Source organism: Alosa sapidissima, chromosome 17 (assembly GCF_018492685.1).
Source record: "Alosa sapidissima isolate fAloSap1 chromosome 17, fAloSap1.pri, whole genome shotgun sequence".
Lineage (NCBI taxonomy): Eukaryota > Metazoa > Chordata > Actinopteri > Clupeiformes > Clupeidae > Alosa > Alosa sapidissima.
The window spans coordinates 25756584-25828672 of record NC_055973.1 but is presented as its reverse complement, the minus strand read 5'-3'; the positions used below and the strand labels follow the sequence as shown (position 1 = coordinate 25828672).

Here is a 72089-nt window from a genome sequence, read left to right as displayed (position 1 = left end):
TATAAATATTTTTGTTCTTAACTATATCTTAAAAAAGTCTAAAAAGTGAAAGTCTTGTCAAATGAAAAGATATCATAAAAAAGTTGCATTGTTTGCATGATAAAATGTAATCAGGTAATCCCCAACAATGTAACTGTAATCTGATTACACATTTTTTTTTATTGTAATCTGGGTTGATGATAGTTACTTGATTTTTGTAATCTGATTACATAATCCAGATTACATGTAATCCGTTACTACCCAACCCTGGTTCAGACTAGGCTTAGTTTTTTGTCAACAAAAGTTGGCCAGGGCATTTGATTCAAAATTCCGCTGACAGCTAAAAAACAGTTAAGGGAGTCTTTTACTGCCATAACAACGCATCCTAATCAAAAGTTAATGATAGCTAACATGCTAGTTTTTCAAGCGACTGCAATAAAGGTACACATTGACCAGAAAATGTAGGATTTGTCCAGTTTAACTCTATGAAGTAGTCCAGGAATACGGTAATAGTAAATCTCAATATCTAATCATGGTAAATCTCACATCATATAGTTAATTGTGCTCAAAGTCGATCGCAATAAGTTTCTCCACTGCTGCTGGTTCTGAACGCTTGATGAAGGGAGCGTTTTCTGAGAAGTTTTACATTATAATGTAAAATGGACGCTGTCAGCTTCAAAAACGAAGCCTAGTCTAAGCATAGCCTTATACTGAGTTAAACTTTGATAAATAAACTAATAAATACTACATGTGTGTTCAATAGAGAATACATCCAGACACCCCTCAACTGTATAGTAAACTTATTTGTCTGTCTGTGGCAGGCCACAAAGCACACCATTGGATCCAGCATCTAGCTCTGTACTCTCATAGATGCGCTCAAAGCACAGAGAATTTCACCAGACTGTGGAATGATGGAATGAAAAGAACATAATTGTTATATGCCTGTAATTGAAAGGGAGTCCCAGACACATGTACCTGGCCTCTTCAAGGACAGCATCAACAAAACCTACACCCCTCACCAAGCACACACATTCTCCCTCTCTCTTCCCTCTCTTTCTGACACACACTCTCTCTCTATGTTTCTCTCTCTTTCACACAAAAACACACACACACATACAGAGAGAGAGAGAGAGATTGTGCCACATAAGCTAGATACTGTATGATAGGCAGATGATGTTAATAGGAGAGAACACAAAATTGGACTGAAATCAATTATGGATACATATCCAAATAATCTTACTGAGATAGACAACATAACTTCCCAGAAACAAAGGTGTTTCATTTCAAGTCAGTATTTATCTTGACCGCAGAAATGTCAGAAGATAATCCCGATTCCTCTTTATACAAACAAAAGGCTTCATTTCTCTTTGCTTCCAGCCTGCCACAGACAGACAAATAAAAAACAGTAGGGTATGGAGATGGGTAAGTTAGTAAGTAACTTAGTACTTACTAACGTAAAGGTAGTTTCAGATCAGTAGCTAAGTAGCTATCTTGGAAGATAAAAGAGTCTTAGGAATTCATTCTAAACTAAATCAATACCTAAAGTAAACCTGACCTAATTGTCTATACATGAGATGTTGGTCAGCCACATAATTCTAGAGCAGTGGTCTCCAACACGGTGCCCGCGGGCACCAGGTAGCCGCGGGACGGCTATGAGGCGCCCCCAGCGCACCTTCTAAAAATAGCCTGCAGATCACGCTCTAAAAACACGCTCCATTGTGAAGTTTTCAACAGATATTTAAGTCTAGACCAGAACCATTTTAAGAATGTATGTAGCCATACATCTGTAACATTAAATTGATATTGGTGATACCTTACAAATTGTAGCTGCGTTAAATTTTAGCCTTTGGCTCCAAATCCGTTTCCTATTCAATCACAATCTCAACAACAACGGAAGCGGAGGGCATACACGCTGCTTGCACGCATAGACAGTAAAGGGGGAAAAAACTTGCTCGTCTGGTGTAGCCAATGGAAGCATATCATTGCAAGTTCTGTGGCCATTCTATGTTCGTCAAATACGGTTCTCCCATGATTGTTCAAGGACTGAAAAACAATAGCTCACAGGCCTTTTCTCCTCCGTAGGCTACTGCCGTATAATAGCGCTGAAAATGTTGTGGCATGCATGACTGAGCAGGACATGCATTACCTTTTTTGTCAGATCATGGAGAGATTTCAGGTGTGCAATAACTTTAAAAGGAGTCTTCATGTGTTAGGGTGGTGTGGGCGATTACTATTGAAATGTTAAAACCGAATTGTCCACTGAAATCAGAACTTAAACAACCCCTGAATTCATAATGGTGGGTGGGTATAAATTGGGTACAAATTGTAACCCAAATTATTAATTGCACAGAGATTTTGAGATACAAGATTTTGTAAAAAAAATCAAAAATAGATTAGATTCCCCATGCAAACTTTGAAATGAACAAACTGAACAAAAATGTTGGTAGTGTTGCATAGGTTATTGATATTAAATTTGAAAATACAGTTGCTTAATATATAAAGACTTATAGGCCTACACAATATTGATAATTTAAAAGTAAAAATCACGTAGGCCTATTATTTAGGAGGACTACCCTCGCAAAAAAGGGGTGAGGGTATGTTTGTTTTAAATGAGTAGCCCTCCATATGATTTCGAGTCTTCAGGTAGCCCTCATTCCCAAAAAGGTTGGAGACCCCTGTTCTAGAATGTATATAACATATAACAAAAATACTAAACCGGCAACATACAAGATGATGTGTCAGAAGTATGTGATGTTTTTTAACAGCCTTTGTAAAAAAGACTCCACTACTAACTTTTTTTTTATAAAAGTACAAAACCTGTAAGAGTTTCAATTAGGGAGTTAATTTCAACAGAGGGAAAATAATGGGGAAAAGAGCCATATTTCCCTCTGTAATACTGCACTATTCCAGTGGTGCCGCCAGCCGTAATCCAGTACGCACTGTGCATACAATTTTTCAACGCTTAATTCATGAAATTATTAAATATTACAACAATAAAAATAGCTTGTGTACTGTCTTAATTGAAACATGCTTCGGGCACAAATGATGTTTAGGGCAAAGAGAATTGACATTTCAACATAAGGATACATTAGAAGATGATTGGTGTAAACTTTGTCACGACATGATAAGCAGTTCTGGCGCTTAAAAACGCAACGTTCCATTCAGTCATAAACTAGATGTACCGCAGCGGTACAAAATACGACCGCGCCCAGTCCAGCACATTTTTTCCACAAAAATAAATCACGCTGAAAGGCCTATATGATTCTAACTGTCTCACTAAATTGCATTATCCACACTCAATTCTCACTGGTATCTGCTAGACAACAAGTACCAAAACATGATTAGTTCATAGATTTCACATGTAAAATTCATTTTATACAACCCCACCCCCATCTTGCCTGTTCATAATTCTGAGAAATTCTTGAATTGTGTGCATGTGTGCGTGTACACGTTTATGTTTATGTGTGTGGGTGTGTGTGTGTGTGTGTGTGTGTGTGCGTGCTTGTGTGTTTGCCTGCGTATGTGTGTTTTGTGCATGTGCATGCATGCGTACATATGTCTACTGTGTGAGTATGTGTCATACGTATGATTACTGTGAATGTATGTGTGTGCGTGTGTATCTGTTTATGCGCATGTGTGCACATGGAATGGGTTAACATGACCCCTGGAGGCAAGCATACGGAAAAAATTGGTCATCCTAGGCCCTACGGTTCTCAAGATATTCACAGAAAACTGTGTCTGCCCTACCCCCCTTCGGGGGGTCCAGTACAGTGGGGGGGCTACAGATCAAAACGAAAACCGATGGTTCCATGCTATACATGTCGGGTTACATGCCCACCAAGTTTCGTGTACCCCGGTCTTTCAGTGTCCCGGGAATCCTTGTTGGTGTACGGTCACTAAATGTACACATAAATTATTTTATTGTAAGGCCCCCCATGAACGAAAGTTCACAAAACTTGGCATGCATTTGGAGGGTGTCATAATGATCCTACACTTTCAATTTCGTGCAGTTTTGACCATGTCAGCCAGAGATATTGTGGTGAAAACACCTAATTTTTTGCTTTTTCCTTTTTAACTAGGTGGCGCTATACATGAAATAAGTGGTAATGGGATGGGTTGACATGCCCCCTTAAGACCAACATACAAAAAAAAGGTGGACCTCCTAGGCCCTACGGTTCTCGAGATATTCACAGAAAACTGTCTCCGGCCACCTACAGGCCAGTTGGTGTATAGTAACATAAATTAATTTATTGTGTGGCCCCCCATGAACGGAATTCGACGAAAGTTGGCGTGCATTCAGAGGGTGTCATAATGATCCTACACTTCCAATGTTGTGCAGTTTTGACTATGTTAGGTCACAGATACCTGCGATTACAACACCTCATTTTTACTTTTTTGTGTTTAACTAGGTGGCGCTATACATGAAATGAGTGGCTATGGAATGGGTTGACATGGCCCCTTGAGATCAACATACAAAAAAAAATGGTCCTCCTAAACCTTACGGTTCTCGAGATATTCACAGAAAACTGTGTCTGCCCTACCCTCCTTTCGAGGGGTGCAGTCCAGCGTGGGGGCTACAGATCAAAACAAAAAATGATGGTTCCATGCTATCCATATGGGGTTACATGCCCACCAAGTTTTGTCTACCCCGGTCTTTCAGTGTCCCGGGAATCCTTGACGAAAATTTGGACATGCGAAGAAAAAAAAAAAAGAAAAAAAAAAAATCTGACTAAACCTATATGACCGCCTCTTCGCTGCGCGGCGGTCATAATAATTCAAGCGTAGTGCTCGTCATGAAAAGAAAACAGCAGCTTAATATTTTTCAGGTGTTTAACAGTAGGAGCACTGTTCTTAGCAGGTATGCCGAAGGCAGTGAGATTAGGCATTGCATCCTACAGTCACGCTGTTTGGAACATCAGTTCGGGTTTCAAGATTGATAAGATTCAGTTAATGCGGAGTATGGATCATCTCAAAGTTTGGGACAACCAAACAGCAGTGTAAGCAAATCATTATTGTTAGGTTACCGTAGCTGTCTTTTCTCTAGGCCTATCGCAAATTGCGACATAAGCTCATTGGTTTCTTTTTTCTTTTCTTTCCCTTGTTCGCGTGTTAGTGAAGCGATAGTGGGTAGTAAAGCGATAATGCATTTAAAGCAATGTTCACGTCATGTGAGCCAGAGCCGATATGGCCAGAGCTGCTTGCTCTGTAAAGGTATTAGGTATTTCTGTCCCACCCAAATTGCGTTAAAATGGTGTGTTTAGCAGCCAGAATCTAAAAGAAATCCCCTGGGGTGAAATTTCCCTCATCCCATAACCTTTAAAAAGCTTGAAACACCTCTACGTGCAGGGTAGCCACCGTTCTTTCTTTCTTTCTTTTTTGGGGGGGGGTGGGTGATTAGCGCCCTGGGCCATGGTGCGTACTATGGAATACAACCCTAGCGGCGCCCCCCCCATCTCCCTCTCCTCATCACTTACCTACCTTAAAGGTGCTCTAAGCGATGTCATGTGGTTTCTAATGGTGTGGTTTTTTGTCACATTCAGCAAATATCACTTCACCATGCGCTAGCTGACTCTGCCCTGAATACACTGTAAGAACAACAACAACAACAAAAAAACACAGTCTCTGTGGACAGCCCGGGCTCCAATAAGGGCAAACAAAAACAACTTGGTCCAGCCTGGACCTTAAAAACATAACAAACTGTTCCAGCCAATCACTAACGGGATGTGCATTTTGGAGAGTTTCAATTGCACGGGAGGGAGGGGGAAGGAGTAGCGAGTTAGCTCTCTTTTTGGTTTGAACGTCAACAGAAGTGAGGTTACCCAACATCACGTAGAGCACCTTTAAGACCTTGGATCCTAAACCCTGTGTTGTCTGTGATATCTGTGGACTATTTCTGGCCAGAAGTAAGGCCTCACTCATGGTCCTGACTCCTGATGATCCCTTGGCGGAGTCCTGTGACAAACTGGAGACATGACAGGTAAGGAGCACAGACAATTTGACAGATGGCAGTCAGCGTGCACAGAAGAACAAACTGTACCTGCAACACACGGAGCCACTTGCCACACTTAGCTTTCCCCCCACTCAGTTTCTCAGCACAGATGGAAAGCCGGCTTCATGGACACTTGTTAACATTCATACGAGCTCGGGGATTGGAAATTAAACATGCTGAGGAATTTCTATGTTGTCCCTGCAGTCCTAATTAAATGTAAGGTTTTCTATGTTGTTTGACATTAGTTAGTATATGTATTACATAATCTATAGATCTATTGCTAATGACATATCGTCCCTGGGTTAAGACCAAAAGAGAATAATTACTGTAAAACCTACTGTACAGGGGGAGTTTCTGGTTGGCATGACACAGCTGAGGAACAACTAATTACGTTTCATTTCATTCAAATGGATTAATTTAGAAGGATCTCAGTAATTCATCATACTCCATGAATGCATTTTGAAAACCTCATTCACGGCAGAATAAATGTTTTTTTCTATACATTAGTTGAATGCAAGCGTTCCAATATTCCGTGAATGATGGCTAATCCCACGGCAATCAATTTAGATTGGAATTGCTTTCTCTCCCATAGTGGAGGATCCTGCGCAGCTCTGCCTTAGACTATAATGATGTCATTACGTGCTGCTGACTTTGTATGAAACTCCTGATAATGGCTTTATGTATAGACTTGATTTCTTGTGGAAAGGGAGCATTATATTAATAATACGGTCTGTCTATTCTTCCGAGGAGTTCACAAGGCAACATTAAAAAAAAACTAATATTCCTTCTGAGGCAAGACGCCACAATTTACTGTGTGTGTGTGTCTGTGAGGTTATGCATACTTTAATAGCAGGGGGAAAGCATGCGCCTACTGGGAATTACAATAGGAATTATCTATGTGGAGGCCGTCTGTTTGACCATCTTCAACTTTTACTATCATTTAATATAAACAGTCAGAAAATAATGAATCTGAGGTCACATAGAACATGTATTTCATTCCTCAGCCTTTATCACTCTAATGGTGTCTCTGGTTTGGAATATTTTCCTAGTTCCCATTCAAAAGTTCTGTCTGGCTATAATTGCCGTGCAGTGTAAAACTACTGCACCTACTCATACATAATTGAGGTGTTAGACCTCCGTAATGCAATTAATCAATGGGAGCCACACATATTTCAGACCCAGACAACATACACTAATACTTTGGTAACTCAAGACAAAAGTTTACTGTCAATAATATCAGTGCATAATATCTGCACAACCACACTTACAACAGATACAGTTCTTTAGTTAGAAATTATGATCATTTTTATCATACTGTCTTCATCATCCTGTCTGGTTCCTTTACCATATAACACCACTTTCTCAGGCTCTGGTGATTAAGCACAGCTCTGCACACACACACACACATACACACATATATATATTCACATCCATTGCATACCACTTGGGTGAGGGTGGTGTGTCACTCCATAACTGGACTGACTGGAACATGTTACAGTTGAATGGTTCCTATGTGATAATAGCATGCAATGGAGCGTCCAAATGTTCACGTTAGTGATAATGCCATTACCTCTGCTGCAGTGAGTCCTGTCTCATCAGAGGACATACGAGCCACTCTGTCAGGAAAAAAAAAGGTTGAGGTCCATTTATATTCTCTAAAGTTGGCTACAACCAAGGATGGATTACTGCACGGGCCTACCGGGCCCAGGCCCAGGGGCCCAAGGGATCAGGGGGCCCTGAAGCCCAAGTTTTTGCATGGAATCATTGCCTCAATATCAACAAATCAGGATGCAGGCTATGAATCTGATTGAATTAAAGTGTTGGCCCGAAAATGCACCAGAATACAGGAAATCACATCAAACAAATTAAAAATGTTCTGGGGGAGAGGTCCCCAAACCCCCCCCCTCCCACATATGCGACAATTAGTGAGGGGCCCTTAATGCATCTTGGCCCAGGGTCCGAAAGTTCATAATCCGTCCATGGCTACAACGTTTGGCAATGGGCCCTGCACTGGTCACAGTTGAGCCTCGAGATGCTGATATATGTAATGTTTCTGGACCATTTATGAACGTTTTCCAAACAAACGTTATGGTTAAATGGGTACAATTACAGTGCTGCCTGGGTGACACCTAGACAAACCTCAGCGAATTTGAATTTGCTCTGCAGGGCAAGCTGGTGACCTTACCACTGAAGCCAGTTTCCAAAGGAACAAAATCCCAACTACTTATTGGGCAAAGGGCGGGGTTTATATGATGACACAGCAGTACAGTTAGCTGCACTAATACCAGTACCAATGGCTGCACTAATAACATCAGTGTTGAATGACATGGATGTGTGTTTTGAGTAAACGACTTGAAAGCATCCTAAAAGACTTGGTAAGAGGTTAATGTACCAATTCAAGTTTACATTACATTACATTGCATTACATTTAGCAGACACTTCTTGACCAAAGTGACTTACATATGTCAGCTATATTACAAGGGATCACATTGTCCCCGGAGCAACTTGGGGTTAAGTGCCTTGCTCAAGGGCACAGCGGTGGAAGCCGGGAATTGAACCGACAACTTTCAGGCTACTGCACGCTAGCCCAGCTCCTTAACCACTACACTACCACCGCCCCAGTTTAATCTCACTGTTGGTTACGTCCCTCAGAAATCGGAAGTGAATGAAATGTCCCCAGACCCATTCTCAGTCCTAACTGAGATTGAAAATCAGTCTGGAATTAGTGTGTGTGAAGTGTTGAGGGTACTGCCCCAGTGACAAGGCCCTAAAGGTACAGTGCTGTACCTGGAGTGAGTACTGAGAGTGCATGAACCCTGTGATGATGATGCTCTTTAAGTCCATTTGTGTTTGCAATGTCAGCCAGCCACTTCTCCTGGGCCAGAGCCTCCAAGGGATTCAGGTGGACAGATTTACTCCCTGATCACTAGCTGGGCTGCTGTGTGTCCGAGGATGACGGCGTAAAGCCCAGGACTGCCCCATCTACACGTCCGTATGAGAGAAGTTTCCGTTCTCTGAGTGTGTGCCAGATGGTCTTCACAGGGGTTGAGTATCTCAGAGATGTTAAGGTGTTAATGTGCAGCGAACTCAACTGGAGGACGTCCGGTGGGAGTCTGTGGAGAGCTGCTACTAAGAAAGGACGAAGGTGAGGTGATGGGCTTCAGGATGTAGAGGACTTAATCAAATCTCATTCACGTCTGTCTAGGAGTGGGATTTGAAGTGATGGATGATTAGAAATATTTGGGAGTCAACTTTAATAACAAGCCAAAATTGAACTGGTCCAGTGTGAACCTTCCCATGATGCCATACGATGATGATGAGAGACCTAACTGTTAAAATCAGATTACATTTTTATTCTGCGTCACTATAGTCTCTCGTAATTGTTCAGCATCACCATTATTCTCTCTGGAAATACCACTGGTGAGCATAAGTATATAATGAATGCCAGTTTGATGAAGTTGCATCACTCAAACCTGGAAACAATAAAAAGCTTCAAGAAATCCACTAAAACGAGAGCACACCAGTCACATACAGTACACCTTCTGAAGGGCTTGCCAACCATATTAAGAATTTCCATGATGTAATTTAATTAGATGGCCTATCCTCATTGCTTTATCTTATCTCCATAATTTGATTAGCACACCATTTTATTTTCAAGATTGTCACTCATTTCAATTTGCATAATGACTCTCAGTTTTCTGAATGTTAGCATCTAAGCCTGGGACACCCCCTGGCACCAGCTCGGGGGACTTGATAAGGCATCGCCAGCAACATCAAAGTTAAACAGTTACAACAAGTTTTCTAAGAAAGTACGATAGTATTCCTAAAATCAGGTTCCATCTTGAGTGCCTCAGATTTATTTGAATACTACTAAACCATTCAGGTTCCCCAAACTGAAGAGCAGAGGGACAGCCTGATTTACACCCTAACAGCACGCTATGCCAACTGTTTCACATATTTACACTGACCCCCTCTCTGACACTGTTATTTCACTAAGAGACACTCATAATGGAGACATGTATTACAAAGAATATGATATAGAAAATACGTAGAAAATAGAAAATATGATATACTATAGAAAATATATCTTATCATTTTGCTATATTATATCATTATGCTACTATATAATATAAACAGTAGCATAACAATATTGAAGAGGGGTTGGGATGGGTTGTCAGGCAGGTGGCCTGGCTGTGTGGTCCCTCAGAGGATTCCAGCTTGTGACCCTAATGAGAGAAATAGGAAGGGACCAATTAGCCAGACATCCGTTCTGTCAGTGGTTACCAATCAACTAATGCTCGTATCCACATATGTCTGTGTGCCACAGACAAAAACTGTGTAATTGCAAGGTTGACCTCATCCAATGCCACTCCAGTTGATTTCTTTGTCCTTTTTTCTTCCACATCCAAGCCCTTTCTCTCCTGTGAGTCTGGAGCTTTTTGACAAAGCAAACCACATGATGGCCCTGCCTGTTGACTCATTTGCAGCTGTCCGGTGTGTGTTTGGCTGTGATTTGACCCTTGTTCAGGCCAGTTTTTTTTCCTCTAAATTGACCCCATCCGCTCCACTTACACTGATGCTTTGCGCTAATATCCAGCCTGATCAGAACACTGACACAACACGGCCCCCAGCAGATGTGCCCGACTGCCAGTCATCTCGTATAGCCCACAGGTGCACACGCAAAAAAAAACAAAAAACAGTTAGTGCCTAGTAATGGCAGCTTTAAAATGTGTCACATCAACAGCTGCGTGTCAGCCTGACAGACCAGAAATACACTCAGTCACTCAGGGCAACTGTCATTCTATGACATTTCTACCCATAGACAGTCATAATATAACCATACTCCCAGTCATGCACACTCTTTTTTCTTTTTTTATTTTTTTAGAGGGCACAGTTTTAGTGTGAGGATGCTCAGTGTTAGGACGTGTTATCTCTTACCAAATAAAATCTATGGACAAGTCAAAAACTGTAATACAAAATATTAGATACACTGTTGATGTTGACTGTTACTAAAAATCAAAGTATAATTTTTACATCTAATCACTTCAATCGCTAAAAAAAATGTAGCTGCTATAATACCTGTAGCTATTTATTATTATTGTCTCAAACAATATCTAGTCAGAGGAACATCTCATTGGTCCAGACGATTGCGGGGAGAAGGATAATAAGCTGTGCCCTCTCCTCTGAGCCACAGATGATTGCGTTCGTCTAAAACATATAAAGACCCAGCAATGAAGGTTGTTGACTTTGATCTTTTTGTAGTCTGCACATTAATTTGCTCCGCTTGGCCTTGGACACTTGTACAATTGGAATTCATTTGAAACTTACTTGTGGGCAGACAAACTCAAAATTTTGCTTGGGAAAAATTAGGAAAATGCCTCACTTAGCACAACAGCCATCACAGGTTTGGTCTCTTACGTATTGCTTATTTCTGGCCCATGTTCATTCATTCAATCAATGTCACATTTGACAGTTGTTTTTTTTAGTTTGACAGTGAGAAAAACTAACCCCACTCTCACTTGTGCCACACATACTGTAGACTGTATAAATTAGTCAACAAACCCTCTGTGACGTCACCCATAGGTTTACTGAAGAGCAGGTATGAAGCTCAAAATAGGAGGCTATGGGCGCCACTATGTTTTTTATGAATTGAACTTTAATTGCAAATTTATACTGAATAAATAAATAGTGGCTAGGTTACGGGGACGCTGGCGAGACACGCCGCTCCGTCTGGCATCATGTTTTTGTTTGTTTTTATGTAATGTTCGTAATTTTATGTAATGTCACGTTTATTTTTTGTATTGATTTGTCTAGTTAAATGTTTTCTCTCTTTATTTACGTTATTTTTGATAGTTTTCGTGTTATTCTCTTAGTCCTTTTTACTGCTTTCAAGTCGGCTGATGTTGTTAACGTCTGTCCATTGGGTGGGATGGATGTAAGAGGCCCAGGGCAAAAGCTAGCCATAGCAAGCTCCCAATGGACAGACGTTAACATCATCCATCATGTCTGAATGACTACCGCCCAGTAGCCCTGACGTCTACAGTGATGAAGTGTTTTGAGAAGCTTGTGAAAAACATTATCTGCTCATCCCTCCCTGCCTCCTTCGACCCCCTCCAATTTGCTTACAGAGCCAACAGGTCTACAGAGGATGCCATCTCAAACCTCATGCACACCACCTTAACTCACCTGGAGGAGGGGAATGGGAATTATGTGAGGATGCTGTTCATTGACTTTAGTTCAGCATTCAACACGATAGTACCTCTCACCTTGGTCACAAAGATGAAGGCCTTAGGACTGAACACCACCCTGTGTCACTGGATATTTGACTTCCTCACCAACCGTTCACAAGTGGTTAGAGTGGGGGGTCTGACATCTGACTCATTAACCATCAGCACTGGTGCTCCCCAAGGCTGTGTTTTGAGTCCACTGCTGTACAACATCTACACACATGACTGCAAAGCCAACAGTAGTCATACCTCCATCATCAAGTTTGCAGATGAAACAGTGATCTTGGGCCTGATTAGTAACAACAATGAACAGCTCTACTTGGATCAGGTTGATGAGGTGGCACAGTGGTGTCAATCTAACAGCTTGACACTGAATATCACTAAAACCAAGGAAATGGTAGTGGATTACAGAAGGCAGCAGCAGAACTACAGTTACACCCCACTAATGATCAGCGGGCAACCTGTAGAGAGAGTCACAAGTTTTAAATACCTTGGTGTCCACATTACTGAAGACTTAACATGGACCGTTAACACTCAATATGTTCTGAAGAAGTCCAGACGACAACTCTACTTCCTTCGTCAGCTAAGTAAAGGCCTTCTACACTTCAGCGGTTGAGAGTGTTCTAAGTGGTAGCATCATCACCTGGTATGGGAACTCCACAGTTAGAGATTGTAGTACTCTGCAGAGAGTAGTGCGCTCAGCTGAACGTACTATAAGAACTCAACTCCCTGCTCTACAAGCTATCTATTCCAGAAGAGTACTCCTAAGAGCCCAAAAGATTCTGAAGGACTCTTCTCATCCTAACAATGGATTATTCCTACCGCTGAAATCAAGAAGACGCCTATGTAGTCACAAAGGCAGAACTGAGAGACTCAAGAGAAGTTTTTATCCCCAGGCCATCCGAACTCTGAACTCACACTATACTGACTTTGCACTCATTCACTCCTCAGCACTCATGACCCCCCCCCCCCCCCCACACACCTACATGACTTTTAGCACTTTTACATCCCTCTCCCTATGCTACAGACCTTTTATTTATTTTCTTATTTCATCACACGTCAAAACACACACACTTACATCATCACTGTCATCACCTCACATACATACAGCACACTGCTTGCTACAGTAAGCCTCCTCTACATACTTGCTGCACACTGCCCCCCCCCCCCCCCCCCCCCCCCCCCCCACATACACAGCACATTGTCTTCAGGATCTTCTCCAACACACATCCTCTACATACTTACAGCACACTGCCCCCACCTACCCACACACACACTACACACACACAGTCACTGCTCCACTCCCCTTCCGCCCACACACACATCTTCACTGTCATCACTCACATACATCATACATACAGTACTCTGCAATAGTAAGTCCCTTCACCATACTTGCAGTACACTCCCCCTGTGGTCAAAATTAATCCAAGACAACTGGTGTGAGACTGCAGCTTTATTCACGACGCCGGGAGCATGTTACCCACATGAAATGTCAAAGTAACAAGCCCACACATCTGTGGGTGAAGCCAGCTCTTATACCTTACCCCACACCCATGGAAAATCACAAGTTGTCACCCTCCATTAATCACTTACCCATCTGGTATTTTAACAGAGATAAGAAATGTTTACGACCCCACTTAACCATCTGGTGTTTTGACAAAGATAAGAAATGTTTATGACCCCCCATCCTGAGGGTTACCAACAATTCGCTGACACAAGGGTTAATTTAACTAAACATTCTGACATAGGAGTTTCCGAAAACACAAGGGTCAGAGTAAGGAGATGACAATTAGATTTCACTACATGTATGTAAGGTATACTAAACATTCAATGAGAGACATATAAAATTTATCCCACACCCCCCCCCCCCCCCTCCCCTACATACACAGCACATTATTTCATGAGGAAGCTTCTCCAACACACATATTGCACACTGGCCTCTCCCCACATACACAGCACACTATCCCATCTCCCCTGTCATCCCCCCAACACACACACCAAGACCCCTGGCAGTTGGGTTAGCCCCTTGAGCCGTGGATCTGCCCAAGGTTTCTTCCTTGGTAAGGGAGTTTTTCCTTGCCCCTGTTGCTCTTGGGTGCTCCTTGTTGGTGCCCCCGCCCAATCCCAATCCTCCCCCACCTTTCTTATGCAGCCCTTGCCACTTAATCTACTAAACCCCTTCTACTGCACTCACTTTTTACCCCCCCCATAAATGCACAAATAGGCTGACACCAGACATAATTTCACTGCATTTCTTACTTCCAGTAACTATATGCATGTGACAATAAACTTCCTTGTATCCTTGTAAACTTCCTTGTATCATTGCCCTTGGACATTTTCAGCCGGTTGGAGATTGGACTAATTTTATTTTTAATTTGTATTTATTTTATTTATTAATTTGTTTCTTGTCTGTCTTGTATGTCTTGGTGTCACGGCTGGAATGGCATCAAGTTTCTCGATGGCATCGTCAGGAAGAATGATGCCCCCTGTTCCATCGTCCCAAAATCTCTTCTGCGGAGTACGCTGGCGACTACGCCGCTCCGTCCGGCATCTTTTGCGTTTGTTATTTCTTAAATGTAGTTCTATGTCTTGGTGTCACGGGTACGCTGGCGACTACGCCGCTCCGTCCGCTATTGTCTTTGTTAGTCAATGTCTTAGCCTATATGTGGAGCGCTTTGGGTTGCACTCTGTGCACGTTAAATGCGCTATACAAATAAAACTGACTTGACTTGACTTGACTTGACTTGAATATTAGGTGTTTACATTGTTTAGAATGTTTAGATTTAATTGTTCTGTACTTCCTCCTGGGAACATTCTATGATGACATCATGAGGGATTTTCCCATCGCCAAGCAATTTAGAATGTTTACCTTAGAATGTTGGTCAAAGTAGAATTTTGGCAAAAGTTAATCACTTCTTTACTGAACAAGCTGAAGGCAAGTCACCTGTGATTAACCTCTGCGATTTCAAAGCGATTTTCTACCTTTTCAATGGATTTCTACCCACGGACAATTCACCAGAGTGGATCCTGGTTTGGGCCTGAACATCCGGCTCTTTCTCAGAGAATCCTGCCCTGTGTCAACACTGGTGAAGCCCTCATATACTCTGCACCGCCCTCGACTGCCACATCTGTGCCCACCTACCCATATGTGTCAGGGTTGGGCTTTCCAGCTGGTAAGAAGTTTGTTTCTTGCCCTCCCTATATTCTCACCCATAGAAGTTTATATTCTAATCAGCCTTTATTGATATTTGGTTGATATTTGCAGCTCTACAGCGGAAGGAATGTGGGGATTGGTGCACTGTGGCCCAGGGTGTGCGCAGTGTTACGGCCAATGTCCTGCTCACTTCAGTGCCTCAAAAGGAAGTGGAGACCATCACGTTTGTGGGCAACTTTCCCCTCCAGCCCACCAGTGTCGAGAGCAGCCATCTTTTTCCCACCAGACTTGCTGCGGCGGCTCCAGTGAGGAAGGAGAGCTTGACATTTGTGGGGAACTTCACCCACTCTCCAGACGTCACCCAGGACCAATTTATCGCCCTGCTGAATTCAGCTGAGGCCCCCGTCTCAGGGAATGCAGCCAGCCATGGTGCTACATCCACCCAGAAGACACTGCTCAATCCCACTATGCCCCTTAGCAGCAATAGTGGGATTATGAAACACAACCACCCATCCACAAGTAAGAGAATCTTTAGATGAACTTACAATAAGGCTATTTGTTTTTGTAGATCCTTCAGTATCAAGGCAATAACGAATCTTTATCTTAATCTGATTTCAGCTATACTGAGAGACCAGATGCCTTGCTCTGGCTACGTAGCTCATGGACTACCTACTAACACCAAGAGCTCTGCAGTCCACTACACCACCAGGGAGGCGTACGTGAAGATGCTGGAGTACCACCGGCACATGGCCTCCTACTACAAGCAGCTCAAGCTGAAGGCTGAGCACTCCTCACAGGTGGAGGGCTCCGTTTGCCCTCAGCTCCAGAGGAAGAGAGGAGGCGTGTCTGGTGGGAGCTGGGAGGAGCCTCCGCAGAAGAGATGTTGGGACGATGGAACAGGGGGCATTATTCTTCCTGACGATGCCATCGAGAAACTTGATGCCATCCCAGGCGTCTGGGATCTGGCCATGGAAATGGGCTTTCTGACAGTCTGCAAAGCAGATGATTGAAAGGACTTTCAGATAATCATAGTGCTATTGTTTCATAATTATTTTTTTTTTATCATATTTTTGCAATTATACCATTAAATCAATAACATTTCATAAACAGTGACTGCTTCCATTCATCATTTAATATTCCACTGGATAAATGAAGGGTTGAAAGAGAAATAGAGGGAATAACTGAATGGAAATGAGAAAGAGAGAGAGAGAGAGAGAAAGTAAAAGAGCAAACGCTGAGGGAGGGGAGAATGGAGTAAGAGACAAAAGCTACTCAGAAAGATAATGTTGTCACAGGAGGCAATTACCATCTGCCTCATTGATCTCCGAGGCTCGAAACAGTTTACCATTTCAATTTTAATTAAGCCAGTTAAATAAAGACAGAAGATCTTGTTAGCTTTCCTTAAATGACGAGAGCACTGGAAAGGATGTGTGTGCTCCGATCCCAGGGAGCAATCACTGAGATGGTATTTTCATGATTCTTAAACAAATATCTTCTTCACACAATATCTTCTCCCGTGCCTATATCCTTGTCAATGCACTATTAAAGACAGCTCTAGCTTCCCCTCTCAGGTTGATACTGTTATTCGGTTTATGCTGGGGTGAAATGAAACATTGTGGACAGGCAGACTAGTGTATTTATACTTACACAACTGTACACACTTACACTTTTAAAACTGTTATATACTGTGATAACAATATGTCTAATTTTACTCACTACAATTTGACAATTTGAGTATAGCTTTAATACCAATACAGTACACCAGTCTAGTGGTAGAGATAGCCAAACTGTCTCAGAGATGTGAAAATAATGCCTGTACTATGATCAATCTGCCATCAGTCTTACATATCAGACATCCCGTTAACCCTGTGCCATAAATTGGAGAAACCTTCTCATCAGCTTTTGCTTTCATAACCCTGTTTGACTCTTTGAGGTGGCTGCCCCATATTCCTCCTCATCAGCCAGAAGCCACGAGGAAAAATAAAAGGGGGAAAAAAGAGGAAACAAGCCACATCGATTTCGTCTGATCCTGCTTTCCATTGGCCTCCAGCCCCGCGAGTCTGGCTGATTTGAAGGCAAAGCTACTTTCTTTTTTTACCAGTAATAAAATGTGCTCTTTAAAGCTGAAGAGTTGCTTAGGGGACACAAGAAATATCATTTATTCTTTTCCTTCTTTCCATTAAAATACTTGTTCTCTTTTGTCTAGAAGTGTACCTACTGATCTGATGGTAAAAATAATGCATTCAAATGAAGAAGAAAAGGGAGTTGATCCCACAGGATTGATGTGGCAAGATCGTGTAATTCTCAGGGCTGAAAAAATCTCCACTGTACACAGATAGACAGAATGAGAAGACTTCTCTCAGCGGTTGGTTCATTTAGATTGGCAGTGCTTTTTGCTATCTTGCAAGTCATTAAACTTCAATGACATTGAAAGAGGAGTGCGTCTCTCTCTCTTTCTCTCTTTCTCTCTCTCTCTCTCTCTCTCTCTTGCTCTGTGTATCTGATGTTTGATGTGACCTTCTCAAGAAAATAAAGTAAAATAATCAAAACATGTGTGACCTCCATTCTCTTTGATGTCCTCATCAGCCTCAATGAAGAGACAACTGCCCCCATTTAAATCATCCAGAAGAGATGATGTGGCCAAGATAAAATGTTGTTTAATATGCACATGTTATACACAAAGTGGTTTGGCTGAAGAGGAGTTTTTGGAAGAAGGTTTGGTGATGAAATTAGGCCTTTTAAGCCTGTAATAATGTCAATATTTCTGTCTTCACTGTGTGCAAAGGTAATTAGAAAAAAGCAATGAGTCATCAACAAGAATGTACTGTGTACTACGTTATTCCTACATTCCTGCCATGAACATGATTAGAATAGAAGGATGAATGTTATGAAGCCACAATGCCCTAAAGCAAGATGGTGGCAGTAACAGCATATCCAAAATAATCAAATCAGCAGAAATAACATGAAACTCAAGTGAAATTAAATTAGAATTAATATTTCATAAGTGATCTAACAACAGGAAGGCTGTGAAATAGCATAGTGTTCAAAATGTCCAATTTTCACACAACCTAAAGCCCATGTCATGGCAACAACACTCGCACTCTACACTCCAAGGGTATTTCAGACACAGCTCATGGTCCCAGTACTGCAAGCACATTTTGCAATCGTGTGAAACATGGAGGTAATACCAGTCCAGGCACTGGTTTGTGTCGACCAAATCATTGGCCCATGACGTCAGGTTGTGAGATTGTCCTTTATCCTCCAAGCCAACACGTACAAACAAAACTCATAAAGACATCAGAAGCTCTTTTATGATCAAGCTTGTCTTCTCTCTCTTGATTGTTTTTAAAACACGTAACTCAACAGCAGGAGGATTCACATTTGTGTAAAAAAGAGAAAAATACAGAAGGAGATATGAGTCCACAGGCAAAATTGATCAGTCGTTAACCAGCTGAGGCACAGAAGATTGCATGCGGCTTCTATCATTAAAAATGAATAGGCAGCATGAATCGTGCTTAACACAGACAAATGTTTCACCGGAAACAATTGCACAGAATTAGAAAACAACGGAGACTTTATGGATAAAGCTTGATCTCCTGTGGACCTCTGTGCTGTCTTATTCTGTTCCCTCCCTCTCTCTCTCTCTCTCTCTCTCTTCTCTTCCCTCTCTTCCCTTCATCATTCGCTCTCCTTTGAAATGATGAGGTCGCTCATTGTCTCCCTTCCTCTTTGTAATCATGATATTAGTTCATTTTCTGCCCACTCTCCTCAGCCTCGGGGAAATGAAAGGCCATGGTGGCCGTGGCAGCCGTGACTGAGTCACGCGTTAGAGGGAGGGTGCGGACGGTCAGCACAGGACGTGAGGACCGCGGACCGAGTCACGCATACGAGGGACGGACGGCCGGCTGGGTGGCGTGAGATTAATCACCTGCACTAACACCCTCATTTGCTCTGAACTCTGCCACCGCCAGCCACTCTGCGAGGATAACTGCACTTGATGGACAGAAAATGTCTCTCTGATACCCCCCCCCACCATCACCTTCTCTTTCTCATTCAGTCTGTCTTCCACTACCTTTTCTCTCTCTCTCTCTCTCTCTCTCTTTCGTGCTCTTTTCTTTTCCCCGTAGTTTCTTTTTTGTTGTCTCTCTCTCTCTCTCCCTCTCTCTCTCTCTCTCTCTCTCTCTCTCTCTCTCTCTTATGGAGTGAGGGGGCCATTATTGGAAATGAGGCGTAAAATGTCTCTTCACAACAGGCCATCAGCCTGCCACCTCTTGCTCATCTCCACACTACCCAGCCTCGAAGAACTCTCTCTCTCTCTCTCTTCTCTCTCTTTCTCTCTCCCTCCTTCTGTGTTTGTGTGTTTCTTTGTGTGTGAGTGAGTGAATGTGTGAGTGTATACGTGATAGCCTGTGTGAGAGTGTCTAAGTATGTGTGTGTTTGTGTGGTGTGTGTGTGTGTGTGTGTTTGTGTGGTGTGTGTGTGAGTGTGTGTGGTGTGTGTGTGTGAGAGAGAGAGAGAGAAAGCGAGAGAGAGAGAGAGAGAGAGAGAGAGAGAGAGAGAGGATGTGTGCATGGGTAGGACTGCCTGTGTGTAAGTGTGTGTCTGATGAGTCTCCCCGTTCACAGGTCAGTGCATCCGAGTGACCAGGCTTGCTCTGCCAGAGGCCGCGCATCGCTCAGCGTGTGGAAATGAGTCGCGCTGGAGAGCTCTGCAGCCACTCTCATTACCTCTCAGGTGTGCAGAAAAACAGGCACGCTTATCTCCTCCACCTACCACTGTCCTGCTGCTCCTTCTTTACCACCCCCCCCCCCCCCCCCCCCCCCTCCACACACACACACACACACACGCACACTCCCACCGTAGAATTCCATATACAGCCTTGAGCCTTCCAATTGCCATCAAATTAATAACAGTTGCAGAAAGTACATACGCATGTTAATGGAATAATACATATTCATAGACATTCATTCTTGTTATTTTGGAAAGGATCTGAGCAAACATCTCAAAGTCAATTGTATATTAGTAGAAATACTTTATCTAAGCTGGACATGCAATGTTTCATGACCGGTGGAACTCACATTGCCACAGCATTAACAGCCCGAGATATTTTACACCACAATTAGTTTCATGCAGAACCTCTGCATGTCAAAATAATCTCTTGACAGTGACACAAGATGAGGAAATGTAGGATAAGCGACTGTGTGATTAGCTGTTAGCTCCTCCGTGTCGCCCTTGGATAATGTTGACAGCAAAGGTCATGTTCGGGCCCAACACAGAGAGCTGGAGCTTATCGACTCACCAATAATCCTCTAACGAGGTCCTCAGGTATTACCACGTTTTAATTTATCTCTTATCTCCATCAGCCGGGCACACTGATTAAGGAAATGTGTCAGAGGCATCACTGTCATGCTGTCCAGTGCTACGTGATTCAAATTAGCCAGGGGGAGATATTATAAAGTGGAGGTCCTACTGATGAAAAATACTTCAACTAAAAGTGTGTGTGTGTGTGTGTGTGTGTGTGTGCGTGCGTGCGTGCGTGCGTGCGTCCGTGCGTGGGTGTACAGTATGTGTGTGTGCGCGTGTGTGTGTGTTTGTGTGTTTTACATGTGAGTATATTTTCCCAAGTGGATTACATGAACAAAAGCATGGTCAACTGAAGGTTGTTGGACCTGGTAGTTGGTAGTTGGACCAGACCTAACCTGACCTGTGGTCTAAATATAAATACATCATGTTCATATGCCACACAAACAAACTTGTTGTCAATCAGATATGTACATTAAGTCTGTTAAAAGTATTACATTTGTACCAGCTCTAGTTTCCTGATATGTGAATAGTTTGAACTGTATCTGCAAACATGTGCGCCCACACACTCTCCACACAAATACACACACACACATCCGTGAAGCTCATCTCTTTTCTGCGTGTACAATAATCTGTACACTGAAAACACACTACTGCCTTTGTTTTCACCAGAGTCTTGCTACTTTCTTGTTCTTTTTTGTCGATATCTTCCTTCATTGTATTTAATCCTAAACTCTCCCCAAACAAGCAGAAAAAAACCAAACAGAAACAATATCCGCTCGCATGGGATTTAGTTCTTGACATAACACAAGGCTGGATCTATGTTTGGCTGCCTCTCCCCCTCTGGGTACAATAACTCAGCATGGGGCATGTAAAAGATCTTCCACACACATCAAAGTCTTTATGCCATAATAAAAATAGGGCTTACAGTGTAGAGTTGTTGTGTAGTGTGTGTGTGAGTCCGTGTGAGAGTGTGTGTGTGTGTGTGTGTGTGTGTGTGTGTGTGTGTGTGTGTGAGTCCGTGTGAGAGTGTGTGTGTGTGTGTGTGTGTGTGTGTGTGTGTGTGTGTGTGTGAGTCCGTGTGAGAGTGTGTGTGTGTGTGTGTGTGTGTGTGAGTCCGTGTGAGAGTGTGTGTGTGTGTGTGTGAGTGTGTGTGTGTGTGTGTGTGCTTTCTCTGATTCAACAATCTCAATGTTGAGCCTTCTATGGGCGTTATGTTCCAGTATCATCACTTGGAAACCATGTAGATAATGATGATGCTAAATAGCCATAATGTGTTATGTTATATGTCTCTGCATTCTTTCATTTTAATAATTTAGTCTGATGCTCAGAATGTAGTCTGATGCAGCACACATTGCACACAAAAGAGTGAAAAATTCAAATATAAGCGCTGAGAGCAACATTACAGTAAACAGATTGTAGTGGAATACTGCATAGTAGCCTAGTCAAGCAGGCAACCTTGATTAGGGGGAGGGACGAGCTGATTGCTTGTTAGACTGAGGCTATTTAAGTCAGCCTGGTTCCTCCACTTGCAGGACATTTTCCCTCTATGGCATGCTAGCGCAAACGCTTTCACAGAGGTGAATGGCGGTAGGTAGCCTAATACTCTCTTCCATGTTCTGTGAATATAGATCGCTCTTCGTAAAGTAATCTTTCTCTTCATACAGGTCCCACTCGGTGTGCATCTACTGGCATTAGAGATCACTGAATTCGCTATGACTCCCTGGCGGCCTCCACATTTCCGCATTCGGTATGGGTAGATATTGACGGCGCAGGTAATATCTGCTTCATAAGGATTGCAGTGATTTAGTGTTGCCTAATTGTAATGTTGAACTGCCTTGCCCCATGTCAAGCTTATCTGGGTGCCTCTGTGTTTTAGGGGTGCCATCAGCTGGTTGCTGTTTTGCCCGGGTGTAATTGTGTGTAATTGTTTGCTTTTGTCTGCGTTGGATTCCTCCCTCGTGAGGCTGTGATTGTAACCCAACTGTAGCGCATGTATGTACGTACTGTTTGTGAGCGGGTCAACTGGTAGCGTAGTCTCTTTTTAAATGTGTAGATACTGTTTCCTAGTTTGTGATACTAAGGCCTCCTGGCGTGGCGCGCTGTCTGGTGGTGGGGGTGTTCTTGTAGCTAGCCCTCCTCTTCACTGTGTGTGTGCATTAGTGTGTAGTCGCACCTTACTCTTTGATCTCCACATTTTCTAGACTTGCAGTGTAGCGCATGGCGTGATCGTACCCACGAAACACCTGAGTGATTGCATGTGTTGCGAGGTTCCCTAGTGGTGAGTAGTTGACACTCCACCCTTTTCCTCACAGGCAGCGCTGCTTCTCCTGGAGCCTTGGCTCAATCCCTGGCTGGAAGACTGCTAGTTCTGTTTTAGCTGTAGCTATTTTATGTATCGGTTGCACTGATCTGCTTTAATAATAAATTATTATATCAATGATTTATTCCCACAGCTGCTTCCAGACTACTTTTATTCCAAATTAATAAATGGTAGAAGGAATAATTTCCACCTCTGGTCTGCTTGTTCCTCCTTTTTTTATGTAACTGAAATGGTATGGTTTGAGTTTATATAAACACCCGTGCCATTCCGTTACAAATTGAAATGCAGAAAATGAGATTTGGAGCCTGGGCTTTTATTTATATATATATATATATATATATATATATATATATATATATATAGCCCGCAATTTAAAACTTGAGAATGCAAGTCTTATCCACCACAGACTCAGTAAGTGTGGCAACAATTTTAGGTGCAAATAAATACCTCGCATTTCCATAATGACAATGACACATGTTCCTATTAATGCAGAGAGCCAATGCACTGTCTCTAAAGCGTTGGCCAGGACTCATTTATTTTTTTCTATATTACTGGATTTATGTGTCATTAGACTGGAAAATAATATGTTTTTCAAATGAGTTAGTTTCTTTGTTTGATTTTTGCAACTCTACAGCGAAACTATCATTGTGTCATTAATCATAATAGTTCACTCTCTCTCCGAGGGATGAATTGCTGTTTACCAGATTTGTGACAGCTTGGTTCATATGTGGTCAGTCCAATATCATTACCTGAGAATGTTGTTAGATAGCTTGGCAGTTCAAATCTGGACTTACTTATGGCTCAGCAAGAGTCTCTCTCTCTCTCTCTCTCTCTCTCTCCATTTCTCCCCCACCCTCTTTCTCTCTCCATTTCTCCCCCCCATCTCTCTCTCTCTCCATTTCTGGCCCTCTATCTCTCTCTCTCCCTGTCTCTCTCCAGTTATTGTCACATGCTGTGTGTTTGGCGAGGCTGGGCCTGTAGCCATCTGCTACCAAGACAGTGCCAGAGAAACCATTCATTCTCACAAACCACTCAAATGTACAGCCGTCTCATATTTATGACTGCGGCAATAATGACAGCAGCCTTCACACTTGGGTTTCTCTTGAGAGTTGTGTGTGTGTGTGTGTGCCTTCACACGTGGGTTTCTCTTGAGAGTTTTGTGTGTGTGTGTGTGTGTCTTCAGACTTGGGTTTCTCTTGAGAGTTTTGTTCTTGGTTTGCCTTTTCACTGCCACTGTCCTCTCTGGTGTACAAGGGTGATATGGTGTGTGTGCTCATGATTTATTTATCTGCGAACACAAAGCAACAGAGAACAGAAAGAGTTGGTGTGTGTGTGTGGGGGGGGGGATTCTAGTTTAGCCTATTAGTTTCTCAGAAAAGTAACTCTTGAAGTTTTACTTTAACTGCACTATTGTGCTTACATATGTCCTGTGCCATGTCCTGTGATTTTTGTGTGTGCGAGTGTGTCTATGTGTCTGTTTGTGTGCGTGTGCGTGTGTGTGTGTATGCATTTGTTTTTCCTGTTCTTGTTTTTTTCTAAGTCAGGCTCTCCCCCTGTTCTAAGTCAGGCTCTTACTCACTTCCTGACAAGCCAAAAATGACAGTGCAGTGTTGACTATGCAGTGATTTCTTATTCCCCTGAGTTCAGGCTACCTTGGTGAAAACAAAAAAAACATGGAGAAAATAGACTTGTCATTTATAATTTCTTAAAGCTGTTGCTATGACAGTGTATAAGAGTGAGAGGAAGAGGAAAAAGGGAGGTGGTAATGGAGAGAGAGAAAGAGAGAGAGAAAGAGAGAGAGAAAGCATGTCTGGCTGGCAGTAATAGTACTATCTGGTTTCAGCACCACGGACAGCTCTCAGACTCTTTAGCAGCAGCTCCAGTGAGCCCCATGTGATCCCTCGGAGCTGCTTACTGTAGAGCCGCCAGCAAACACAAAGATACCCTCCCGCACATATTGGCTGCACCTTTACTCAGTCAGCTGGCCTGGCCACTGTGCAAACAAACATGCGCACACACATGGACACATGGAGACATACACATGCACACACACACACACACACACACACAAACTCACACACACACACACCGGCTCTTGCCAGACACTGGCCCATGGCTGTTTCCGCTTTGTGTTCAGATTGTGTTGTGTGTGTGTGTGTGCGTGTGTGTGCATGTGTGTGTCTGTCTGTGTGTGTGTGTGTGTGTGTTTGTTGATACATGAGGGTGTGTCTGCTATTAGTAGTAGTAGTCTGGAACAGATAGAGAGGCAACAATTTTACTTATGGATTACACACACACACACATGCACACACACAGCAGAGGTTGGTGGTATCATTTCAAATAGATGCTGCCTCTCTTCTGCATGTGGGCTCTAAGACTCACTGTGCAGATGCGCCCTTTTCATGGTGGCTGGAGGGCATGTGGAGAGGCCGTCAAACAGCAACACACACACAACACAGATACAGTCACATACTCATGATCACTGACAAACACACACACACACCCCTCAGAAACACACACACACACACACAAACTGGCTGGCATCGTCTGATCCATGCCACAGCAGGCCTCCTGCGGGCAGATAAAGAATAATCTTTGAAACTCATGCTGGCCGCCTTGACAGCTTTGTTTTCTCTGCTTCAACACTCGCTTTTTTTCTCCTCTCTTTCTCCACCCGCCCTGGCGCTCGCCGTCTCCTTTCCGATGGAGGGGAGCTCAGTTGGCGAGGAGAGGAGAAACAGGTCCGTGCCAGACGACACATCTCAACATTGGTCATTTAATTATTAATCTGCCCGTGCTCCCTTTAGGGTGAGTCTTAGAGAGAAGTAGAGAGAGAGAGAGAGACAGACAGACAGACAGAGAGACAGACAGAGAGAGAGATCCAGGAAGTATGCCCTCTTTGCTAATCCATCTACTGGATTGATGCTCATTGAATATTTAAACCGTTTTTTTTTTTTTTCATTTGTTCTTTTCTTACTCATCCAACTTGGATGAGGCTCTCCAACACATCCCTCACTGATGCAAATCCTCTTATTGCGTTGCTTCCCAAATGCACAAAGCTTTGTCTTTAAACTGTCAGAAACCCTGTACAGCTTGCAGATCTACCACTTGTCTTGATGCTCTTTAATACACATCACTGTCACATCCATTTCAACCAGGTTTTCACAGCGCTGGATCTGAGTGCAACTGGACACAGTGGGCGAGGTATCTGAGATATTGAGTATTGAATATCTAGGAAGTCTGAAAACTTCAGGGTTTTCTCAAATAAAAGTGCAATCCATCAAGTCTGCACAGCCCTTTGGAGCTTCCTGAGACAGAGCAAATCGAGAGTGTGAGAAGAACATGCAGGGATTGAGAAGGGAAAGATAGAGAGAGAGTGAGAGAGTCAGAGAGAGAGATGGAATGTGAGAGAGAGAAAGAGTGCAGGAGAGAGAGAGAGAGAGAGAGGGGAGATGGAGCAGGAGAGGGAGAGCGAGAGAGCAGGAGAGGGAGAGAGCAATAGAGCAGGAGAGAGAGAGAGAGAGAAAGCAGGAGAGAATGAAAGAGAGAGCAGGAGAGATAGCAGGAGAGCGAGAGCAGGAGAGAGAGAGCGAGAGAGCAGGAGAGAGAGAGCGAGAGAGCAGGAGAGGGAGGTGCAAAGGAGTAACCCAGCAACAGGACATCAAATTCAGTGATCCTCATTCACCTCGGCTGTCACGCCCAATAAAATAACACCATCAAATCTGAGTATGAAACTCTTTTTCCCATACCATCTCCCAGGTACTAAAATGAACAGCGGCCCTCATATATTGAACAGGACAGCCTGTCTGGCAGACATTTCCAAAATGTGCTCACATGACAGCCTCAGTCATCCATTTGAAGCGCATCAGGCCCACTGCCTGGGAATATCAATCTCCCTGTTGGCCTGCATGCCTGCATTGATACAAACAAGGTGAGCTGGCATTATGCATTCATCATTGTTTGCGTAATGAGCAATGTTGTGCTGTCAGGGGAGAGAGTGAGAGAAAAAGGAGAGAGAGAGAGAGAGAGAGAGAGAGCAGGCACATTTAGATGTAGGGAAGCTTCTTCTCTGTTGCAAGCGGAGCACAGCCAATTACAGTAGTTTATGTCAGCCAGAGGACATGGTACCTAGAGACCACAAGGCGGTTTTGATATTTAGCTTCAAAAAGCAGAGGAAGAAATCGTCATGTTGTTGTTGTTTTTTTGTTTTTTTTTGAGTGAAGTCACTATGATGAAATGTCACATGTATAACGCTTGCGATGATGATGATGATGATAAGGGAGGTTGCAGAGGGGGCGAGCCATTATTTCCTTTGGGCGCTTTCCTTTGGGCTCTAATTGGCTTCATGGTTAACTTTCAGATTTCTCGCTGCATCAAACAAGAAGCGGATCAAAGACAAACACAGACAAACTGCAGTGTATAGAGTAAAACCCGCAAGTGCACAAATCAAAATATCAAAATATGGTGTCCAGATTATCAAAGCTTTGATTATGCATTCACACAATTTCACTTCAGTTTACATCTATCAAAGTCACACCAAAAAAACAGTTGCAGCTTTCATGATGAACATTTTACTATTTGTATGTTTTTTTTCTAATTAACCCAGTTTAACTGCTGATTATCTTAGATTCTGTAATAATTAGGCATATCACCTTACATTCCCAGATATGTTATTGGAAAATAATGTTTACGACTGCTCGGGGCTAAATCCAATTAATCCAATATCTCAGCACGATCTCTAACAATATCTGATGAAACATGGCAAATGGTAAAATAACAACATCATTAAAAGCTACACGTAGCAATGACATTGCTATTCAATCATCCAACACCTAGATATCGCTGTGTGTGTGTGCGTGTGTGTGTGTGTGCATTTGTGTGTGTTTGTGTTTATATATGTGTGTGCTGCTTGTGTGTGTACGCAAATGCTATTTGGATCACCTGAATTTAAAGTCACCTTGGATTAGGTGGAAGTAGCCACGGGAGACTGGGCTTTGGCAAGAGAAAATGGTCTTGTCAGAATTATGTCCAAAACAGCCTCCTCGCCATGATGAAGGAAGAGGACAAAAATCCTCCTCGGGTGATGAGCTACGTTGATATAATTATTCTGATGAATCTGCTGTGATGGGGCTGTGTGAAGAGAAGTTTGTGTAGAAGTCAGCCAGGGTTCTCCTTGGTTCTCCAACAGTGCCTCAAGCAGCGGATTGACTGGATCTGGGCCGTGTGTGGTGTGCTGTACGCTCTGCTCCAAAGCCCTCCAGCTCATCTGGACTGTGTGGGGTGGTAGCAGTGGTAGGTGTGTGTGTGTGTGGGTGTGTGCATGAGTGTGTGTTTATTGAGCGTTCATTGTGTGTGCGGTGTGAGTGTGTTTGTGTGGGTGAGTGTGTGTTTACTGAGTGTGCTTGTGTGTGTGTGTGTGTGTGTGTGTGGTGTGTGTGTGTGTATGTGTATGTGTGTCTGTGTGTGTGTGTGTGTATTTCGTGTGCCTAATGTGTGTGTGGAACCTGTCAGCCCAGCAGCATGGCACCACAGCAGGGGCTGTCCCTGAGCCAGAAGGTGGCAGCGGTGGGCAAACTTCTATCGCTTCATCAATACTTAATTGATTGGCCCTCGCTCAAGGCCCCTCTTGATGTGCAGTACCAGCCTACTGACTGCTCTTGCTGCTGTTACACTCCACAGGCATCTCTCTCTCTCTCTCTATCTATCTCTCTCTCTTGCTCTGTCTTTGTCTTCATTTGTTCTGATATATCATTCTCCCTTCTTCCCTCTCTCTCCCTTTATCTCTCTCTTTCTGTTTGTTTTTCTCTTGCCCTCTTCTTGTTGTCCTGACAACAACATTGGCTACTTTATTTGCTGACTCCCTATGGCAGCAAAGTCAGGGGAACCGTTTTGTTAAAAGCCTCACGGATAATGTTTGAGAGAGAGAGAGACAGGGAGAGAGAGAGAGAGAGAGAAGGAGAGAGAGAGAGAGAAACACATCCTAACCTTCTAAATCATTCGGGAGGGTGAAGTGCTTCCACAATAACTGCTATGGCATAAATTGAGAAGAACAGTTGCTGTCCAAATTAGCCGATGGCTATTTACTGTAACTTCTCTTTCCAAAACATTTCAAACACTGGATTTGGTCAGCTACTAGTGTGGATGTTAAAGAGGCTTTTGATGCAGGAAATTAAACTGTATTAACAGCCATAATTATGTCATGCATTAAGCATGGTCATTAAGTTGGCCCTGAGGTGAAAAATCCTCTTCCTCTTCATCCCCAGTGCTGCAGTCCTTGAATGCTGTTTTCCTTTTGAGGAAAAAACAAAATGGCTGACTGTCTGTCTGTATGTCTATCTATCTGTCTGTGTCTGTCTTGTGCATTATGGATTTTCAATCTGATCTCTCACCCTCACAGGGCTTTTACAGGTAAACATAACAAATTAGTGTTAATTTTGTCACCTATTTTTAATTTAGTCCTAGTCTTAGTCTTGTGACGAAATGTCCTTTTCAGTCTTTGTCATATTTAGTCATTAAAATATAATTTTTGTTAGTCAAGTTTTAGTCGACTAAAAGTCTCGTCATTTTAGTCTAGTTTTAGTCAACACATTTTAGTCTTTTTTTTATAACAAATTATTTCTGATTACCATTTGAGTCAAATAGTGTTTCACACATCTCAATTTTCCAACAATATTGTGTGTCCACAGGGCTACTCGTATGTTATAATTACTCATTCTGATTTTTTGTCAGTCAGTATGTTTACATGCACAGGTAAGTCGAGCTACAGTTATAGCTCGGCTAGGATTTGACCATAGACAGTAAAAGATTTGACTGGACCACTGTCATATTCGTAGACCAGTGTTTCTCAAAGTGTGGTCCAGGAATCACTGGTGGTCCGCAAGCTATCCCAAGTGGTCCGCGAGCAGGCGTGGTAAAATATAATATAGATGAGTTGTTTGCAATATTGAACCAACTTGTATGTAAAAACAGTTCTGCAACACTGTCTATGTAAGATATGCCAGTTTAAATCATACAGTATGAATCCACACAATAAGCAAAGTGCAAAGACAATAAGCAAGGTGGTTCAGTGAGTAGGCCTATAGTGTAGACTAATTATAGGCTACTGTTGAAGTAGGTATAATCTTTTTTATTTAGCTAGGATTAGTTAAGTGGTCCTGAAACTGAAAAAGAAGAGAAACACTGTTGTAGACCAAAGTATTAATGTTTTACTCCGCCTCGCTAGATGGCGATATGCGCCAAAACACAACACATTCCCCAAACAGACTCTCCATCTTAGCCATAGCTAACTTGCTAGCGAACTTTCCATATTAGCTTACTTGCTAGCAAACTTTGCATCATCAGTCTAACTAGTTAAATAGTTGACATTACATGATGAACATTTTCGTATGGACATTCTGGGGGATGTTAATTTGTATGAGAGAAGCTTCAACTTCTGGGTATGTAGCATTGTGGCATAAAGCTTAGGTAGTTAGCTTGCTAACTCTGGCAGAAATCTCCAGTGTTCTTGTTCCATGTAGTTTCAGCAACAGTGTTGCAGCAACAGCACGTAGACTAGCCTACAGGAAAGCTGTTGCGTATGAACTCATTCGGAATATTTTGAAAACGTAACAGCTAGATATTCTGTCTTCTCATTTTGTAGATGAAAATAAAGAGAGATTTTATCTTAGTTTTTATTTCATGCAAAACATTTTAGTCTCGTCTTTTTTCGTCAACAATAATGCATCTTAAGATAGTCTTAAGTCAGTGTTCCAGGACATTACTGCCGTCTCGCCATCGTCTCGTCTTAGTCATGAAAAAAAAGGTTGTTGACGAACATATTTCTTCTCTTCTCGTCTGACGAAATTAACACTATAACAAATAACACCCTAATTATTTCATATAGCTCATTGAGCATCACACATGGTCATATACATTGTAAATTTGGATATTGTCTGTTGTCTGGGAGTTGAACCCAAAGTGATGGTGGTGTTAAAACATGTAAGTGGTGTTAAGTGACCTGATGACTATGATGAAGGTAAAGATGTTTGAGAAGTAAAGATGTTAATGATGAAAGGCACCTGAAAAGATGATGAAAGGTTGCCAGGCACCTTCTGCCTTCCCCGATCAAGTCAAGTCAAACGTCCAAGTCCAACATGGCCTACATCCCAATAAGTGAAGAGGGCGCTCATTTTGTTACTCACTCTGAGGAAGATCTACAGCAACTGTGCTCATCATTTGCCTACAGTTTGACAGGCAGATTAGTTTGAAAAAAAAGACAGTTGTCCATGGTCAGCCTGCAACCCTGCAGCCTGCCGTTTCCATCGATAACACTATTCTATCTGTGGTAGACAAATTAATTTGCTTGGGGTCTACAGAGGGCATCCTCAATGTTTGGCAAACTAAGCAAATGTGTCTGGTACTAGAACCTTTCTTTGCTCCTTGCGTACCCTTGCTCTTTCATTCATAGACAACATACCGCAGGCATGGACATTGCGTGAATGCGCTCCATTTCCACGGTATTTGTTCCATACAGGGTGCATACTGGAAGAGTTGTCTGTCATACTCAAAGGAACTGGCTCCTGTGACCTCTACACCATCCTGTGTCAACGTAATCTCCGATGGCCTGGGCATATTCATACTCCGATGGCCTGGGCATATTCAACCGTTCTGGCCAGTTCTGCTGTATGACAAGCTAATTAAAGTTTCTTTACAGACAACATTCCCCCCGTCTACGTTTTAAGGAGTTTCTTAAAAAGGACCTTAAAAGTCTTCGGCATCAACCAAGATAACTGGGAGGCACTTGCTAGTGACAGATCACACTGGCAGTCAGCAATTAGCAATGGCTGCTGCACCTCCCAGGAGAGAGACAGATAGTATAGCTACCCTAATACCACGATACACCCAAGGAACAAAAAAACTTCATGAAAAGACCAGATAGATTCATCTGGCTACTTCTTACAACAAAACCACTGGAGCAAAATCCAATTGGCAGTGGTGAGAGTGAAAAGGGATCGTAATGGAGCCATTTGGGAGCAGTGTGATCCAGATTTACAGCTCTGTGCATTGTACTGGAACAAGCCCAATGGAGCCACACAGAGAAACGAAAGGATTTATACCCCTTAATAAATACATCTCATCTTGATATTATATTATATTTCTTTCCTTTCTTTCTCAGCTAAAAGTTAAGGACAGTGATGGAAAAAGGAACAGTAATCTGAGAGAGAGGGGGGGGGAGAAAGAGAGAGAGAGAGAGAGAGAGAGAGAGAGAGAAGATGCTGAAGAGTGGGGACATGTGGATTACTGTCACGGTTCCACAGGGAGAGCTTGAACCAAACGCAGGGCAAAGCACAGCCAGGCAAGGTAATCCCAGGAATCTTTATTACGAACTGAATCAACCGCGTGCAACACAACACACAATGACTAACGCGGATCAGGTGAGGGGCGGAGACACGGGCACAGGGAACAGAAACACATGGCAAAACAAACAAAGAAACACATGGAACAGGACACAGAAAGTAAAGAGGAGCAGACATGAAGGAAAACACTAAACAGGGAAAACAAAACATGACCGGACCCTTACATGCCTTACCCTTACAGGCGGACGGTTGGCCAGGGACGGAGGATCAGGTGGACGGCCGGTCGGAGACGGCGGGTCAGGTGGACGACCGGTCAGAGATGGAGGGTCAGGCGGACGGTCGGGTGAACGGCCGATCAGAGACGGAGGGTCAGGTGGACGGCCGGTCGGAGACGGCGGGTCAGGCGGACGGCCCGATGGACGACCGGTCAGAGCCGAAGCCTGAGTCGGAGCTGGATCGGGAGCCCATGTCGGAGCTGGATCGGGAGCCCGAATCGGAGCTGGATCGGGAGCAGGAGCTGGAGCCAGATCCGGAGTGGGAGCTGGAGCCAGAGTCGAACTCGCGACTGGAGCTGGAGCCGGAATCGGGACTGGAGCCAGAATAGGGACTGGAGCTGGAATAGGGACTGGAGCTGGAGCTACTGGAAGAACTGCAGGCCCAGGGCATTGGGGAGCTGGGACTGGAGAGGGACCTGGTCCATCCTCCTCAGAGGACCAGTCATCCTCAGTGGTTTCCCCCTCCTCTTCATCCTCCCAGAACAGCTCCCAGGGCATTAGGTGCAGTGGCAAGTCGGAATTAAAATAAAAAAACTTGCCTTCTTCCATGCTTGTCGGTCGGTTATTCTGTCACGGTTCCACAGGGAGAGCTTGAACCAAACGCAGGGCAAAGCACAGCCAGGCAAGGTAATCCCAGGAATCTTTATTACGAACTGAATCAACCGTGTGCAACACAACACACAATGACTAACGCAGATCAGGTGAGGGGCGGAGACACGGGCACAGGGAACAGAAACACATGGCAAAACAAACAAAGAAACACATGGAACAGGACACAGGAAGTAAACAAGAGGAGCAGACATGAAGGAAAACACTAAACAGGGAAAACAAAACATGACAGGACCCTTACAATTACACTCTATCCTTACAAAGTTAAAGAGGGCAGACTCATACCAGTGCACGGTGAGACGTTATGAATAAGAGGAGGTCCCTCACAGACCAGCCACAGATAGTCACGTATCACCTTACAGAATGAACATGACCCAACTTTTATTTATTAAGTTCATTAAGATTGCTTCTCACATCCTGGCATTTCCACTATGTTATTTATTCAATTTATCTATATCTATGTCTGAAGTTCCAGCTATGTGGAAGTATGCTAGAGTAACACCTATTCATAAAAGTGGCGATCCACTTGACCCTAACAACTATAGACCAATTTCAATTATTAGCACTATGGCAAAAATATTTAAAAAAATAATTTTTAAGCGATTATTTAAATATGTCAATGACTTTTCTGTTTTATCTGATATGCAATCAGGTTTCAGACCCAATTACTCTACCACTACTGCCCTCACAAAGTTTGTCAATGATGTTACATCCTCTTTAGATAATAACATGCCTACTGGAGCAATATTTATAGATCTCACCAAGGCCTTTGATTTGGTTAATCACTATCTACTTCTTGATAAATTGCATAGCATTGGTCTGTGTAAGCAGTCACTCTTTTGGTTTAATTCATATCTTCATTTTAGGCGTCAATGTGTGGTTTTCAATGGCTGTCTTTCCCAGTACACCTTCATGGAAAAGGGGGTTCCACAAGGTTCATGCCAAGGCCCTCTTTTGTTCTCTACATTTATTAATGACCTTCCAAAAATATGCTCCAACTGTAATATCTTGCTGTATGCTGATGACACTGTTATTTATTCTGCTAAATGCGATATTAATTTGATCAAGTCTTCATTGCAATCAGATTTTGACAACATTCAAAAGTGGTTCGGAGATAATGGGCTCATACTTAATAAAGCTAAGTCTTACAGTATGTTTTTTGACAATAGGTCAACCCGTTACAATCAAGATCACACTCTGTCAATAAGGTTCTTGGATGATACACTTATGGAGAATGTGGAAGAATTTAAATATTTGGGCCTACTGCTTGACGCAAATCTCTCCTTCAAGTCACATATTGACTCTGTTGTGAAGAAAATTAATTTCAACCTTAGACTCTTGTATCGCTCTATAAATTGTTTCACTCAACAGATCAGATTACGAATTGTAACACAGCTTTTATTTCCCATCCTTGACTATGCAGACATTGTGTATATGAATACAACAGAATCACATCTGAAATATTTAAATGTTGTCTTCAACAGCCTCTGTTGATTTGTGTTGAGATGTCCATACCTTACTCACCATTGTCACATGTATCAGCAACTGAATCTCTTATCACCTAAGGCCAAACGGCAACTACACTGGCTTCCGTTTATTTATAAATGCTTTTTCTTTAATTATCCATCTTATTTACAAAATTATTTAAATCCATATAGGTCTACTTATAGGCTTAGACATCTTGATCATTTGTTTTTTTCTGTTCCAAGTATATCTAAAGAAATAGGGAGGCGTGCCTTCAAATTTAAAGCTCCTTCTGACTGGAATAGTCTACTCAGCTCATTGAGATCTATTTCATCTTTTTCACTTTTTAAGTCATCCCTTTTTGCAATCATGTGACCAATGCACATGCTTTCCTGGTGGTTGACTTGTCAAAAAAAAAAAAAAAAAAAAAAACAAATTTTCAATTGTGGTTTTCTCCTGTGTCCTTTATTTGTATTTTATTTTTTTATTTTTAATGTATTACCAATTTAATTTCTGTTTTTTACCAACATAAATCTATTAGGTTAGAGAGGTTGGACTGCTTTGTAGCTTGTAGTGATGAAGAGCTTTGGTGTGGATGTATGCGTGTGTGTAATATATGTGTTTGGTGTTTTTGGGACCCCCTCGAAAACTCGGTATGTTGGCTATCCCTTAATAAAGAAATTGAAACTGCAATACTACTCTCTCTCTCCTTTTCACACATACACACACACACACACACACACCACGCACACATAAACACATACACACTTTCTCTCTCATTGCAATTTTGTGTCATTTTGTGCTGTTTTCTCCCTGAGCCTCTATGATAGGGTAACCGGACAGTGGTCTGAGAGGCGCCATGGTGACATCTGCGGTGTTTTTACCTGCAAATGACCATCATTAGCCGTGTAGATCTGTTCGTCCATGATTAGACCTTCAGTCGGCCACTTTGAGCCGGCCGCACCTCCCACCGACCACCAATCCGCGAGCCTGTCATGGGAGGGGACCAGAGTAATATTCAGTGCCTTTGACATGGAAATTACAGACATTTAGCGGGGAATAGCTACACCATGCCACGGATGGGTGCAAATGTTGAGCTGTAGGTGTCTGTGGGAGGAAGGGAGAGGCTGCCTCATAACAGGGGACAAAGTGAGTGTGATTTCCAATGCTCCCTTGTCCTTGTGAAGAGTCATTTGTGGTGAAAAAGAACAAAAAAAGCACCCACGCTTCACTTTAAAGCGATCCCTGTTTAGCAGATTACTGAAATAAGGGAGAGATTTGGAATTATATAACAACTAGAGAAGATAACTTTATCTGCTATTGATTAGTCATCTAATGATTTCATACAATGTGGCAGATCCATATTCTTCAGAAGGAATGAGACACAGAATGGTTTCTTTGCTTAAATGATGGCAAGGCAGAGATGTCTTTACACAAGTCATGTGACTGATACCGAGTTTCCCAGCATTCACCTCCAGCTGTCTTTTCCCATAATTAACCCATACACAGGTTCCGTATTAACCCATACACGGGTTCCGTATTAACCCATACACGGGTTCCGTATTAACCCATACACAGGTTCCGTATTAACCCATACACAGGTTCCGTATTAACCCATACACAGGTTCCATAATTAACCCATACACAGGTTCCATATTAACCCATACACGGGTTCCATATTAACCCATACACAGGTTCCATATTAGTAACCCATACACGGGTTCCATATTAACTCATACACAGGTTCCATATTAGTAACCCATACACGGGTTCCATATTAACTCATACACAGGTTCCATATTAGTAACCCATACACGGGTTCCATATTAACTCATACACAGGTCCATATTAGTAACCCATACACAGGTTCCATATTAACTAGTGCTGTCAAACGATTACAATTTTTAATCACGATTAATCGCTGCATTCCTATAGTTAATCATGATTAATCACATATTTTATCATATGATTAAAATTCTATTATTTTGCATTTCTGAACTTTCCAGGAGTCCATATTAACAATAAAGCAATTATGGTTTATCTTGATTGGGATTCAAATGAAAGCAAAACAAGTTACTTTATTAACTCAACTTTAAGACATAGGTCTATTTGATTATTTCAAATCAAATTTCAAAAGATGTGCAGCAGACCTGAGGCAACACAATATATTCTTCAGAAATATAGCTGATATAAACTGAAATAAATGCTACTACAGAAGTGTATGCACAAAATGTAGGCCTACTCACATTATAAAGGGCATAACAAACAGAAAATATTATATTCATACTATATTCATTATCTTTGAGTTCAGTTGAAAATAAGGAACTTTCAACATGAGTGCATTGCCATTTTATAGGCCTACAGTATATGGTGCACTGTCACTTGCCACACACATCAACGCCGAAGTTTTTAACAGGCAAACACTGGATGAACAATGGATTTTATGGAGCAGCGACCAAATATAACTGAATCGTGATTTACACGGCTGCAAAGAGCGATGCTGGTGTGCGGAGTTGTATTGAAAAGAATGGAATCTAATGTAAATGAATGTCGAAAGCAGAGTGCATCGCAAATAGTAGCAGCCAAAGAGGAATGTTGATAACAGAATTAGTGACGGTGAAAAAATCTTTGGCGGCACGCAACTAATGAGTCAGCCTAGGCTACTACTCTTTGGCCGGCTCGTTAGCCAAACCAAGTGTGTCCAGCATGCCTTTACGTAGCCTACTAACGGCGCATCATCATAAAGATACATTTGATCTGCATCACGCCCCATTTTAGCGGGAAACATGTTAACATTATATCATTGAAAGACAGCTAGTAATCACATGTTGACGTTACATCTATTAATTCACATGTCATTCAATCATTTCACTAACACGGCAGTTATGAAGAATTGTGTTTATGTAACCTACTCATGTCGAAACGATGTACATTACCAACCTAATTCGTTTGCAATACCCCATGTATTGTACAAATTTAGCATGTACACTTACCATAATATCCCATCCAAAACGGTTACCTTGCTAGCTAGCTAACTGTGGAACTTCAGTATAACATAGCACATACCAATTATCTCACCTAGTTGTAGGCTAGGAAATAGGCTAAGTTCATATTACAAGTAATAGAATGAATGTGTGACTTATGTTTAGTTGATGTTATGACATGTAAAGTTAAGCTTGCTGAACTTAATTATAGTCAGCCACGGGCAGTTTGACTGTGCCTATCGATACATTCGTGACACTCCTGTTAGTAAACTGGAGAGAGCAAAACATAGGAACATGGTCACATTAATCCCATAAACACACAGACAACTCTTACACCAACCTTACCCACTAAACATTGGACGTCGTATGGACGTTGAGATGATGTCTATATTGCGTCCGTCGGTCCATGACCAATTCTGAACTTTAGAACGACGTGCAAACTAGGTCCACTATTTGGACGTCCAATAATGACCCCATTTGTACGTCAATATGTAGTTGAACATTTGGACGTCGGTGTAGGTCACTTTTTTGGACGTCTAAAACAGGTGCAGGGAATTAACATGATTTAAGTAATTTATTATTATTAGTAGTAGTAGTAGCCTAGTAGCAGTAGGCTAGTAGTAATACAAAATAAATGTAAAATACCAACATTGTTCTTACCAACATGATGAATGTGATCATTATTATTATTAGTAGTAGTAATAGGCCTCGTACACTCTAAAAAATGCTGGGTTATTTCTGCACCCAATTACTGGGTTGTGGCAGTTTGACCATTTATTGGGTTATGTTAGCCCATGCTGGGTTATTTTCCATAATCCAGCCACAGGGTTGGTGGTTTGGAACTCAATCTCCAACATGGTATTCTACCCACTGTCTGGGTCACTGGTAGCCTAAGTAATGGGTTAATTTACAGAGTATTTTAAGGTCAACATCTCAAGAGTAGACTACAATAAAAATGTCAGGCACATTAAGTCACTTTTTTACTGAAAATTGCGAACTGCAACAAATTCTTTGAGAGTTAAATACCATAAGGAATGAGCATGTGTAGGCTATGCAACTCCTGTGTCTACTAGTTGCAAAGAAATCGTTTTGGCTTTGTCTAGCTTTCATTTGGTGATTGCTGATAAAAAAAGACACTTTCAACAAGTTGTTAAACGTTTGCCTCTCAGTCTTGCTCTGCTTTTAACCCTCTGACAGCAATTTGAATTGCACTTGAACCGCACAGCATTGTGGGGCGATTTCTAACGTTCATCCCCTGCCTCCCACCCATAGACAGTAAAAGAAAGTTCCGACCCCTGACAAAGTCAAATCCAGTAACTTCAACTATTACTTTTCTGCTTGTGTGAGCTGTCTAAACTCTGCCGTCATCATATCCAAGGTAAGAATTACAGTACTTCTGCATATGCCAATTGAAAACGCGAATTTATTATAAATATATTGGTTTCAAAGTGTAATGTTAACCAAAACCGAACTAAGTCATGTTAGAACTAGCTAGCAATTAGCTAACGTTAGCGAGCTAAGAATCGCTAACGTTGACGGAGTTAATGTTAACTTTTCCAATAGCTAATGTCGTGGAATTCATCCACTTCCAAAAACCTCCAATCCAACTAGCACTCTGATGTCAAAGACCCGAAGGAGAACACCAAGACGAGAGAAGCTGAAGACTGTTGATCCTTTATTCACCGTATTGCAGTGATAATACAATCCAAACAGAGTCAGGACTGGACCGTCAGGCAATAGAGTGGTGAGTGGCAGCTGCTACCCCGATGAGATCTGATCTGAATGTGCCTGAGCTCTCTCCTTTATACTCTCGGGGGCCTGAGAGGCGTTCCTATCTCCAGGAACGTCACCAGGCCCCTTTTAGCCAATCAGAGCGTTTTGGGACTTGAGATATTGGTGGAAACTCCTCCTCATATAGACATTAAAAAATGTGTGTTGCTAGGCAGAATACATGTGTCCAGGTTCTATGTGTAATCTGTTGCCAGGCAGGGTACGTTTTGATTTGGTTCTATGTGTCACTTCAACATCTGGTTTCACTTCCTCTCTCTGGAAGTCCCTGCTTGTCCTTTTCTGCTAGCCCCTTCTATTTCCACTCTTTGACTTCCAGTAAATGTTTTGCATACCAGCCACTCTTAGCCTTTTGACCGTTCCAGTCTCATGACTTCCAGTAAATGTTTGCATAACAGGCAGACTACATGTTCCAGTACATTGTTTGCATAACAGCTGCACAGACTATGTTTGCATAACAGGCAGACTACATGTTCCAGTACATTGTTTGCATAACAGCTGCACAGACTGCCAGTAAATGTTTGCATATTAAATGGAAGGTCTCCTTAATAGACCAGTACACACACAAGCATTATTATTAACTGTGTCATTATTAAATGTGTCTAGATAATATCACCACATATTCCCCCCTTCGAGGCTAAATTAGCCTCGCTATGCAGCATAAGCATCATTTAAACAAAGGAGTGTGTCATAACCTCGTATGTTGTCATGACACCTCAGGTTATGTGCACATGAGCGAGTTACAGGGGAATAGTGTCTACTACTACAAACCTTATTGCGCACGTAAAATCTTAAACCTTATAACTAGTAGATGTGTTGGCATCATTGCCTTTACGAGAGTAAATAACATCGGTAAGCAAGCCCTGAACGCCCAGATCAAGTGACAGAAGGACCAATTCCTTGTTATGAACATATGGCTAGGACCCGAGACGGATTTGTCCCCAAAGCGGCTAATGTGCTAGTTACTTTGAGCATAAAAGAATTTCATGCAACGGCCATCGGTGCCAAATCGGAATTACATAACAACTTCATGATCCTACTCGTCGCTTGCCCATCCCCTACTGGCTTCTTTAGCAGTAACTGGTATATACGGCCCCTTTCCGGCCTCTATGCGTCACACTACACCCCCCTTCGTTACTCGCAACGTCATCCCCTTTCTCCTCCGGAGTCCTCCGGGCATTCACACTAGCGTGAGAATGGGTGAGCACACCGGCCGCAGGCGCGCTACACCGAGGGGACGGGCCGCCATGCTCTGTCTTAGGTTGCCCCTGCTGGCCAATGGGGTCGTACCCGTCCTCGAGCCCTGACCGCGCCACACACCTGCCACACCACTAGGCGGGCCAGGTCCGACGCGCGGTGACTTGGGGTGAGGTGATTACTTCTTGGTAGCAAGCTTTGGTTACATCTATCCAGGTTTGGATGGCCTTGCATTGGAGGGCTACACCTCCATAAAACTTAAGTTACCGTCTATGTATAGCGAAGCGCTAAGATGTAAAATTGAATCAAGATCACTTAAGGCGACCCATTCGTATCAGGTCACAGCCCATAATACCCCTTGACTCTAGTACCCTTTGACTCTGTCACCTGGGCGTGCAGTCACATGCCTTGTGAATTACCTGTCAGTGTTGTGTATGTGAGTGTGCGTCAGTGTGTGTGTAGAGGTGGGTGACTCGCAGGACCCCACCCCTACTCGTATATATTCGGGAGGGGAAACTCCGGGGGAGGAAACTCCTGCCCCTGCTCCATTACATAACCCTCGTTGAATTCGCTTTCCATTATTCGTCTCACACTAGTTTGTACTAAAAGGATCCTTTCACTCGCATCCTCCTCGTCCCAGGGCATCCTTATATTTTGGACCACTAGTTGTCTAGCGACCACCTTGGAGCAACCCTTACCACAACATTGAGTAATACAGCAAAACATTCCTACCACTAAGGCTGCTCCAAACAGTAATTTTCCCAGAAATGCTACAATCTTACCCCCCCATGACCCAAAGGTGTCCGTTAGCCACTTGGTTACGGGGGCAAAAATATCCGGGAGTCCCGCAAATGTCGGTGCCAATCCAGAGTTCTCGTGGGCCTCCTTGTTGACGGCCTTGAGCCTGTTCATCGCGTTCGTGAAGTCATCCATGTTCTCGCCTTCACCTGGGACGTACGTACAGCACGAATCTGTCCCGACGATTGCGCACACTCCACCTTCCTTTGCCAGTATCCAGTCCACTGCTATCCTGGTTTCCATTGCCATTTTTGTGGTGGCGTTCAGCCTTCTATCAAGCGCGCTGAACGCCTCCACTGTGGCATTCATGAACCGTAGGGCGTTGTAGTGGATGTAGTTGATCCATTGAACATTCTTGGCGATGCCTATGGATGCTCCGTAGACGGGGATGGCGGCTTCAAACCCGGCGAGTACTTCGTCCCGTGCTTTGAACTGTCTCGGGACGTTGTGGGGCTGTCCGAACATGTCCATATATACTCCATCGTCGGCGCCCCTCCGACTTCTCCTCAGGTTCCCTTCTACGGGTGTCTGCTGGTTGCGCCCTGGGCCGGTCGAGTTCAATGTTGAGTTGCATTCTGACCAGGGGACTATGTAGGTTTGCTGGGCCAGGGTGACCCTTGCACACTTTCCCCTCCAGTATTTTGGAAGGGTATTTCGCAGTCCCCATCGTCTTCCACAGGCCCACCATAAGTCTGCCAGCGGAACATCCTGTTCGTACCTCCAGTTCACCCTTAGCATCGTGATGTTTGCTTCGACTCCAATCCTTCTCCCGTTTTCGCTTCTCTCTTCTAGGCGAAACAAGAGGCCGTATTCGTGGACCCATTTTGCTGCGCAGCGTCCTTCAAACGCTCCTACATCCTGCGGGCCTCCCTTGAGTGTGTTTTCCGTGGGGGGTGCTTCAAAGCATTCAAACTCTACGTCTTCCGGTATGTCATAAACGCGGTGGGTTTTCCTTGCTACCCTGGCTCCTATGCCTGGGTAGTCTTTTGCACATCTCGCCTCATTCTTTTGGACCTTGTGCGGTTCTTTTCCTTTCCTTCGTTCTGCAGATGAGGGGCCTATACCAGTCCCCCACTTACGTAACTCCTCATTTCCTAATTGCTCAAGACATGCAAAGGGAGACAGCTTGTCTTCTTCGTATTGCTTTCCCGACGCTCGATATACCGCATCCTCTTCTCCAGTTCCTGGTGCTGGTAGTATGGCCAGTTTTGGTCTCACTGCTGAGCACACATAACACCCTCCTTCTGGCTTCACTGTCTTTGCTGTGTATTTGGCCCATTGCATCCATGAATTGTCCTCCCACGCCTCCAGAGCGCTTGTTGATCTCTTTCTTCTTCTTTTGGCCTGAGTCCCATCAGTCTGGTTCTTTGACAGGTTTTCTGGAAGCGCGCCTGTACTATTTACATTTCTGCTCTCATTCTTGCTTGACGGGTTTTCTAGAAGCGTGCTTGTACTATTTACATTTTCGCTCTCATTCTTGCTTTGTGTCGTTGCATTGTCCTTGCTTTGTGTCGTTGCATTGTCCAGCACCGGAGTCGTTGCACTGTCCAGCACCGGAGTCGTTGCACTGTCCAGCACCGGAGTCGTTGCACTGTCCAGCACCGGAGTCGTTGCACTGTCCAGCACCGGAGTCGTTGCACTGTCCAGCACCGGGATGTATTCGTTGCTTCCCGATGCTTCTGACTCCGGGGTGGGCGCCTCATCTCCTGATTCCCCTATGTACAGAATATTGTTCGTGTCTAGGGCACTGTCGTCGAGCAGCTCCTCTTCGTCCCCTCGCAGAGCGCTATTGGGGGCGGCAGTCCGTACCCCCTCCGTCGCTTTCGTCGTCCTCTGGGAGTCCTCGGAGGGGCCAATCGATGGCCTCCTCGAAGCCCCCAGTCCAGTGGGCATCGAGGGAGTCGTCCAGGCCGATCCCTCGGAGTACTCGTCTTGTCTCTTGGCTGGTCCCTGGGTGGCTGTCCCCGAAGTGGGGACCGCCCGTGGTGTGCCCGGTTCCTGGGTGGCTGTCCCCGAAGTGGGGGCCACCCGTGGTGTGCCCTGAGTCCGTTGGCCTCTCCACAGGCTCCGCATGAAGTTGCGAGCCCTGTCGAGGAGGTGTCCGGGGAGGAGGCGTAAGGACAGCGGGTAGCCTGAGCGCGTCGAGGGCCTCGGCGATCTCTGCGGCGGATGGCTGTGCTCCAGTCTGGTCGTCAGCGGGGGCGTTGGCTGGGTATGGGTAATCCCAGTTGGCGTAGAAGTCCCCAAAGTCGATGGTGTCGTTCCCTTGCTGGTGTGGTGGTGGCGGTGGCGGCGCCCCTTCCTCTGACCTCGGCGTTTCTTCGGCGTCACTCCTCGCGAGGTCGGGTGTGGTCGTGGCCCGAGAGTGGGCTGTGGGGTCAGCTGGCGGATCACCGCTGGTCGAGGCGGTGGCAGGTCTGGATACTTGGGATTCGGGAGTGGCTCCCACCTCAGGTGGATGTCGCCTTCCCATCCTCGAGCCTGGCTCGGCTCCAGCATCGCCAGCACCTGTAGGCACAGATAGGGGAGGGAAAACAGCAGGCACCCTAGGTACATTCCGCCCAGGGTCATCAGCAGGAGCCGGCAGTATCCTCCGCCTCGTACTCCTACGCGCACCTGGTCCTCCCCTTTGTTCCCTACCACCATCATCCTCCCCGGGGGAGTCTGGTGGGGGTCCTGGCGGGCCCTGGTCCCCGTCATCGTTTTCCACCTCCTCTGGACCTCTCGCTTCTTCTGGTGGCACCGCCCTGTAACAAGAGTTAAGGTGATACCACAAATCTGATCCTTGCACTCTTACCGCCCGGGGGGTAGCCTGGGTCACTCGGTAGGGCCCTTCTGCCCTGGGGTCGAGACACGATCTCTTAAACACCCTCAGGTATACCCAGTCTCCCACTTGGATCGGTCCGGGCTCAGTCCTCCGCTCCCGAGCTCTTTCTCTTCTCTTCTGCTCGTTGAAAACTGCCCTGTGAACTTGAGAAAGCTGTTTAATGTAACTGCTTACTTCCTGTTCTAGAATTTCCAGCGGAGGCCTCTGATCCCCTCTGAACCGTGGTGTGGGCATTGCCCGCCCCGTCACCATCTCGTGCGGGGTCAGATGCGTGGTTCGATTTTTTTCGCAACGCATTTTCATCAGCGCGATTGGCAGCGCGTCAACCCAATTTAAGTTTGGCAGATTTGGATCGTCATGTGCGCTTTGGACGATCTTCGCTATCTTATTTTTCAGCGTGCCGTTAGCCCTTTCAACCATCCCCTGGGACTGCGGGTGGTAAACACAACCAAACCGAGTCTTGATGCACAGCGCCTGCGCAATCCTTTTCCACGTGTTGGCCGTAAACGCTCGGCCATTGTCGCTACTGATTATTTCTGGGATCCCAAACCTGGGTATCACCTCTCTTGCTAGGAATCGAATCACCGTTTTCTCGTCCTGCCCTCGGCTTGGGCAGGCTTCTACCCATCGTGAGTAGCGACATATTATCACCAGCACGTGTTTGTATGCGTTTACCGTTCGACCCATGTCGATGTAGTCCATTACCAGGTGTTTGAACGGTCCCTCTGGGAGTGGCACGTGTCCCAGGGGCCGTGGTCCTATGCCTATTGTTATGTTGTTTCTGTAATTGTGCGTGGCACAGGTGTGGCAATTTCTTAGCACGTAATTGATGCGATCTTGAAGGTATGGGGCCCAGAACCCCTTGTCAAGTATCTGCCGCTTGACCTCCCCCCTTGCGCAATGATCCACATCATGCGCATCATGAATGAGGAGATCAAGGAGTCTACTTGGGGCCACCACCCTTCCATCATGACTCCTCCACACCCCATTCCTGCCTTTCGACGCACCCCTTTCCTCCCACAGCAGTGTTTCGGCACGCGGTGCCTCGCTCTGTGCGTCTTTGATAGCGCTAAGCGTGAGCATGGGATCCACAATTCTAAGCGTTCGTCCGTCAGGCAAGGTCCGAACCACTGGGGCTTGTATTACTGTGTCGGTTGCCGTGAAGAAGCGATCAATTACGCCTGGCGAGTACCTGGCCTCACAGGGCTTGTCCCCGCACTCGGGGCAACTGGCCCTCTGGCATAGCGCGCAACAGACGGGATCTACCTGGTGCTTGTGGTCGTCGTCGCACCATTGGGAGCACCACATACATGTGTTGTAAGGGTAGGGGCATTTTGTAGGGCAGGGCACGCTGTGCCCCGTCCTGTTGAGCAGTATTTTATGTGGTTCGTTATCCTGTGGAGATTTAGGGGCGGCATTTGACCTTCTAGCTTCCAACGCCGCTTCCTTTGCTGCCTCATCTGCCTGTGCATTCCCTAGAGTAATGTAATCCTGTCCCTTACAGTGTGCCTTGCACTTGCATATTGCCAGCGTCTTTGGACGCATCATCGCTGCTAACAACAACTGAATCTGCTCCAGATGCTGGATGGGGCTCCCATCCGATTTCTTGAACCCTCTCTGTTTCCACTGAGCGCCATGCACATGGCAGACGTTGTGGGCATAGGCGCTGTCCGTGTGTACGGTTGCGTCCTGTCCCTCTGCTAGAGAGCACGCTGCTGTCAGCGCCTTTAATTCAGCTAGTTGCGCTGAACATGGTTGTGTGCATGGCTCACTCATGATTGTCGCAAATGTTTCTGGACCTGTCATCTGTACTACGCTGAATCCTGCATGTGTCCTGTTGTCATAGTTATGGCTAGAGCCGTCCACAAAATAGGTGATTCCCTGTCCTAATGGCTCGCTCTGCAGGTCTTCCCTCAGTTTTGAGAAGGCGATTGAATCAGCCACGCAGTCATGTGGCTCGCCCTCATATTCAAGTGGGATGAGATCCGCCGGGTTTCCCGCGGTGTCACATGCCTTTATGGTGACATCTGGGCAGAGTGACAGGTTGTAATACCTCAATTGCCTCTGTGGCGTCACACAGAATTTTCCTTGTTCCACCAGCTGTGCTATTGCGTGGCTGGTGTGTATCACCACTGGCCATCCCATGGTGATGTTAGAGGCTTTGACGTAAGCCGAATACACGGCTTCAAGACCCTGGAAGCATGGTGGGTAGCCCTGGGCCACCGCATCCAGCTTTGAGCTGTAGTAGGCAATTGCTTGTTTGCCACGTCCATGGCACTGTGTTTGTGCCATGATTGCGGTCATGTACGCGTCTTTTCCTGCTTCCTTCCTGACCGATACGTACAGGTAGAAGGGTCTCCCGTAGTCCGGCAGTGCAAGTGCCGGTGCTTGCTGTAACTCTCCTTTGATGCGTTCAAACGCCTCGTTTCCGTCCATTGTCCATGTGAGACGATTCCTCAGGTGGCTGGTTCCAGCCTGCACGATCATGGCTCGTAGTGGGGCTATCTTTTGTTCATAGCACTCCACCCAGTCGCTGCTGAAACCTATGAGTCCAATGAACGACATCATTTGCTTCACCGTGTTTGGCTTCGGTGCCTTGGCAATTGCCCCAATGTGCTCTGGGGCGATGCCCTTGTGCCCATGTGAAATCCGGCGACCTAAGTAGATCACCTGGGGCTGTGCAAATTGTAGCTTTTTCCTTGATGCTTTGTACCCCCCTTCGGCCAGAACGGTCAGCACGTGGGCCGTATCCCTTTCACACGTTTCCTGGTCCGGTGAGCATACCAAGACGTCGTCAACATACTGCAGAATCGTGCTTTGGCATGTGATGTGCTTTAAGTCCTCCTTGAGGGCTTGGTTGAAGATGTGCGGTGAGTGCTTAAACCCTTGTGGGAGCCTTGTGTACTGGAACGTCTTGCCCTGATACTTAAATGCAAAAAATTCCCTACTTGCAGGGGCCACCCGTATTGTGAAGAATGCTTGAACCAGATCAATGGCGGAGAACGTTGTTGCATTTGCCGGGATGTTGGTCATTAGTACGTTAGCATGTGGGACGTCCGCCGGATAGTCCTCAATGCGCTCGTTGACGGGTCTGAGGTCCTGGACCATTCTCCATCGCACTCCATCCGCCTTTAGCACGGGAAATATGGGTGTGTTGCACCTTGCGCTTGGGACTTCCTCTAAGACTCCTGCTCCCAGGAGGTCTTCAATTGTCCCTCTTATCCCTTCCGCTGCCTCTGCTGAAATGGGGTACTGTGGCTGGAAAGGCAGCGTCGCTCCTGGTTTCAGCCTGAACTCCACAGGGCTTGCTGACTTGACCAGCCCTATGTCCCCATCTCCTTGTGACCATACCGCAGGCGGCACTTTTCTCAATATTCTCTCTGCCCGTTCGGCGTCTGTTTTTGTCGCCTCTTGCAGCATCATCATTTTCCAGGGGGTCGGTCCCGGCCTCCCTGTCTTCTTGTCCGCCTCGCCGTCTAGGTAGTACTTCTTATATTCCTCCCATTCTAGGTCGGACTTGTCGATGGGCACATGGTTCTCCTTATCCCAGCATCGATATCCTGCTCCTCCCAGCAGGCCATACATGCAGTATGGGTTGCCGTAGGGGCATCCTTTGACGTAGGGTATGTCATAAACCTTCTCCGGGAGATATACTGCTGGTTGTGCTTCCCTTTTCTTTGGGCACCATGACAGATGTCGCATGTACATGCTCCATTCCGCGTCTTCTTTGCTGAACGGTACATGTCTCGTTTTGTCCCAGCAGCGGCGCCCCGCTCCTGGGAATAGGCGGTAGAGGCAAAATTGATTCCCATATGGACATTCTTCAACATAGGGTATCTCCTCTCTCTCCTGTGGTTCTGTGTCCATGATTTCGATTATCTGTGGGACTCCCCACACGGTGACCGGGTTGTCCAATTTTATCCTGAACATTGGCTCTCCTCCTTTACTGATAGCCGTTTGGAGTCGATCATTTCCTGTGTCCTTCCACTTGACGCACAGGGCCTTGAGCATCACTGGGCCCATCTCTCTAGCTCTGTGACCTCTGGCCACTCTCAGAGTAATGTGTGGCCTTGTTCCCGGCATGTCGAAGATCAAGCCTAGATCCCATCCTTTCGCAAATTTCACCTCGGCGGCCACTCCTTCCTTGGCCACCACCAGTGCGTGTATGTCGAGTGGGACGCGTCCCCACTTGCTCACGTCCCTATTCCATCTTTCCTCTCTTTCCCTGCTTGGCGTTTGGTCGAATTTTATCGTACAATGAAAAGGGCATCTTGGCGTCCTTAGCCGAGCATGAAGGCTGTTTATTTGGAAAGCGTACTCGTTGTAGACTACTCGCTCTACGCTTGGCTCCAATTGTCCAATCCAGTAGACCTGGTGAGTCTCAGTTTGAGTTGGGGCACTTATCCTTAGGGCCATTTGGGTTGCCAGCCCTGTTATTTGTACTCCTGTTGGGGAACACTCAATTTGGAGTCTTAGGTTGCACAGTGCGTCCCGTCCCAATAGGTTGACGGGCGTGTGCTCTGCTATTAAGACTGGTATCCTGATTTCCTTGTCTTCTATTTGGATCGATACTGGAGCCGTCATTGGAATTAGCTGCGTTTTTCCCGAGAAACCCACTGTCTTCATAAACTTTCCTGAAGATCTGGGGAGGTGTTGGGCATCTTTTGGGTGAAGACAAGTATATGTTGCCCCTGTATCCACTAAACATTTGACTTCCATGCCCTCGATTAGAACCTGCAGCATTGGTTCTGCGTCAGCTCCCCTTGTCAGGGCGGGGAACTGACCCTCCCCTGGGTTTTCTGGGCCTCGTCAATTCCAGTTTCCCCCGTAAGGGGAGACTGGGCCAGAGGGTGCCTGCATTTGCTGTGGGGCTCTCCCTTGTTGGGGAGCATAATTCCCTCCTTGCACTTGCCCTTGATTTGTCTGTCCTCCTTGGTTGTTCTGGCCTCCGGTCTTTGTCGGGCAATCCCTGGAGATGTGTCCCGTTCCTCCACACATCCAACATTGGATGCCGTTTCCTTGGCTCTGCTGGCCTTGGTATTGTCCTCTTCCATAGCCTCCTCTGCCTTGTCCACCTCTTCCCTGGCGGAATCCTCCTCTGCCTCTTGGCTGGTACCATTGTTGTCTCTGTTGCTGTTGTTGTGGGGGTCCATATGGCGCTTGTTGCCATGTTTGCATCATGGGCTGCATGGGTTGCGGCTGCATCATTACTGGTTGTTGCACCATGGGTTGCTGCACTACCGGTGGTTGTGGCTGTGTGGTAGGGGCCGCAGCAGGCATTACCGGAGCTTGGGTAACTGCCTTCTTTGCCCCCTTCGCCTCCTGGAGTTGCACATGGGTCAGCTTCCTTATCGCTTCCTTCTCCTGTTGCTCCTCCTTGTCTTTCCCTTGTCTGTACAGAGTTACGTGGTGTACCACTGCCAGTCTAAATTCTTCTTTTGGCATGGCTGCCAGGCGCCAGTCGCTTTCCAGCTGCGTCCTGACTTCTCTTGGCAGTGCGTCCATAACCGCTCTTCTGAATTGCATGGTGAGGGGACCTGAATCTTCTGGTCTTTGTTCCATCCTTATCGTCCATTCCTGCGCTGCCCTTTCCACGAAGGCTGCGGGGTTATCACTGTCCTTGAGTTTCTCTATCCAGACGGCTGAGGGGCTGTAGTGGTTGGGGTAAGCTGCCCTTAGGGCCTTCCACACATCGTTCCGGACGCTATCGAAACACAGGGCGTCTCTGCTGGGATTCATCAACCGCTCTAGGTTTTCTCTCTCCAGTACAGCCTCTGTGTCAGCCTTTCCCAATATCAGGCCGAGCAGATATTTTATATCTCCTACGGCCAGGTTTCGGCCTTGAGTTTCTGATTCTAGCCGACTTATCCATCTGCCCGCTCCCTCATGCAGGACAGGGAGCCGTGAAATGAGGCCATTCACATCTGAGTGGGTCCATGGCTGGTAGTGGGCCGTTCGGTTCTTTGTTATTAATGGTGCCATCACAACCGTCTCTTCCTCATCCAATTCTTCTGGGATGGCTTCCATTCTTTCTTTTCCTTTTCGTGCCCTCTCTCTTTCTTTCTTTCCCTCCTTTTCCAGTTTTTCCAGCTCCTTCTTGTTTTCCTTTAGGCCTTTCTTGACTCCCCCTTCGATCTCGTCGAGCCCCTTTCGCACTCCTTTTCTGATCTCGTCCAGGCCTTTCTCCACTCCTTTCTTCATCCTGCTGATTCCAAACAGTCCTGTGGTGAGCACACTGGGTGGGATCATTACTGGGAGCATTCCGGTCCGCCCTCTGCATCCCTCTGTCTGTCGCTGGTGGGCCTTCACACCCTTTTCTCCTTTGAACGTTCTTCCGCAGCCGAGACACAGTGAGGGGCCCGCTCCCTTCGGACCCTGTAGCAGTTCTCTCTGAGTTTGCTCTGTGAGGAACTGTTCCACGACTTCCAGTCCTACCTCCTCGTCTTCCACTGACTCATAGTCTTCTCCTGAGTCAGACTGGCTGTCTGCCCCGTCCGTATCTTCCTCCTCTTCTTTTGCCATCGTGGTTGGACCGCAGGCCAGCTCGAAGGTTAGTCGGCGGGCCCTCCTTTTCTTCTTCATCTCCTCTTCTCTGAGCCTTCCTTCTTCTTTCTCTCGTGCTCCCATGGCCTCCATTCTTTTCAGGACTTCTGTCATTTCCCGTTTCAGGCTCTCGCCGCAGTTCCTGCAAGCCTCCTTATACTTGGCATGTTCTGGCGTGTTTCCTGGGCCTGTCCCCTTGTCTTCCCACTCCTCTATCTCTGTTAATTCCTCCATAATCCCCTCGGCCAGTTCTACCTCCCGTGATCCGATCCTTTTAGCGGCTTTCAACTCCTTCAGACCCTTTTCCATTCTCTCCATTTTTCCTTCATACCGTTCTTCAACCCTCTGTTCCTCTCTTCTTCTGTTTCGGTATCTCTCTTCCGCTTGCCTAATGGCTTTCTCCACTTTCCTCCAGCATATCTGGGTGTATTCCTCGAGCTTCCGCCATGACTCTCTGCACCCCTCCTTCACCGGTTCCTGGTCCATCTGTGACCTCACCCAGGCCAGGGTTTTCATGGCCTCTCTATCTCGGGCTTCTCTCTCTTCCTCCCCTGTGGCCTCCTCCCACTTTCTCATGGCTGTCTTCAGGTGGTCCCACAGCCTCCCATACCATTGTCTCTGTTCCTCTTCTCCCTCCTCAGGGGCTCGTTCCTTCCTTTGGCCTGGGAGGCGTGGGGGCTTGCTTTCTCCAGCTTCTGGATCACCCGTACGCTTCTTCTGGCTCTCCTGCCAGAGTTCTTGGGGGCTGGTCACTGGAGATCCGTCTGTTTCCCGGTGGCCTCTTAGGCTTGTGTGGTAGTCACTCACCACCTGCTCCTCCAATTCCCTTGCAGCTTTTCCTTCCTCATCCCACTCTTTTCCTTCACCTGGTTCTGTCCTTTCCAGAAGGTGTTCTGGGAGCGTTTCTCTGGTGGGGGATGATGGTGGCGATGACTGTGCGGACGCCGGTTGGGAGGTCGATGGTCTCGGCTGGGGGTTGGCCTGTTCCCACCTTATTCTCTTTACTTCTTTCAGCACCTCCGCGCAGGTCCCTTCCAGTGTGATCCCCTTCACCACTAGTGGGGCCTGCACTGCCAGGTGCACCGTTGGGGCCTGTGACCCGTATCCCGGTGCTTGTATTGCCAGGGTCCGTGGGTCCCTTTCCTCCAGGCGCCGGATTATTTCCCGCACGTTGTCCTCTTCTCGCGGCACCTCCGGGTACAGTTTGTCCTTTTCTCTGTATGGGGGAGGACGCAGCTCCTCCATGGGCGGAGCTCCTGGTTCTGCTGCTTGGGTCGGGGCGTCCAGCTCTTTCTCTGTGGGCTGCGATTGGGGGCACTTCTCTGTGGTGGGCGTTTCAGGCGGCGTGTCATTCTGGTCCGCCCTTTGCCTTCTCTTTCTCTCCGATATCTTAGCGAAGGCCTCCAGAGTTTTCAATTCCTTCTCTCTTTTTTCCTGCCTCCGTGGGCCTTTGTCATAACCCTTGTGGTTCATGATTTTTTCCCTCATTTGGGCAATTATTGTCGGGTTGAGTGACCCTTCTTTTGGCCATGCTGTGTGGTCTCCTTTGTATCTTAGGAACCACTTGTGGTTGATGGTTTTTACGTCCTTTTCAGCGATGGCATTCTCCCTTACTACTTCCTCCAGCGGTGTCATTACTCTGGTCGCCATTTTTCTTAGAGGTCGTTGTCTTCGGTGGAATGGGGATTTTTTGCCTTAGTCTAGTTCGTTTATGTCCTCCCGGTCGGTGCAGAACATGCGATAATCCTTTTCGTATTGTCTTTTTCTCTCCCTCCTGTATCTGTTCTGGTCTTTTTCCTCCCAGTCCAGTCGTAGGTCGCTCACCAAGTATAGTATAGAGTTCTGCACGTCGCCCCACTCCTTGAGGACAGTATTCAGTTTGCCTCTCCTTTCTTCAAATGCTTTTCCTCTGTCGTTCACTGCGCTTATGCTCCACCCGTCACTCCCGTGCTCAGAGATTCTTATTGTCCACTTTTCCTTTATCTTCGGGTCACCCGATGTAGCCTCTCCTTTACTTCCGGCTGCTTGGGGCTGTGGTTCCTCCTGCTTCCTCACTGGCAGGCTATTAGGGGTTAGATTACTCAACAAAGAAAGCGTTGCTTTTAGGTCTATGTCGTCTCGATATTTGCACCTATACGGGAATTTGCACTCAAAGGGGACCTCACCCACGTATCCTACGTATTCTCGGCCCTCTCCGTCTCTGACGCTTGTCTCCCAGTCGTGTTCGTCGTATTCAACGATATCTATGGCCCAGAGCACGTTCTGCTGTCCCTGTTCCATATACTTCCAACGTTTCTCCTGGACCTGCTCAATAGGCTTCTGTGCTTTGTTAATCCGATGTATCGCTATTGTCGCTCCTTGTGTCCATAGGTGTCCCTAACTCTAACGGGTAAGCTTTCCCTATCAGATATTCTATTTTTTCTAGTAGCCCTGCGTCAATAATACTTCTTCATTCAAGATTACCTTTTAACCTTTTATTTTGCTCTCACAAAGTACATTTATTGACTTTATTTTCTCTTTATTTTATTGAAGCAGATACAACACTCTCAATTTAAGCAAAGTTAGCGGATTACAAGTTTTTTGTTAAGCCGTTGCTGTGGGGTTTATTCAGTTCAAGCAGTTGTTATGGAGGCCCTGCAGTAGTACCTCCCCTTCCTATCTGTAATCTCTATTTGTCCTTCTCCTTCTTGCAGCTGGGGAATCCCTCTCAAACTTGCGCTTCCTTCCCTCAGGTGGGGCAAAGAGCTGGTCAACCACTGGCCTTGTGTTCACCCCCACAAACTTTCCTACCTGCTCTATTACTGTCTGCAGTGCCAATGGTGCTACGCTGGTGCCTAGTCTTGAGTGGGTTCCTCCGTATTTGTCACGGTGGTCAACATGAACTGAATATTTATCCCTAGTGCTCCCTTCCTTGTTCCAGAACACTGATACTGATAAAGATTCTTTTATAAAATCGGCCAGCCTCCCTCTATCTCGGCCAACTATCTCTTTCAGCGCCTGTTCTATATCCTGCACTGGCTGGGGCTCAGTCGGGCTATAGCTTGAGTTAGACCGGGGGTTTGTCGGGCTATAGCTTGTAGAGGGCGGTGAGCTATATCGGGGGTTGGCTGGGCTGTTAACTACACGGAATGGGCTGCGAATCAGCTGGTGGGACACGGTGTTGCCTGGATAGGGAGTTGGAGCTCTCACTAGACCCCCTTGACCTGACTCCTGGTGCCCCTCTTCCTCTGACCCTAGGCTGCTGTATCCGGTCTCTGGTGGGGCACTTACTTCCCCTGGCTCAATGTCTGCCTCTTCCTCTCTTACACTACTGTTTGGAGTGAACTCTTCTAGGGAGTCTGTGTCTGGTTCTTCCTCACCTGAATCATCAGAGTATTCAAAGCGATAGAGGACTTTTCCTAGGGTCTCTGGCCTATGGTCTCTCACAATCCTAATCTTGGGCAATATTGTTACTCTAACAGGGGGCTCGGGGGGGGCATCTGCAAAAACCTCCAACAACTGTAACAATCTCCTTATGTCCAGGCTATGGTTGCTGTGCAACTGTCTTATGAATATTGCAGCTGCAACTTCTATCATGTGAGTTTGACGTCCGTCTGTTAGCGTGGCGATCCTTCTTCCCTCGCCGAACTCCTCTACCTCAAATTTGTATGTGCGCTTGTCTTGCATCTATTGTGGGCCCATGCCCAGGCGGTCAAAAGAAAACACAACGGCGCACACTCAGTTTTTACAGAAACAACAGCAGATTATAATAAAATGTATTTTGTTCATCACTCTTTGCTCAAGACAGTTTCACACATTCAACTTATAGCTAATATTGCAGCTTTTCACCTATTAATTCGTTCTTTTTCTCTGAAACACACATATATTTTAGGGTAGCCCGTGCTCCCTTTACACACAATACTATTTTAGTTTTCTCCTTGAAAATTAGATTTCCTCCTTGGAAATTAAAACACTATTTTAGTTTTCTCCTTGAAAACTAGATTTCCTCCTTGGAAATTATTACATGGCCATTTAACTCAGTTTTCTCCTTGAAAACTATTTTAACTTGTTCTTAAAATCACAAAAACGCTTTTTAAGGCCAACAGTACCACCCAATCTCTGTCTTGTGTCTCCACTATTCTTTTGAGGATTCAGGTTAGCACCCCTTCCCGGCCTACCCACCGACTCCCACAGTACAGTTCTCCCTAATAATAAGCAAAAATGCTTACCTTTTTTGGGCCCGGAGAACTGCACTGGAGAAGTCTGTTTCACCCGGGACGGAACTGCTTCCCTTGTTGAATCCTTTCAAATCTCGGTAGGAACCTCCAGATCTGTCGTGGAATTCATCCACTTCCAAAAACCTCCAATCCAACTAGCACTCTGATGTCAAAGACCCGAAGGAGAACACCAAGACGAGAGAAGCTGAAGACTGTTGATCCTTTATTCACCGTATTGCAGTGATAATACAATCCAAACAGAGTCAGGACTGGACCGTCAGGCAATAGAGTGGTGAGTGGCAGCTGCTACCCCGATGAGATCTGATCTGAATGTGCCTGAGCTCTCTCCTTTATACTCTCGGGGGCCTGAGAGGCGTTCCTATCTCCAGGAACGTCACCAGGCCCCTTTTAGCCAATCAGAGCGTTTTGGGACTTGAGATATTGGTGGAAACTCCTCCTCATATAGACATTAAAAAATGTGTGTTGCTAGGCAGAATACATGTGTCCAGGTTCTATGTGTAATCTGTTGCCAGGCAGGGTACGTTTTGATTTGGTTCTATGTGTCACTTCAACATCTGGTTTCACTTCCTCTCTCTGGAAGTCCCTGCTTGTCCTTTTCTGCTAGCCCCTTCTATTTCCACTCTTTGACTTCCAGTAAATGTTTTGCATACCAGCCACTCTTAGCCTTTTGACCGTTCCAGTCTCATGACTTCCAGTAAATGTTTGCATAACAGGCAGACTACATGTTCCAGTACATTGTTTGCATAACAGCTGCACAGACTATGTTTGCATAACAGGCAGACTACATGTTCCAGTACATTGTTTGCATAACAGCTGCACAGACTGCCAGTAAATGTTTGCATATTAAATGGAAGGTCTCCTTAATAGACCAGTACACACACAAGCATTATTATTAACTGTGTCATTATTAAATGTGTCTAGATAATATCACCACACTAACTTCACCATTATGTTGGATATCTGGAATGGTAGTTAATATCATATCCAAAAATACATCTGTGTAAGATGTCATTGTGAATGTAGTTTTAGTTTGAATGAAATATCAGGCGCAAGTAAGTTAACTGTTATTTAAAGTGTCTCCACGCAGGCTAATATCAACTTAGCTTCTACAGACACAGATGAGAGTTGTTAACGTTAACGTTAGATAATTTCCATGAGACATAGGCCTAGGTAGACAACATTATTTACATTTAATATGCATGTAGTGTTGATATTTAAATACAAAAGAGTACCAGTAAAACAAATGAATGTAGTAGTGGATGCAAATGGGGGCAATTATACATTTGGGGAATTGGGGGTATGATACACTTTAGGTTGTGAAGTAGTGTTTGGCTTCATGTTCTTCATTGCATAGCCCTTATTTGCCCCTTGTTTGATGTACCTGACTTGCGCCTCAGTAGTAGTGCTTCAGTGATGGTCTTTTTGTGTTCTGTGTGTTTTGCAACTTATTAATTTTAGTCTCCCTCTTGTTCCCTCTGTTTGCAGGCGTTATGATGTGAGGACTGCTGCCCTGAGAACGCTGAGTGCATATGTGTAAAAAAAAAAGATCCCAGAATTAGTTTTTATTTTCATTAGGTGAATCTGGTCATGTTTGCAATAATCTGGTCATGTTTGCAGTAAAGATGGGGGAAACAACAGTCGGGATTGGATTGTGATTTATTGTTAATCTGACTGTAAGGTGTCCAGAAGGTAGGAACCTGTTCCAGTTCATTTTACTGAAGCTTCATTTGGCTCGACAGCAGATTTGAAGTGGAAATGTATGTCTTGGTATGCATTTCCAGTTACCATCTGCTGGTGAGAAAGTCAAATAAAGCTATAGGAAAATTAACTGGAACAGCATGTCACCTGAAATGGGACTGTCGTGTATGCATGGTGTATGTGCAGCTTATTGCTATGCATGTTACACTGTTTTTGCTGTTACCTGCTGTGTATTTTAACATTTGGGTTAATGGACTCCTTGAGTGGCTGTGTATTAGACTGACTAGTGACACCTGGAGAGGACTGATGGGGATGTAATAGACTGATTTTGTGCACCTGTGAAGGGGGAGGGGTTCATTCACATTGGTTGATTAACCACTTGCTTTCACCTGGCCTGGTGCTTTATATGAGCTTGCGAGGTGACTGGCAGGAGGGGGCCTTGAGAGGGAGATGCGACAGCAACTGGCACAACGGTAGAGAGCCCACCATCAACGCAAGCTAAGTACCCTGTTAAGGGAAGTTTTCTGTAGCCCTACTTGCTATGCGTTAGTAAGTTGGTAGACAAAGTGGCTGGTGGCTCATAAATGTTTGTTGTCCGTTGCAGCTCAGGTTTACATCAGCCGAGCAACAACGCGATCTGGGGGAATGCTGGAAGTGCCAATGAACACCGCCGGATGTAACGTTGACTGTGTCTGCTGAACAACCGAAGTACATTCAGGGAAGAATCCGCCCTGATTTGGACTTGTGGATGACCTGGCGCCGAAAGTGCAGTACCGGCTACATCGGAGCGCGCCCTGTGGACTATTCTTTTAAAACTCTGGTCGACTTCTTGCAGCGGACTTTCCTTTATGTGTTGTGTCTGTTGTCTACGTGACTCGTCAGCCCAGCTGTAAACGCAGAGTGGACAGAAGACGTTGGGTGAGCGGAACTGAGTTTAAGGTGTAGCGTAATCTGATTCTCATTGTGTGTGGGTTTAATTATGAATTGCTGTGCCCTCTCAGTATTTTGAATGTATATTCACCTAGATAACTTATTTACCTGCATTATTAATCTGTTTCTGCTTGCCAGTTGGGGGTGCTTGCGACGGGACTGCAATGTTTATAGCTGGGCTGCTGTGAGTCCTCTATGTAAATTTTAGTAACTGTGCAATAAAAGCATAAACTGTTCTTGAGCCTCATGTGTTTGTGAGTCTGGGGAATTACCGTTTACCTGCAGTAGTAAAAGGGCTGTGACCGGACTACAGTTATGCATAGAAACTATAAGCAGTACAGTATAAAATCAATGTCTAAAATGAGTCTGAATTTGACGTCGAAAAGACGTCCACAAAGATGACGTCAAAAACCGTCCACAAAATGATGTCAAATGTACATGAAGACCACATTTGGACTAGAAATGGATCCTAAATGGACGTTCAATAGACGTCGAAAAAAAACGTCGCCTGGAGTAACAGTCTGCACGTCCAGGTGACTTACATTTGACGTCCAAAAATTACTTAGAAAAGACGTCGTATCAACGTCAATATTTTGTGCCTTTAATGTTTTTTCAAGATTTAGTAAGTTTACTATAAGCACGTTTCGCTCTCCACTTTGATGCAGCATAGATTTCCATTATATTAGTCATCTTCCCCCTAAAAGGGGGCGTGTATGCATACAACGTCCCATTCCATTCGTCAGTGTGTAGGCCATTTAGTTTCCGGTCTGGCTAGATCGGTGTGGTGTTGTAGTAGTTCTAACTTCGTAGTTTTCACATGCTGTTGCAACAACTAAGTTTGTTACACCAAAATGAACGTTAATCTCGCAATAAAAAAAATGGACTGTTAAAATAGGTTTCCGTTAACGCCGTTAATAACGCGTTTAACTGAAGGCACTAATATTAACCCATACACAGGTTCCATATTAGTAACCCATACACAGGTTCATATTAGTAACCCATACGCAGGTTCCATATGTACAATGAGAGAGTATAAGGAGCTGGTGTAGCCTTGGCATACACAGGAATACACTCTTCAGTGAGACAAAGACTGAAACTCTCTCTCTCTCTCTCTCTCTCTCTCCTCTCTCTCTTTCTGTATCTTTCCTCTCTATTCTCTCTCTCTCTCTTTCTCTCGCTCTCTCCCTCTTCTCTCTCTCAGCTGTGGAATGCGAACGATTAGATCAGTGCACACAGTGTAGAGTGGCCGTGTTTGGGTGAGTGCGCAGAGCGCAGGTTTCTTCTCTGCCCACTGGCCTGCATGACCCCTCCTCTCGGGCGCAGAACTCCTCCAGTGCACAAAGCAGAGCTGATCGATGCCAGGTTATCCCAGACCCCGTCCTTGTGTGTGTGTGTGTATGTGTGTGTGCATGCAGAGGTCAGGGTGATCTGTTCTCCTTAACATGCTGACTTAACACACTCATCTCTGAGTTAACCTCTAACCCATGTCTATCTCTTTCTCTTTCTCTCTCTCTCTGTCTCTGTCTCTGTCTCTGTCTCTCTCTCTCTCTCTGTCTCTGTCTCTGTCTCTGTGTCTCTGTCTCACAGTTCTTCACTTATGCACCAGACTCCCTCACTTCCCTTTCAAGGATAGATAGATAGATACTTTAACTTTGCTACAGTAAATGCAGGTGTTCAGTATATACAGTACACAACACATACAAAACACACATGAATTACAAAAAAACTGCAGTGAAGTGATTGTTAGTAGTCACTAGAGAGAGTTGTCACTGTGATTGAGTACTCTAAAGCAGTGTTTTTCAAACTTTTTTCGGACGAAGGACCACTCAACCAAAAAAAAAGAAATGCACACATGAATAAATAAATAAATAAATAAAAAGACCTGCTTCAACAGCATATTAGCCTACAATAGGCCTACTCACTACCACCTTGCTTATTGTCTTTGCGCTTATTGCGTCAGAGGATTCATATGATTTAAAGCAACACCAAAGCACTTTTCCTGTTGCACGCACGCTATTTGTTTATCCAGCACTGGCTTTGGAAATAACGAGGTCTACAGACAAGGTAGAGTAGGTTGCATGATTTTATGAAAGTATGATGTATTGCGACATCAGAAGCAAGTCAAATTTGTAGTTTCTTATGTTTTATTCCATCGATCTAGATCCACTACCCGATCTGGCAAACTTGCATAGTGCGGTTATAGCCGATAGAGGGTTGCGAAGAGAATGCAGAAGTGCCGTTCATCCTGTTACGAGTTGATGAACCACTGAATCGATTTTGGAAACAATATTTTAAGGTACAAAAAACTCTTTGGTGTTGCTTTAAACTGGCATATCTTATAGACTTATATCTTATATAGTGTTGCAGAACTGTTTGGATTTACATACAAGTTGGTTCAATATTGCAAACAACTCCTCAATATTATATTTTACCACGGCGGCTCACAGACCACTTGGGATAGCTTGCGGACCACCCTTTGAGAAACACTGCTCTAAAGGGACCAGGGGATTAACAGGGCAAGAATATGTAAATCATGTAGAATAGAATACAAATTGGAGATACATCTCTAAACAAATTATAAACAAAATTATTCATGCAGGGGCTAGCATAGCAAACAATTGATGACATTGAGTCCAGCATCTTAATGGCATGCAGTTAAGCATGGGTCGTATTAGCTCCCGTGGAAGGACAGTCCCTTTGTCTCGCATTTTCACATTAGAACTTGCAACTATTTTCCAAAACATTTGCATGAGTAATAATTGTAATAGTAACTTATGGTCAGTAGTTTTTCTGTGCCTAACTAATTGACAGTTTACTGAAACAGTGACCTGCCACAATGACCTATTATCCTATTTTCCTCTTGAAATTTGAAGAGAAAAACCAGTTGAGTGGCATTATGGAAGCAATGTGCCCTAGCCTTTAGATTGCAGCAACACCCCATATTGAAATAAGAAATGCTTCCCTATTACGACCCATTAGCCATTGGTTGGTAGTGGTAGTGGTGGAGGGATTCTCTGGGGCTGAGCAAATGTGAAAAATATGTGGTGTGTCCCTTACGGAAATAAATGCCATTTTTTATTTAGCCCTATGAGCCCTACTCTATTTTGTCCATTCTCACTACCTTTAGTTAGATGCTAGATAAGCATTTATCATGGTCATTGTAAGTGCCATTTACACATGCTATCCATCTGCCACCATTTCATATATTAATGAATCTGTTAAATGGAATACCAGCAGCAACATCAGAGGACAGCTCGTCACAGCTTCTCTCATAGGGCAATGATCAAAAGATTTCAAAGACAGCTGTGAAATCGCATGGCACTGGACGTTACTTATGATGAAGGTATGCAAATAGGTGGACCATGCATCAGTATGCATCATATTACTGGTTAACTCACGGTCACATTTGACAAGCAATTGCTAGTACTTAACAATACTGAAATACTCCTCTTTGCCCTGCTATATTATATTTATGGAGTCAGCCCTATGTTCCCACAGCCTTATGTTCCCACATTTCTAGGTTAGGTTTAGGGTTTAGGGTTAGGTTAGGTTACGGTTAGGGTTAGGGTCTGGGAACATGTGTGGGACCATAGGGCTATTGGAACATAGGCACACTCCCATATTTATGTGTACATCCTTACAGTGCTATGCATTTGTGAATAGCAGCAAGATGGTAAACACAGCACAGCGTGCCAGAGAGACTCAACACCACACAGAGATCTCAGAGAGAAGAGCTTTGAGAGCTAATCCTCCCCCTGCACTGGCAGAAGGTCACACATTAGCATGTCTGCCTTGACCGGAGCAGTCGACATTGTTCATGGATTGCACTTGGCCGATGGACAATTTCCCAGTGGACTTAGACCTGTGAGTGGAGGCTGTCTTTCAGATGCCTATCAGTATTGACAAACACTATCACATGTGTACTTTAGGGCCATTCACCTTTGCTCCCTAGAACCTTGAAAGCCGAAGCTTAAAGGCTGATGTATGATTTATGTTTTGCTGGCTGTGGTGGGCACTGAGATGAGAGCACTGAGTTAAGTGGAACCTACAAGGCTGGCAGAAATGCCACTAGTCTTGTTTACTGTTCCAAACAATGCGCCATTGGAACTGACAGGCAAATAACTAAAGACAAAGCAATTCTTGACATCTACTTTGCACACTGTCTATTTTCAACTACTGAGGGGAAAACCACAGAGCAGGGTTGGAAATGCTTGACTCAGGGTATGCACTGAATAAACCTCCATGCCCAACCATACTGACATTTGAAATAATGTGTTCTGACATATGCAGAATTCATGTCTCTCCTGTGTATTATGCCCAATGCAATACACACTCACAAATAGAATGTATCGTATGTATAATGTGTTCATAAAGTACTGTACATCTCTTGAGTAATACCACCAAATCAGTTATAAAAATGTCAAACTGTCAACACAGACAGGTTGCACAGCCACATTATGTTGATAAATCACCTTTTTTCTCAAAATGTGTCTGTACTGAGCAGAAATGTTTGTCATAACCTCATATTAACATTCATACCATATACAAATTGTAAGATGGTACCTTATTTTTGTAGGAGATTAAGTTATACACATCCAGAGGATTAGAGAAGACATGCCAGACAAAATAAAACATATGATCAAACAGTAATTAAGATTGAGAAACACAGAGAGACAGAGAGAGAGATAGAGAAAAACAGAGAGAGAAGAGATAGAGAGGGATGGAGAGAAACAGAAAGAAAGAGAGAGAGAGAGAGACTTGGGTGAGTGCTGAATGCTTCCAGTTGGCATTGGAGTTTTATAAAGACGGTGCCAGAGCGGTTCAGGGGTCCCCTCCCACACATCATCACTCCACTACACAAATACATCATTCAGTTAGAAAGAAGAAGGCACTGACACACCAAACAACCATTATTGTGTGTGTGTGTGTGTGGGGGGTCTCTCTCTCTCTCTCTCTCTCTCTCTCTCTCTCTCTCTCTCTCTCTCTCTCTCTCTCTCTCTCTCTCTCTGTGTGTCTGTGTATGTGTGTGTGCTTGTGCAATTGTGAGAAAGAGAGTCCGGGAATGTTAAATACATGTTTGTTTTCTGGTAGGAGAAACACACTGACATTCAGATGAGACAAGGTTCCTCTTCTGCATTTAGAAAAGACAACAATTAAAATGGAGACCTTTCCCACTACTGGAGACGAATTTCAAGGTGTTAAACCTTAAAGCCAAAGAGGACACATGTAACTCCTCTTCTAGTTACTCTCGATTGGCTCCCTATAGTAGCCAGAATTAAATTTAAATCTCTCACTTTGGCCTATAGGACACTAACTGGATCTGCTCCTATAGTTATTTTAATTCAATAATCAAGCCTTACATCCCCAACCGCCCACTGCGGTCTTCTGGTGAGCGTCTGTTGTGTCGACCAATCATGAAAACTGGGTCTAATTCCAGACTCTTTTCTTCAGTGGTTCCATGTTGGTGGAATGAATTGCCCAGTGCTCTCTGTTCCTGTAGTAGTTTTGGGTCGTTTAAGAGGGGTCTAAAGACATTCCTATTCAACATATACTTAGTCGTTTAAGCGTTTATGTGTTATGGTTTGTATAATGTTGTTTTATTTTAATTGGGCTGTTAATTAATTTGACATTATTGTTTTTATTGGTATTCTCCTTAAGGTAGTCTTAGCATGTCATTGTTTTTATATTATTGATTGAATGGACATTATTGTTTTATTATTGCCTTTCCCCTTTTTTTCCATTGCTTTTTATTGGGATATTGATTGAATTGATATTATTGTGTATTATAACTATTCTCCTTATTACATTTGACCTACATTCTAATCTGTTCCCTGTTCAATTTTAAATATTATTATGTTGTTTTGTATTTATGTGTCGCTTTGGACAAAGGTGTCTGCTAAATCCATAACCATAACCATAACCATAAAGGTGTAGGTTTTTGAACATTCTAACATAAGATTCCGTTCCGCAACAATTGAAGGTTCTAAAATTCTATGTTGAATTCAATGAACCCAGCTATTCTTTAGAATGTTCATTTCCCAACATTCCCGTCACACTGGTGTGACAGTACTCCTTTAAGGGTTAAACAGGGAAATGACTAAACCTTACGGAACATCTGGAATCTTCATTTTGGCCTATAATTGTTGTTATTTTAGGCTATTTATTAGTCCTTTAAGATTAGATTCAGATTAGATTAGATTCAAAATCTGTCTGCAGAATGTTGGTCCCTGTCAGGGTTGCAATGGTCGTGGACACCTCAACAGGCACAGGCAAGGAGGCATTGGGCGGGGGCAAGAGGGCCAGAGCTTCCTCTGAACCTGCTGGTTCGGGTGCAGAAAGACCCTAAAAGTCCCTAAAACCTCATCTTAGGTCTCCAAAGGTACATATTCATAGGTTCTTTTTTAAAAGAATAAAAATCCCTTCCTGGCCTTGAAACATCAACTGGTGCACTGCTGGCATGAACCCTAAACTTCACTCGTGGTATGTCTTATAACACATAAAACAACTAATAGACATGTGCAAAAGGTTAAATTGTTTATTTTTGCCGGAGTGGGTCTTTAAACTACACTCCATGTTTTCCCTTTTAAATTGTCCTTAATTATTTAATTGTTTACTTTATCTTCTATGCAAGCTGGGAACTGTCTACTAACTGTCTACTCTCCGTGTACATGCCAATGCAGTGCTGAGGGTTCACACATTTTCTTTGTTAATTTCTTAACAACCCCCCTTCCCTGCTCTCCTGACACATCACCATCTTGCTAAATACAATAAACATCCATCTCCACTTCCTGACTACTGCCTGTATGAACCCATTTGAATTTGCTCTGCAGGTCTGTCTGGAGATCTTACCTTTGTAGCTGATTTCTGAATCACCAACAACCCTGGAACCAATCCAAACCACTTATCTGGCATGGGGCAGGTTTTATATGATGACAAACAAGGAGTGCAGTTATCAGTTATCAACACAACCAATAGCAGTGCAAGATGGTGTCAGTGTTATACAATATGTATTTTTTCCCTATGGATTTGAGTAAACAACTGCATTCAAATCCTCAGTTTACTAGAAACATATGTTTGCTACACCATCCTTAAAGATTTGGTAAGAGTTAACTATACCGACTAACGTTTAATTACACTGCTGGTTATGCCCCCTTAGAAATCAGAAGTGAACGAAAGGTCCCCAAACTCTAGATTTGAGATTTGAGGATCAGTAACCAGATTATCTTCAGTCTTCGAAGGATGTTTTATTCTTTTGTTTGTTCTTTTTCCCCCTCTCTTTACTCTTTTACAATAAGAAGAGGGAGCTCAGTGGGGTGTAGATTGACCACTGCACCGCAGTGGCACAAAGTAATAAGAGTCTTTATGTGGAGCCGAGCAACATGGATGGGGCCCTATTGATTTGCCCCGCAGTATGTGTTCGTAAGAGTGGCATTGACGGACACCATAAGCCCACAGCATAATGCGTCAAACTCAGGCTGGACACAGAGGACTCACAGCTGGCCAGTGAAAGTCCGACTCCCCCAGGTGCTGTCAATACGATGGACAGTTACTGCTCCATACAGTGCAGGACAGGGAGACTTTAATGCATTGAAGGTAGCTGTGTGACATCGGCTGCCTTCATGCAGAGCCGTCTCTGGTGGGGGGTCAGAGTGGAATGTCTGTTTGGGACTGAGTGTGTCTCACTTCTGTGTTATCATGGTCCACTCAAAAGTTTATATTAGGTCATGTCAGCAAACAGCACAGATGACCAGATAAACTTTTTTATATTATAATATAACTCATATTTTTCTAATGACAGATATATTTCTAAATTCCAGGAGGAAGTGTTTAAAGTGTTTGATTCCTGATATGTATGGGTTTAGGCCAACGTCTTCTCTAACGAGACAAAAACAAGATTGAGGATTACTCTTGATCCCTGACCTCTGTCGCACAGATACCCCCCCCCCCCCCAAAAAAAAAAAAAAAGTCACTGTCAAAGATAATCCTCTTTTCTTAGCACCCCGTTCTTCATTACACAACATATCTGGGAATTAATGTCCTCAGTAGCTACTGCAAGTCTGAAATGATGGCTATGTGTCAGCCAATGCATACATTGTTTTTAATGAGCTCATATCCATGGTCTGCCATGGGTGGATTATGAACTTTCGGGCCCCTGGGCCCAGATGTATTAATGGCCCCCCACTTATTGTCGTATGTGTGTGTGTGTGTGTGTGTGGGGGGGGGGGGTTTGGGGGTCCTCCCCCAGAAAAAAATGTATTTGTTTGATGTGATTTCCTGTATTCTGGTACATTTTGGGGATGGCCAATACTAAATTCAATCAGATTCATAGCCTACATCCTGATTTGTTGATATTGAGGCAATGATTCTATTCAAAAGCTTGGGCTTCAGGGCCCCCTGACCCCTTGGGCCCCTGGGCCTGGGCCCGGTAGGCCCGTGCAGTAATCCATCCCTGTGGTCTGCACTGCAGCTTCTTCAACCATAACTAGCGTCTTTCATTAAAATCACCATTTTAATAAGAAATAGGTAAATTTCCTCCTAAACCACTCACTAAATGCAGTGAGCTGCCACATTGGATATGTCTACTTTTGAAATTCTATTTTCACCCATGATTTAGATTACTCTGAGTCCTACAATACTCCCCTTCATTACTTCCTGAGCCTTTCCTCCCAAAACTTCAAACCATGCAATGTCACAGTACAGGTTTTCACACACACACACACACACACACACACACACACACACACTGCTCTAACATCATGCATGTGTATGACATCAGGGCTATAACACTTAGAAAGACCTGCCACTCAAATTGCAGGACAAACAAGCGACACAGGCGCTTATATCAGACGGGACTCTCACAGCCTTTTATCAGCTAAATGGCTCTCAATTGCTCCTCCGGAGACTCCGCCGAAGCCTGGGAGACAGCAGAGGGCATTCCTCTGAATGCCTTTAAACTTCCATAAACAAGCATTTCATTTGCATGCATTAGCACTAATGCTGCTCCTGAGTGGACAGACAGCGGTGTCTGGGTGTTTATGACGAGGGGCCCAGTGGAGGCTGCATGCTGGAGGTTACAGCTTGATCTCTCCTCCTCGCTGTGTCTCTCCCATGTTTATGCATGAGGGAGTGGAGATTGGTGCAGGCGATGGAGGCTCACAATCCATAATCTCCAATTAATGAAATGCATTTATTCAGGAGTGCATGCTCCAGTCACAGCATTCTTTCGCTCATCAAGCCTCTGCGCTCTTTCGCTTTATGCGCCGCGGCGCTCTTTGGCGCTTCGAACGGCCTCTCGGGCAGAGCGTTTATGTCTCATTGGCGCAGACACAGCTTTTTCGGTCTCCTCGTGGAGCAGGGCGTTAGTCTGGACATTTGATTCACACTTTGAAGCATCTTAAAAGTGTGTGCGTGCATATATGTGCTCATATGTATGTGTATCCCTGAGAGACAGCACACCCTCTGCACATAAAGACAAAACATTCTCTTTTTTTTGCATGTGTATTATGCTTAAACAATTGAATAGTGCACATACTGTAGGCTGTAACACAGACATGACTTTGTAACTATTAACACAAGACCAAATCAAGTCAACTAATAGAACATAGTCTACACTGCAAAACAGAGTATGTATTTAAAAGAGTATATAGCACAGATGATAAGACATGACCAACTCATAACAACTGCAGAGAGAGCCCAGAGAAGAGCATTCTAGCATTCTATGCCTAACACCGCAGCCTCTGCAGGTTGTTCTCTCCTCCTAAGAAGAGTTGGTTGGGTCCATATAGCCCGTCTTTTCTAAAAGGTTTTCTCAGATAGCCTACCATAGCCCGGGCCGGCCCTACCGTAGTGATAAGCGCATAAGCTGAGGGATCGGTCGCTCCGGATTGGATAAGCTGAGGGGCGGTCGCTCCGGGCCCACGACCACTTTTGGCCAAATCTATCTTGATTCATTGTTATATTTACCGATGCTTATTTGTACTGATTGCTGGGGGAAAATAATAATGAAAAATGTTAGGCCTACTAAAAATGCCACTGGTCCGTAGAGTGCGCTCACAATGGGAGTTCGTCTGTCATGCTGCAAATTTAATAGCCCGCACTCTCCCTCTCGCTACACTGTTGCGTTTTAAAAGCGAAACTGATGCCACAACCGGTCTGGGTTTGCTGAAGTAGCCTATGCTACAGGCTGCATTTATTACAGAAAATCAGCGACATAGCATGTAGGTCTAGTCTACACTGTGCCTATTTAGAGACAGGAGCATAGGCCTAAGCTTACCGCGACAACAGCAGTCACTATCAGGCGCGCCAGCAGGAATGAATGGTAAGCGCACCATCTACCCCTCCGCGATATGTAGACTAGCCTACTAGGCAACGTATTCTTGAAACAATTCCCAATTTTTTGACATTTTGTATATTCTTGTCAACTTTTAAGCCGAGGACAGAGACATGTAAACAACTGCTAAAGCTGCATGAAACTGTAATAACAACTAAAACAAGAAGCCATGGAACATTTGTAAATCATGACATTTTTAAATTACTTTAAGGCTACAACTTATTCAAGTAGTCTAAATTGTAATCTCTAGAACCCAAACATAGTGTAGCGTCGGTGGGTTCCGGACTGTCTGCTGGGGTACCCAGAATGCCCTGTGGGTAGAATACTGCTGCTATTGTGTCTTACTAGTTGCGTATTAAGTCGTGTGACGGGCTTAATAATATTTGCCCGTTTCCCGGTTTCGTTTGTGCATTTGTCACCTAAAAAGTAGCCTAGTACAAAATACATATGCAATATACAACAACAAGCTTAGCTTAACATTGTGTGTTGATAACAGGCAACCGGAGTAAAAGAAAGCAACAAGTAGCCTAGCCCACAACTTCTGTAATTGCTGCGTGCGTTTGTTAGGCTATTGCTCAAACAAAAGGTGCATACATTAAAGTTGATTTTGACAACGTGTTTACAAATTTTAAAGAAAATTGTAAATAGCCTATTTGTCGAGCAGTTAATGGGATACTGCACAGTTGTGAAGCAGTTGGGAAGTTATGGTGGTCTAACTTTGTGTGAACACACACAGGGGAAATTCTCTCTCGTTGAGTTGCCTGATGGTACGTACAGAGATACGGCCATAGGCCTACACCTGCAGGCGCGCCTGATCACTACAGTTCGCATCGTCGCAGGCCTAAGATGGCCAGATGTACAGACTAAACGGTAGGCTAGGTCATCAGGACATAAACAAAATGCCTCAGCCTCTAATAAGCACAATATGAAGTGGACTAAATAAAAATATGATGTTGGGATAAACACGGACAGTATAGGGGCCCACTAAAGATCGTTGCCCCCCTCATAGTGAACCATTAGCTCCACCCCTGGATAAGCATCAGGGAGGATGGATGGTAGAAAGAGGCTATGAGGGACTGAAAAGGCCAGGTAAAAAAGACAAAAAGTATTGGAGGAAAATGCTACCAAATGTGCCAAGCTTCCAGATTTGTTTTGAAGAGGACAGACATATGTGGCAACTGGTAAAGAGAGATAGACATGATTATTAGCGGCGTAATTATTGGACTAGTACTGGACGTTGTAGCGTTGTCAACCTATTCACAAGCAACATATTAAATTAATTAAAATATTAGCCTTTTTGTATAATCCAATATGGTGATTCATATGCTCTGCAAATATTATGCAAATATTGACAACAAAACTGAAGCTTATCTGTGTATGCAGTAGCATAGGCCTAAAACAAAAGTAGCCTCTGAGCAGCAGATCAGCCAGTCCCCCGATGAAAATGATGAGCCCGAAATTAGCTATGACTACAGGGACAAGTAATAGTTAACCATATGAATTAGAGTTATTTAATGTAAGAAAGAACAGTATATGACAGCAGTAGGCTACATGATCAACCTAAATGCCTTGTTTGCTCAGAAGTGGGTGTAGTAAAGGAATAAATCACCAAACAACAACATAGCTGACCCATGCAGAAAAAACATGTAAACTAATGTAATTATAGTTATATAATATGCCTCTTAGTGGAATTGTGGGATACATTTCAAATGCTTTCAAATGCTTTATCTCTTCCTTCCTGTTTTTGTTATCTTATCAACCTATCCTTGTGGAATAGGGGAATATTGGTAGGCTACTAATAACAACTAGTAAGAGGTGAACTGTTGCTTTATTTTTCCAATTTCCACCACCACTAAAAAAGTGGGCCGGTCTTGGGCCTGAAACTCCCGGGCTGAAAAGTGGCCCCACTCCTGCCCTGCGTGCTGTGCTTGTGGAGTTGTTGTGGTTCTCTGAGGCATTGAGAAGACCACATTGTTGTTCTTTGATGGAACTCCCCTGACCTCCAAGGTCACACTTAAGGATTGCATTATGTCACTCAGTAGGGCTGTTGTGGTTGAGTGTGGAGGTGGAGGTATACAGGCAGCCTTGGGTTGAGAGGTCAACAGCAGCCTGATCATGAGGAAGCATATAGGCAATCTACTGATAAGAACTGCACCCATTCATGGTCAGTAGCAATCTACTGATGGGAACTGCACCCATTCATGGCCAGTGGTGTTGACAAGAATGCAGTCCAACCGAGTCCCACGCAGCAACGCTCAGAGGAAAACGTCTTGTCTTGAAAATGCCTTCTCTTTTGCTCAACAAATATAACTTAGGCTCTTATTGAGATCTCACCTGTTTCTTCTAAGCCCCCCTTAGGACAAATTAGGAACGATAAGACATATTCTGAGATCTTAAGTTGGAGTTTTACATTACACTTAAGAGATAAGAGAAGGGCTACTTCTCAGGACATGAAATTAAGAAATATAAGAAAATGAAAAACATCGAACAATTATGTTAAATTGAGCTCAATTACTATGTGTTGGAGAAATAGATAAAAAAAAATAAGTATCTCATTTCATTATTTTGTTTCCTGCAATACAATATTTCCAATGGATAACAATGTTAAATTTGGATTAATTTATCTAAAACATTTTTTTTTAAGTTTTCCTCTTTTGACTAATATTCATAGTTAGGCCCTGAAAGTATACGATTGAAATTATTACTTCTATTTAAAGTCTCAACCACCAGATGTTTTCTGTCATGTTAAGAGACAACTGTAACTTTTCTGGTTTGTCTTCAAACTCATTTGTACTTTATTTGAAAGTGTCAATTGCTTATTGTTGTCTAAACCTTTGACGTATCTCTCACAACACACTGTCCCCTGCTCCTGCAGGCTCTGACACATCTATCTCCCTCACCAGTGTTGATGACTTAATGACTTAGAGGCTGAGGAATGAAATCTGAAGTGGTGCTTTATAGTTGTTTATAAAAGGTATAGAGAGCCTGCACACCTTGATAGATAGTACAGTACAGCAGGTGCAGCTATTTCACCTAAAACAACTTAGGATAATAATAATAATAATAATAATAATAATAATAATAATAATAATAACAATGATAATATGTTTACATTACACACAGAGAGAGAGAGAGAGAGAGAGAGAGAGAGAGAGAGAGAGAAAACAGAGGGGGGGGGGGATGTTTATTTACGGAAACACATTTTGAAGGTTATCAAAAAGCCTTAATCAAATACATTTCTTCTGGAGTCCCTGCTGTGGATCTGATATCCTCCAGACACATACACATAGTGTATATAAGCACTTTGAATTTATGTCTGAATCACAGATGGTTCATACTGAAGCTCCCCTGAATCACTGCTGTGATTACAGCCTCAGCTACATTTCAAACATGAAACTTCCCTAAGGCAGTTTATTTTAATTTAAGATTATCTCAGTATGACAACAATATGATCAAAATATGTCCTTCAAGGTCAAAGACAATAATAAAACAGTTCTCACATTTCCTCCTAAACAAATAACTACTGCAATACTGGCAAAAACAAACTGCCAATTTTGCCTGCATGGACGTTGAAGGCGTTAGTCAGGTAATACACACCTTAAGCTTAAAGGCAATAAAACTGTGCCCTTATCTTGACTTTAGAGTACAAAATCAACCCTACCAAACAGTAACATAGTATGCATGTTAACTAACATTACCAGCATACATTGTCAGCTTGTCTGGAAAAGCAATACCATGTCCTACTGCCAATCCCAGGTCAGAGTTATCTCTGTCATCTCTGTCCCTTACACAATGTTGCAGCCTGACATGACAAGACCTCCATGTTCAGCTCTTGACTTTCAGATGACGGCCCGACCGACTCTCGGAAGAGCGGTCAGGAAGTGAATTATAAAATCATAATTGCTTACCGCAGCCCACACATTCTTAATCAATCAGGGGGCTTGAGGAGGATAGATTCCTTCCTCACATTAAAACAATACTTCATGAGGCGGTGCGCGATGGAGGGAGGACAGATTCATTCATCATGGCTGACTTGGTCTGATGGATACGTAGCCATCACTGCTGGACCTGCAGGGCCATTCATCAACAGAATGGGAGGTCAGGTTTGAAGATCAAAGAAA

At 44.3% G+C, this 72089-nt stretch overlaps 1 protein-coding gene and 2 long non-coding RNA genes across 5 annotated transcripts; all 3 read left to right on the top strand.

Annotated features, from left to right (window-relative positions):
* The first annotated feature begins 15128 nt into the window (after positions 1 to 15128).
* Positions 15129 to 16436, top strand: LOC121688489. Of its 3 annotated transcripts, none has more exons than XM_042068107.1 (3): positions 15129 to 15368; positions 15545 to 15868; positions 15968 to 16436. In XM_042068107.1, exons 1-3 carry the CDS (start codon positions 15185 to 15187, stop codon positions 16357 to 16359), a joined length of 900 nt encoding a protein of 299 aa, XP_041924041.1. In that variant the 5' UTR covers positions 15129 to 15184; the 3' UTR covers positions 16360 to 16436. The 3 variants fall into 3 exon arrangements, with proteins under 3 accessions (XP_041924041.1, XP_041924040.1, XP_041924039.1); XM_042068106.1 differs by having other exon boundaries at positions 15461 to 15868; XM_042068105.1 differs by having other exon boundaries at positions 15129 to 15427; positions 15502 to 15868.
* Positions 16437 to 22072: 5636 nt separating this feature from the next.
* Positions 22073 to 23143, top strand: LOC121688497. The gene is made up of 3 exons (XR_006024608.1): positions 22073 to 22240; positions 22318 to 22931; positions 23107 to 23143. It is a non-coding gene; the product is annotated as an uncharacterized LOC121688497 (long non-coding RNA).
* A 14842-nt stretch (positions 23144 to 37985) lies between these two features.
* Positions 37986 to 57874, top strand: LOC121688829. The gene is made up of 2 exons (XR_006024702.1): positions 37986 to 39018; positions 56496 to 57874. It is a non-coding gene; the product is annotated as an uncharacterized LOC121688829 (long non-coding RNA).
* The last annotated feature ends 14215 nt before the right edge of the window (positions 57875 to 72089 follow it).

Bases quoted from the DNA above. Each gene is read 5' to 3' on its own strand.
- LOC121688489 (XM_042068105.1), top strand. From the start codon at position 15,185: ATGGATTTCTACCCACGGACAATTCACCAGAGTGGATCCTGGTTTGGG. The intron at 15,428-15,501 runs CAGCCTTTATTG...TGCACTGTGGCC, and splicing joins ATAGAAGTTTATATTCTAAT to CAGGGTGTGCGCAGTGTTAC. The intron at 15,869-15,967 runs GTAAGAGAATCT...ATCTGATTTCAG, and splicing joins ACACAACCACCCATCCACAA to CTATACTGAGAGACCAGATG.